Source organism: Arachis ipaensis, chromosome B4 (genome assembly GCF_059453495.1).
Source record: "Arachis ipaensis isolate K30076 ecotype BB chromosome B4, ASM5945349v1, whole genome shotgun sequence".
NCBI lineage: Eukaryota > Viridiplantae > Streptophyta > Magnoliopsida > Fabales > Fabaceae > Arachis > Arachis ipaensis.
Genome location: NC_142439.1, coordinates 70,621,000 through 70,693,088, shown reverse-complemented (window position 1 = coordinate 70,693,088; position 72,089 = coordinate 70,621,000). Strand labels below are relative to the sequence as shown.

Genomic DNA, 72,089 nt, shown 5'->3' with positions numbered 1-72,089 from the left:
GTTATTTGCATCGACATTTGGGGTCAGGATGCTACTCCCACAATGCCTTGGATTAGCAAATGTATATGAAGCCAATACTCTCCTTTGGGGCTGACCATTGTCGTTGGCCACTCCCAGTTGTGGATTTGTTGGATTTTCCTCCATTTCTTGGTTCTCTTCTCAACCTCCAAAGTGTTTCAGGATCAAAAGGTATGGATTCATCACTTCTTCCTTCTTACATAAACACAGAACCAGGAACCAAAATTAAACACTCTATTGCTAGAGTGAAGTTAGTGTTAGCTTAAGCAAAAATTCAAACAGTTAGTGTGTTAGTTAAAAATTAAAAAAACAGAAAAGAAAAAGTGCTTGATCTAGATCTCCACTTCACTTAATCATTGTCAATCTAATCAATCCCCGGCAACGGCGCCAAAAACTTGATGTGTGGAAAACGATCCAACACAAAACTCACCGGCAAGTGTACCGGGTCGCATCAAGTAATAATAACTCACATGAGTGAGGTCGATCCTACAGGGATTGAAGGATTGAGTAATTTTAGTTTAGTGGTTGATTTAGTCAAGCGAATCAAGTATTGGTTGAGTGGTTTGTAATTTGCAGAAACTAAATTGCTTGAAATGTAAAGGGGAAGGGAAAATTGCAGTAAATTAAAGAGCAGGAAAATAAAGGAGCTGAATCTTAAAGTGCAAGTAAATTAAATTGCAGAAACTTAGATTGCAAGTAATGTAAATGGCTGAAGCTTAAAGTGCAAGAAACGTAAATTGCTTGAATTGTAAAGGAATTGGGAGTTGGGATTGCAGAAATTAAACAAGAACAAGTAAATTGCATTAAACATAAAAAAGAAAATTGAATTGCAGTGAAGTAGATCTTAAACAGAAGAGTAAAATGCTTTGAGAATTTAAAAACAGAGAAAGCAATGCTTAATTTGCAGCAAAGTAAAAGAGGTTGAAGATCTCAGGAGTGGAAGAGACTAGATAACAAGTCTAGATCTCAAATCCTTCCTTGATCCAACAAGAACAATTGCAAAGGAAATAAAGAAAAGTAAATTGCAGAATTAAAGAGAAGATGAAGCAGTAAACAGAAATTGAAATTCAATTATGCAGAAGAAGTAAACAAGAGATCCCAAGGTGAGATTGAAACAGAAGTTCTTCAATTCTTCACCCAAGATCAAAAACAAGAAAATAAAAGAGGGCTCAAGCAAGAACCAAGAAGAAGAGAGATCAATTCTCCTTCCAAGTTCTCAGAAATACAAATTCAAAGTAAAAACTCAAAATGAAAATGAAAGTAAAAGGAAAATTCAAAGTAAAGTCTAGAGGTAGCAAAAAGAGGTCCTAATTACATCAAACTAACTCCTATTTATACACTTTCTATTCTTGAATTTTGGAATTTGGATGGGCTTTTGATTTGGTGAAGAAATGAATTAAGTTAGATTTTTAATTCAATTTTTAGCCCAAATGCACCTCCTAGGGGTAAGCTCAGTTGGAAAAACCAACTGAGCACTCCATTGTTGCTGCCCGTGTCATTTGGTGCGTGCGTCCCAGTCTTGACCGTGTCAATTTGTGGGGAGGAAGGGGAGGTAGTGCTCAGTTGGAAAAACCAACTGAGCTCCCCCTTGTGCAGCGCCTTGCTTGCTTCCTTGTTGCGCCAAGTTGTTGCTTGGCCGTGTCATGATGCGCATGACAAGCTCCCTTGTGAGCATTTGTTGTGCCAAAGAGTGGAAGGCTTGGGGAGAGTAATGCTCAGCTGCAAAAACCAACTGAGCTTTCCTTGGTGGCGCCTTGCCTTCAGCCTCAAGGTCCCAGGTTCAAATCCTGGTGGGAGCAAGTGGAGGAAATCTTTGAAGCTAATTTCCTTGGATGAGTGGGCACTCCTCCTTATGTTTTAAAGAATTCCCAAGTTCGAAACTTGGCTCAAGCATTTAAGCTATTTCCTCTTGATTTTCCTTGCAAGCTTGGTGGCACTTCTTCCTTATGTTTCAAGGAATTCCCAAGTTCGAATCCTGGGGGAAGCAATTTAGCTGTTTCTCTTGATTTTTCCTTGCAAGGAGTAGCGTGTGGTTCCAAGTTCGAATCCTAGAGGAAGCATTTTGGCTTATTTTTCATGATTTTCCTTATGCCTAGCAATATAATGTAGCTCTCCATTAAGTAAAGCAATTGAGCGCCTTTGCCTCCATGGAGTAGCGCCTTCTTGTCATCCCTCAGGTGCAAGCTTCAAGTCTTGGTGGCTTCATTTATGGGATTTTTGAGAGCCCCCGATAAAGCTCACTTAGTTAACTGAGCTTTATGCCATTTCCTTGCTTTCTTTAGTGCTCAGTTAACTATTTGAACTTAGCCCATTCTTCCTTGATTTTTGCCCCGCTTTTCTTCTCTTGGCACGCTTGTTGCTTCCTTTGGGCACATTCCTTAGGCCATGCTTTTCTTATTTTCTTCTTTCTTCACCTACAAGCAATCAAAACAACCAATCAAAGTATCACTAAATTCACAAGGTTTATAAATCATTAAAATTCAATTAAATTTAGCTTAAACCTCATGATTTAACATCAATTACATGGTGGTTGATTTATTCAAAGAAGTCATGCATTTTTAATCCAAATTACTTTCTTAGAATGCAAGAAAGTGCATAAAACCTAATAAAAACAAAGAAAAAGGCTAGTGAAACTAGGCTAAGATGACTTGTCATCAAATGCAAGGGAATTTATTGAGAAGTGTGATCATTACCAAAGAACAGGAACCCTCTCCAAGAGAAATAAAATTCAATAAAACTTTATTCTGGAGGTGGAATTGTTTGATGTGTGGGAGTTTGACTTCATGGGACCTTTCTCACCCTCATACTCAAACAATTACATCTTATTGGCAGTGGATTATGTTTCTAAGTGGATGGAGGTAGTAGCATTACCAACCAATGATGCTAAAGTTGTACTTAACTTCCTCAAGAAGAATATAATCAATAGGTTCGGTGTTCCTAGAACCTTGATCAATGATGGAAGAAGCCACTTTTGCAATAAGAAGCTAGATACTCTTCTCCTAAAGTATAGAGTTAAGCACAAGGTAGCCACTCCCTATCATCCTCAGACAAGTGGCCAAGTGGAAGCCTCCAATAGGGAGCTTAAGAAAATCTTGGAGAAAACTGTGGGAGCTTTAAGGAAAGATTGGGCCAAGAAGTTAGATGATGCTCTATAGGCCTACAAAATAGCCTTTAAGACACCCATTGGCATGTCACCTTACCAACTTGTTTATGAAAAATCTTGTCACTTGCCAGTAGAATTAGAGCATAAAGCATACTGGACTACCATGTTTCTGAATTTTGATGCTAAAGCCGTGGAAGAGAAGAAGTTGATTCAGCTTAATGAGCTTGATGAGCTTAGAGTTGAATTTTATGAGAATACCAAGCTCTATAGGGAGAAAACAAAGATGTGGCATGATAAGAGGATCTCAGCAAGAACCTTTGAGCCTGGCCAAAGGGTCTTTTTCTTCAATTTAAGACTCAACCTTTTTCCAAGAAAGCTGAAATCTAGATGGTTTGGACCTTTCACTATCATAAAAGTCTCCCCTTATAGTCACATTGAGGTCATGGAAAAGAGTCCAGAGAGAACATTCACTGTCAATGGCCATAAGTTAAAGCATTACCAAGGAGGCGAGATTGATCGTCAAAGAATAGTCCATCACCTCACTTAAAAGGTGCTGCATCGTCAAGTGAATGATGTTAAAGAAGTGCTTGTTAGGAGGAAACTCAACGTTTGGTAACTTATCTTTTCATGCTCCTTTTTGTTTGCTTTGATTAATTTCTATATGTGTTTCATGGATTAAATTTGGTGTTGCCATACCAAGATTAAGCTTTTCATTTTACTAGGTACTTGGCCCAGCTCCATAGTGATTGTGTCATACTAAGTTTGGTGTTGCCAGACTTTACCGAAGTAAGGTACGTCTCCCCTTGCTCACACCTTAGTCATTTAATTCATTTATTTGATTTTTTTTCTTAGGTTTCTTTCCTCATGAACTCACGTGCCACATGCACTCACATGCACATCACCTTGTTTTGATCCCTCATGCATGCACCATAGCTTTTCTTATTGGTTCTTTCCTTTGGGTGCTTATATGTTCATGAAAGTCAATATGGTTGGACGATCGCAAAAAAAGTGCTTTCTGAAGTGAAATTTGACATGGAGTCAAACAACAAATAAGGGTTTTTGCAACGGTCAAAAACTGTTGCCATCAATCAGAAAACCGTTCCTAAAACTTTAGGCAACGCTTTGGCAACGGTTTTTGACCTGTGGTATATGCAGCCGTTACCAATGCTCAAAGGCAACGGTTTTTTATCTAAGGCAACGACAACAAAAAAACCGTTGCCAGAGTTACTAGCATAGGCAACAGTTTTAGCAACAATTTTTAGAGAACGGTTTAGAACCGTTACTGAATAAGCAACGGTTTAAAACCGTTTTCTTTTATGACGCAACGGTTTAAAACCATAACTGGATAGACAACGGTTTTAAGCTATTGTAGTTTTGTTATTCACAAAGACAACGGTTTAAAAGCATTGCCTTTGGTGTTTTTTTTTTTTGCAACGGTTTTAATACCATTGCCATTTTGTAGTTGTCTTTGACAACGGTTTTAACACCAATGTCTTTTGTGACTTTTTACAATGGTTTTTTGTAATTATATAATTCTTTATTTACAGTAGTTTTCTTATGTTGCACTGAAATTAGTTCTAACTATTTTAATTTAGTGTCGATAAATAAGCTTAACTATTTGAATCAAATCACTAGAAATAACTAATTGAACATTTACCATTAAATTTAATTTACAGACAAATTTTTGTGTCACTGAAGTTTGATTAAAGAAAAATATACATAACAAAGAAAAGTAGTACTCATTGCTTTGCATCATTTTACAACTTAAAATGCACCAAACTAAATTCAAATCCAAATTAGAATCAATTAATTCATTGTTTGGACACTCAAAAAACTTTAAAATTTAAAATCTATACACGTTGACACTAGCCAAGCCATTTTCCGACTAAACCTGCTACAGTAAGTAGCATTCTCAATCAACATGTAACTGCAAAAGTAATTAAAAGAACATTGATTAACATCAAATAAAATGGAAACTACAAGAAGCATAGAAGAGAAACATGTAACACAAAGCATACCAAAACTTTGATCTTTAGCAACATTGTTTGCTCTCCCTTTATCCGTTGAGGAACTCCTAAGGACTTGGCTCTCAGAAGAGTCGCAGAATTTGTTTTCAAGTCTGCTGCCACCGAGAATGTCCTCAACAGAGTCATCAAACAAATTTTTTCCCTAAATATTACCATAATTTAAATACTCATTTTGGGAAACACTAAGACATCTATTGAGAGAATCAACTCGGAATTTCCAACCACTTTACATGCTAACAAAATAAACCAACTAGCAATTAGGAAACAACCATTAACATTAACATTATGCTCAATAAAAAACATAACTTAATTTCAAACTAAATTGAATTAAAATAAAACTTCTATGCTTAACTTTTTAAACAGAGAGAACATGTTCAGCTAAATGACTCTTTTAATTTCAAACTAAATTGAATTAAAACAAAAGTTCTATGCTTAACATTTTACACAGAGAGAACATATTCAGCTAAATGACTCTTTTATTTATAATAGAAAATAAGCTTAATCCAAACACACATCGTAACCGAACCTCAGCAGACCAAGTGGGGGGCATCGCAATGGACGCAAGTGGAGAGGAGAGCATGGAATAGCAGCGGATGACAGAGTATGAACCGATGACGATGCAGAACTATTTTCTCCTAACATTGCTCAGAAAAAAATCTCATTAAAGAAAAAAAATCAATCAACAAAGTAACTAATGGCAAAATAAGGTCTACCTATTTGGTTCTTAATTGAAAATGACAGAACCTAACATACCTAACCTAACCCAACCCTCTTTTCATGGATTGAAAGAGACGTTGGAGACTTGGGAGTACATAATGATTTTAATATCACATCCATATGATTAGGTACATAGGAATTCTGCAGCCATTGTAGTTCATACCAAAGGCACAGGAAAACTAAAGCGAACCATCGCACAGACCAAGTTGCAAATTATAATGGTAGGAATGGTATAAAATATCCAAAATAAAATAAAGTGAACCATCAATACTAACTGCATTTTGTTTTTGGGGATAAAATAACTGGACTTTTTTGTTAACATGCTATATTCATGTATCTTATTTTCATATAGCCATCAATATTTGACTAGAGCAGAGAAAGCATTACATCAGCCACAAGAGTAACTTTTGTCATAGGTGAGCATAACTCCAAAGGGTAATCTTTTGATGCACGGGCCTTTGCTTTTTGAACATCAATTAATCTCTGCAAAACCTATCAATACACGTAAATCTATATCAAAATGCCATATATCTACATGAAAGATTTAACATGATAGACTATTAAATTATCAAGTAAATGTTTCTAATTTACAACCTTTACTAACTATGTACTTCGGAGTATCATAACAATACCTGCTCTAATTTGAAGTTTGAAATAGTAGCACATTCAAAAAATTCTCAAAATAATTTCTTTGTAATCAGTTAAGCTAAAATCAAATAAGTAGAAAAGCTAAATGATATCCTTAAAAAGAATCGTGCATTTGGTTCCAAACTGCAGTAAAAAGCTTTTAAGAGTAAACTACAAACCAGCTTAACTTTATCAAGACGAAGCGCAGCCCTTTCATACTCTTTCATCATATCTTTCGTTGACTCTTTAATTACTGTAAAATCATGGAAAATGAGACACTTGAGTTACCTAAACAGAGGTTGAGCCGCAATGAGGAGGCAGAGAACTAGTGATTGGGCACGATTCAGAAGCAGCGACACATCCCTCTCCTCAACGGTGACGCGGGTGATGGCTGCAGCAGGATGCGACAGCAAAGGCAACAGCAGTGAAGCAGAAGCAGAACAAGGGAAAAGCAAGGAGGCCGCGGAGAACAGAGAAGCAGTGACGCCGTGGAGAGGGGAGAAGCAGGGATGCGCGCTCTCATGGTTTGTTTTGAAGGGATCAGAGTCATTGGCTATGTTAGGGTTTATCTTAGTGTGAAATTTTTCAATAAATATATAATTATTCTAAAATTATTTTAATTTATTTTTTTATAATAATATTTGTTATATATTTATAATAAAAATATATAATATTTATTATAAATTTATTTTAATTTTATTTTTTTAAAATAATATTTGTTATATATTTATAACAAAAATATATAATATTTATTATAAATTTATTTTAATTTTATTTTTTTCAAAAATAATATTTATTATATATTTATAACAATAGTTTTTGAGTATTTTATAAATTCAGTATTTATAGAAAAAATAGTTCGATTTTATATGATTATTTAAAATTATTTTTATTAGTATTGGTTAATTTGTATAATTATTTAAATAATATTAGAAAATTATTGTTTCATAAACGATTGTTGTAATGGTTATAAAAGCGTTCTTTAAAATAGTCAAAGAGAACGGTTTTGTTTTGTTACTATAGCGTAATAAAAAATTGAACTTCAACCGCAACACTATAAAAATCGTAGTCTAAGACCATCTAATAGAACGGTTTTAAAGTGTAGCATTTTGGCAACGGTTTTTATGCATTTCTTTTGTACAATTATTTAGACAACAATAAAAATCCGTTGCTTAAATACAAATCATGATAACGGTTATAAAACCATTCTTTAAAATAGTCAAATAGAACGGTTTTAGTTTGTTGCTATAAAATAATGAAAAATTGAATTCAACAGTAACACTATAAAAAACTGTTGTCTAAACATATCTAAGAGAACGGTTTTAAGGCGTTGCAAAATTTGGCGTTGCTAAAGGCCATATTTGTTGTAGTACCAACACCAACACGGGAAAATCATGGAGGAGATAAAGAGAAGAAAGTGGTTTCTTCTATGAAATCTACCCCAACAAGTGGAACTTACTATGGTGCATGAATTTTATGCAAATGCAGTTTGGGAAAGAAAGGAAGAGCCTTTTTACATTAGCTACGTAAGGGGCCAAATCATTGATTTTGGTATAGACAACATCCAGAGAATTTTACTCCTCCCAAGACCCTCATCGTCATCCTAATCAAGTGCCTTTGTAAGCATGCTGAGGTAAGTATGAATGAGGAAGGTATTCTGGTTCCTCAAGGCAATCCCATTATAGTCACAAGCATGGAAAGAGTGGTAAGAAGGGTGATACCTCAACAACATCAGGAAGAACAACCCCCACCTCCAGCTCTTCAAGATCAATATGAGCAACCACTTCGTCAAGGGTTTAATTGGGAACAGCTGACTGCAACCCTCAATCATATTATGTTGGAATAAGAGAACCAATATGTGGAATTCCTCATTTTCAAGCAAGCCATGGACACTAAAACAAATTATCTATGCATAGGGATGCAAGTGTCAAACCCTGCAATGCCTCCATACCCTGTGGTTGGTCAATGGATTCATGACCAACTCCTACAAGGGAACATCAATATCACTCAAGAGACACTTGGGTGGTAGCAAGAGATGTGGAAGCCCAGAGAGTCTCATGATGATGGTGAGGAGGAGGAAGATAATGAGGAAGAGGATCAAGATAGAGGTGATGATGATGAATAAGGTGGCTGAGTTTCTTTCTTTTTTTTTTCTTTCTTTTCTTCTTTTGTTCTTTCTCTATTTCTTACATGTATTATGTTTCTTAAGTTTTTGTTTATTGTTTTTATCTTTTTCATTTCAAGCTTGTCATTGTACTTGTCCTTAAGTGATCAATATTTATAATGAAGAGTTGACTTTGATAAAGGAAAGTGAACTATTCGAAGAAAGTCCTATTATGCATAGTGGTGGTCCATGACTTGTAGTTATATGCTGTGGATAGTGATTTGTGAATGGTCTTAAATGAATGAGGAGAATGGTTCCTCATAAACAAAGGTTAAGAAAAGTATTATGTAATCTCTAAACATTCAAAAGATCCTTGAATTGAACTAAAAAGAAAAAAAGAGAGGAAAAGACACAGCAAGAGAAAGAAATTGAAACATGAAAAGCTCAAAAGAGATTCTGAAATTAATGAAAGCTCTAAGCATCAATGGTTAAGAGCCCAGTTATATGCATGTGGTGTTTTTATTCCAAGGAAAGGCTTGAACAACTAGATCCAAGGGGTGCTTCATCACTTGATAACTTGAGCTAACTAGCTCAGTATTATCGATTGAAAGTTTACAATCAAGAGGCTCCTTGCAACAAAATATTTAGAAGTCCCAAAGAGGCGCTAAGCATCAATGTCGGGGACCAACTCTCTAAATATATGCTTGTGGTACAACCATGTCAAGGAAAGGCTCGGTGATTAAATCCGAGGGGTGTTTTTTCACCCAGTAAGTTGGACCAACTAGTTCGGGATTATCAATTGAATGCCTACTATCAAAAGTTTCCTCGAGACGAAGCACTAATAGTTAAAAAAAAAAAAAGAAATCTCTCTACCACAAATGTGAATTAAGTGATTCAAGGATCAAGTAAAACCAAAAAAAAAGATCTCATAATATCATCTGAACCGAGTTTTCAAGGAATCCTCAACCAAGATTTCAAGATCTATTTGAGAAAGAAAAGCTTGACTACAAGACCATCAAACTCCGTTAGCTAACATGGACATGAAATATAAAGAAGATTCAATTTTCTTTTGTTAGATGCAACTCTATTATTCTCATTTCCTTTTCTTGAGGACAAGCAAAGACTTAAGTTTGGTGTTGTGATGCATGAGCATCGTTTAATAGCTTCCTAGTTAATTAGGTTAATAAAGATAGTGATTTCTCACAATTTCTCTTGTGTTTTCATCAAGATACTTTGAGTACTTTGCTTTATATATTTTGCAGGAGATTATTGAAGATTTTCATAATAACAGAGGAAAAAATAGAGAAGCACCATGTCCCATGTGGGGAAGCAATGTCTCACGTTGGGCCAACCTCAAGGAGCACAAGTCTTTCCAGCTTCGAGGACATGGCAGATGAGGAAGCAACGTCCCACGCTGGGCCAACCTCCAGAAGCCCCAGCTTTCCCCTCAACGGAGACGTCTCACACGAGTGGCTCATGTCCCATGTTGAGGCCTCTCCCAGCAGCTCCAGCTAGCCATCCATGAAGGCATCCCATGTGAAGTCACCACATCCCATGTGAAGTCACCACAGCTCCAAGGACATGGGACGTTGCTTATGCCACCTTCACCAAGCAACGAAGACGTTGTACGTGGAGCAGCGACGTCACACGTCTATCCTCTCCTTCACGGGCATATCCTACGTCCAGCCTTCACGTCCTACGTCCACCCTTCATGTTGCACATCTAGTCTCCACTAGCTCGAGCACGTCCCACGTGGAGGAGTCACGTCCCACTTTGGGCCTAGAGGCAGCAGCTCCCAAGCATCCAGGATCGAAAACACCGCACACCAGTTCTCCACGTCCCACGTTGGGCTTGAACACAGTAACTGCATCTCAATGTACATGAAGACGTTGCACATGAGGCCTCCCACATCGTACGTCCAAGCTTCTTCCTCTAAAAGATGTCCCACATCTCTCATGTGGCTCATATGCCAACTTGCTCCATGGTTCTTGGGAGGTGCACCTCAAGTCCAAGACTTAATTCAAGCCCATAAAGCTTAAGGAAGCAATCAAGTACTAAAGACTGCTCCTTAATCACAAGGAATCACTTTGATTTTTGGAAGTTAATTAAGAAAATATATTATCTAATTTGGTTTTAATGAAGTTTAATTATATGGTTTTTGTTTAGTTTAGGAGTATTTAAGAATTCAGGAAATTCTGAAGGAGGCACCTAGTAACTCCCGTAGACTTTTGAATCCTGAATTTATGTTTTGCATCATGAGCAACTAATCTCATCTGTTAAGAATAGGAGCTTTGTTGATTCTTATGGATTAATATTATAAAATTCTCGTTAAGGTTAGGCCCAATTCTTATGAACATTACATATGAATCCTAATTAATTTTAAACTCAAAATATCATAAAAAAAATTAATTACTTTTAATAAAATAATTTTCTTAAAATAAAATTCTTAACAAATATAATAAATCATAAATTACTCATTAAGAGGTGGCCACTACCTCTGGACTATAGAATTTCATTTTCCATGTTGAATTTTCTATTTGTAGTTAATGCTATTGTTGTTGTAACAACCCTGATTTTCGAGTACGCGAGATCTTTTCTGAAGGTACGAATTTCTCCGGAAGATCAGTAAAGGGAACACCTCTGATATATCATCAAGAATCTCAATCTTCATTGTCATTATGTCATCTTTAAGCTAGGACCTCTTCTAAGGCAAGCTCGATAATGCAATCACGAAGAACCTAGTTTTTAAACCGTATCGGTTAGGAGTTTTAATTCTAGTTTTCGTAAATAGTCTCTGTTTGACAAATCGGACTCGATTCATGAGACAAGAAAGATAATAGTATAATGTTATCATTATATTAGTATTAGAAGCTGCTAGAATGATATTATAAGGTTACCTGGTCTGTTTTAGTTAAAAACAGGAAATCGGTTTAACCAGGTTCACAGTTTACTGGTACAGCTTAGCACCAGCACTCTCTGATGACTTTACCAATGCTAAGGCCTCATCATAAATGTTCTATTCTCATATTAAATATGTTACTAGTGTCATTTATGCTAGTATCTCAGAAAATAATTTTTAGAGATATTTTTACAAGTGTTTCGATACATCTAGTTTTAGTAGTTATACACCTGAGATATTTTAATATTATTTTAAACCATCTCCAAATGAAAAATCACAACTCACCCTACACCCCCAAGACACTCCAAGGCTGGTCATTTACTCCCTTTGGCCGAAAATGAGAAGAGAGAAAAGAGAGAAACTTTCATGACACTTAAATCTTCAAAGCTTAATTTCTTCTGAACTAAAACTCAAATCAAAACTCCGATTTTACCAAAATGAGCCTCTCTTCTTCCTCTACATAACCATATAACTTATCAAGGCTAGAAATAAGGTGAGATGGCTGTTCCTTTCCCCTTTGAATTTGGTTTTCAAGGAAACATGCATGAACATGTGTTTTCTTGATGTTCTTCCTTAGGAATCATGCTTAACTTGACTTGAGGTCCAAGAAACATTAATTTCCAGCAAGTATAAGGTGATATATCCCTTCCTAATGTGCTGAGAGAGATTTGGTCAGTTGAGGGTTTGTGGATTTAAAGTTGTTCTTGATGTGATTTAGGAGGAAAAAGTGCTTAAGGACCACCTAAGAACATAACCGAATTAGGAGCAGCAAAACCAGGTAGAGTTTGAAGAAATTAATCTTGATTGATTGTGTTTGAGTTGTGTGATTATGTTATGGTTTGGCTATGCTTGAAATTGATGATTTATACGAGTGATTCTTGTTGAAAATTTGTTGAAATTTTGATGAAATTTGATGAAATTCAAGCATTGAGTTTGTGTTCTTGGAACAGCTGGAAAATGAAACCCTAACTCTTAAATTGGGGTTCAATTTGTGTTAAAATCAAGTAGAAAATATGGGGTTTTGGTGGCTGCTAATTTATTTTGAATTATGGTAAAAATCGGTTGCTGAAAAGATTGAAAAACGGGTAAAAACAGAGAAAGAATCTGAAGAATTTACGAAGAACACTTTGAGTGTGGTGAAGAACATTGAATAACACCTTTTAGATCTTAAAAAGGGCAAGTTTTTAATTATTTTGGTGTTTGAGGGGTTATTTGGTAATTTCTGAAAGTTAGGGTGGTTAAAGTATAAATATTAAAAGTTACGGGTGGTAAAAAGTAAATTTTAAAGGTTAAAAGTATAAAGTGGGGTAATTTTCGAAAATTTAATGATAAAATAATAAATAATAATAAAATATTAAATAATAATATTTAATTAAAAATAATATTTTAATAAAAATAATAAAATAATACGAAAAAGGCAGTTTTCTGTAAAAGCTTTAGAAAGACAACTTTAAGCTCAGAATCTCATAATTACCTTCATAAAACACTTAGAGAGTGGTAATAACATATTAGTGAGGCAAAGATAAAGGAAAAATAAAAAGTTAAAGAAGAGATGAAAATCGGAGAAAAAGTCCGTAAAGTTTTAATGACAGAAAACAAACAGAGATTAGTGAACGAACTAGGGCAACATAGTTAGTTCTTGAGTAGCGCCTAGGATCAGGTATTATATGAAAAGTTAAACTGTTTCAGTATAGACTTAATGAACCTATACTTGGGACAGGCTAACTATTCATACCGAAATTTACATAAGCTTTAAATACATACGTTAAGCAGAGAAATCAGAGCATAGTAGAGAAACACAAAAAAACAGAGTAACCAAACCAGAGTAAAGAGGTAAAGAGAAAAAGAGTAATATAGATACAGAGAAAAGAGTAATCAGAGCTGAGTAAAGAGACAGAGAGAGAAGAGCAGTAAAACACACGAACTGATAATGTTAAATACAGGAAGTACCCACGAACTGAATGATTATTGGTCTCGGGGGAACCTACAAACTGTTAACTATTTCGTGTTGGGGAAAAACCCATGAATTGATAATTATTGATTACAGGAATAACCATGAACTGTTGATAATCTTTGATCTCAGGGAAACCCACGAACTGAGGAGCTCTGTTTTGTTGTATGTTGATCTCGGGAAAACCTACGAACTGAGGATCTCTGTTTTGTTTGTGTGTTGATCTTGGGAACGCCCACGAACAGAGGATCACTGTTTCCCCTTGTGTGTATATTATGGGGTCGAGCTTTGTGCCGACTGTCGGTAGTCACGAAGGAGTGGTATTCTTACCACCGACACATATGCACTAAGGACACAAAGGGAAGCCATATCTAGGACTAGTTCCTAGGTAATGTCGGGATGCAGGGTGTAAACCGACACATGAGCTCATGGCTTGCATAGGACAGACATGCATCATAATTGGTTGTGCATTTCCTCTGTTATGCTTGTTGAATGAATGTATGCTTTGTTTGTTTGTATTCTATTATCTGTGTTTGTGTCTTATTTTCTTGTATTCTTTCGTTCGTGCTTTGCTTTCTGTTTTCTCTATTTTTTCTATTTATCTGTTTCTTCTATTTACTGCTTTTCTATATTTTGATATTCGTCTGCTAAACAATACAGAATTAATGAACTTAACTAATAACCCTGGCCCTACTAAGAACTCCCCAGTTCTTACCCCTTCTCTCTCGCTTTTCCCTTCAGATGGAAGCATGAGTGCCCTTCCGTAGTTCACTGACGACCGTTCACAAAAAGGATTCCGCTCGAAGTAGTCTTCTGAGTCTAGGGTGAATCTCGTACTCTGTTTATATGTATATACTATGAAACCAGCCAATGTCTGCACCCCGTTTGTACGTGAACATTAATCTAAATCCTGTGTACGAGACTCCTGTTGTGCGGCTACTTGATGAGGTACCAGAGAGACGTCATATGGCAATGTCTGATCGTGCAGATGAGTAGTAGATGATGTTCTACCTTTTGATGACGTTCCACCTGACTTGAGTTTTGAAGACTTACACTACACCAAATAAGCCAAATAGCTACACTTAATTTGTGACCGTTATTTTAAAGGTCTCTATTAATTAAAATTGTGACACTTCTACTCTTAATTATTAAACCGTTAGTACTGACTCTATATTTGCTCACTCTTTTTCTTTCTTTTTTTCAACTTTTTATTTTTCCTGAAACTGTATTCACTTTCTCACTGCCGATTCAGATGAGATGAGAAGAGATGAGAAACAGAGAAAGTGACGCAACAACCTTCACCACGCTACAGTTCGTCGTTCGTCGTCGTGATTCGCGTTGGACGTTCACCGTTCACTATTCACTGTCGCGGTTTCGCGTTCACCGTTCACTGTCCCTGCATCGTCCTTTCTCTTCCCTTCGAGTGCGACCCCTAATTCCAAATCCAGCGACTTTTTCTTCTCTTCCAACCTTGATAGTGAGTATTTAATTGTTTTTCTACTATAATTTTTACCCCTGCAATTTCTTTGTTGTTGCTTAATGTTTGTTGTGCTGAAGTTGTTGCAATTGTTTGATCTTGGTGCTCTATTTTGTTGCAATTTATTGTAATGATTATATCATCATGTTCATATTTGCTCTTTTTTTTTCAATTTTCTTATTTCCTTTTTCCGCACTCAACATGTTCGATGAAATGCTTCAACTAGATTTCTTTGAATTCTCTCTTTATTATTTCTTCTCTTGATTTTTTTGATATTTTTGTGCCTTGATGACATCATGAATTGGTTAGTGCTCTTCTTTAATTATGCAAATTGCTACGCTAGAAATGGAAAAGCTAATTAGCTGAACTTTAATCTTGGATTTCATCTCTCTATCTTATGTCCATCCTTGTAAAACCTGGTAGTTTTGTTTTGGTGCACCTATAAACTTGATGTGAGCTTGATGACTAATTTATAGAAAAAGCTAAAAGTAAAAGACCACCATCCCTACTAGTATCAAAAAACCATCTCTGACTAACTTTCTTGTGTTCATATTGACTTAGGTGTCTAACTTCTATATTATAGGAAATAAATTAATGTGGCATATGTGTCATGAGACAGAAATGGATTTGCTAATATATAAATGGGATCTCCAATTCTCCATTGCAATGATTGTTACTTAAGATATTGTTTAATTTTATAGCACATACCTTATTGCATTAATTCTTGCCGAGATATTTGTCGAAGAAAAAAATCAGTCTATGTTTTGTGAATTAAACCGCTTTAATTTGTTCTGTTATAAATTTTTAAATTTATAAATAGGAGCTGAGGGTGTGCAAGTTTATTTAATTTAATTAGTTTCTACTTTCTAGGGTCAAACATACACTTGAAACTCTTATAATATGTATGTTGGTTACTGCCAAGTGCCAAATGTATCTACTCAATTGTTAAAGAGTAAAGACAGAGCACATGGAAGAAAAAGCAGGGGAGAAGGTGTAATGTTTATTAGAGTAGCACTAAATTTATATTTTTCTCTATTCTTGTCTTTTGTCTTGGGTTAGATGTTCAATCACAAAAGTGGCATATGCAGAGTCTGGCCATCTCTCTTGAGTAAATTTGTGATTATGACTAATCTGAATTGCTTTGAAGTTTGAAGAGGTGCTTTGAAGCTTGTTCTTCAGTTGATGGATGTTAAAGGCCTCACAATTTCACATGTCAAGAGCCATCTTTAGGTTCACTTTTATTCATTTTATTTTTTAAAAAAATAGTAAATAAATTGGTAAAAATTTCATGATATTCATTCTCTCTCTCTCTCTTTGTTTTTTCTTCAAAACTAGATGTACAGAAGCATGAGGGGTGACTTGGGAAGGCAAGGTACTAATAAAAATCTTCTTTGACTTTTACTTCAAATCAAAGCACATGATCTTCAACAAAACAATGAGATTTTTCTTTCTTTTATTTTCATTGTGATATGCATAAAATAAAAATAATAAATATAAGTGTTGGTTCAAACCTTATCCTTTTCACACATTAAAATTTTTCTATTATAAATTTAAATTAAATTTTAAATTCAAACTCTTATTTTATAAATACTTTAAATACTTGTATTTGAATTTCATTTCTATATATATAATTTCCCAATTAGCATTTTGTGCTATACTAACTAACAAATAAACACCAAGATATAAACATATATAGAATGGGTGGGGAAGGACTGATTAATAAGACTTCTCATAATTCATTAAGCTCTTGATATTGATTTATTAATCATCTTCATCATCAATCATCAAAAGTTTAATTTCCATACTATATATGTGAATTTAAAATCCTTTTACATTATAATAATCAGGTATTGTCATATAAATAAAGTTTATATTTTAAATATTTTTATGAACTTAGAGATAGTAGCATCTAATTAGATATAAGTATATGAATTATCTCACAATACACAGAAATTTTTATAAATTTATTACATCATTGACGCATAAGAGCTCAAGTACATAGAATTAAAATTTGTCAAGATGTCCTTGGTTAGCTAGGCCTATAATTTCTTATTAGTTTTTAAGATAAATATTCTCCCCCTATTTTTCAAATTGAAGTTTTTTCTTTTCTCCTATAGTATGAATTCAACGCCGAAAAGGGGGAGGATAACAAGGAAGAGTTATACAATTTTGTCCTAGCTTGCCACCATACAAAAGTGGATCGATCATTTTGGAGGGTCGACTACCCATGCCATCTTTTGACAAGGCACTGTATATTTTACTATTTTTTTACTTTAATTTTACCAATCCACAATGAATTCAGTAGTTTGCATAAATTAATTAATCGAAATCTGTCAATAACTCATCAAGATTGAATGTCCATTAATATTTGTGTGATAGATCTTCATAAGGCTTTTCATGTTTAATTCTTTTAAAGGCTCAATAATTGCCACTACATATAGATAGTAGCTTCACTTTTGGTACCTGAACTTGGGAAGCTTGAGCATTTACAATATCTTTTTGTTGTTCTTTCTAAAGTGACTTTATTTTTTTTCAGTTGATTTTAATTTAATGTATTTAATTTACTTGCATTCTCTTCTTTCTTGGTTTCTTTGTACTGGTGTTTATGAATGAAATTCATTTTTTGTTGAAGTCCTGTTTAATACTAAACATTCTTGGGTAACATCTTTTAGGATAAAGTTTAGGAACATATGCATCAATTCATGTAATAACGAATTATACTTTAGCTACATCTGATGGAGGAGAAGGAGCGGCAGAAAGCCGAAGCAAAGGCTAAGGAGGTTGAGGCAGCTGAGGCTGCAAAAAGAAGTGCTAGAGCTGCAGTTGCTTCATTGCTTCCTTCCAAGTTGTTTGGGAATAAGGATGCTGATTCAGAGGCTAAATGATGCAAATGCTTCTGAGCCAGGGTTGGTAGAGAGAATAACTGAAACTGAGGGTTCAGTTAATGGAGAGACTAAAAAAGAGGTAACCGCTTGAAGTTGTAACTTCATTAATCTTGATATGCTTAGATCAAGAAATTTAATGCATGTGTTTCTTTTTTATCAAAAATATTTTTGAATCATAAACTTATGTTACCAAATTTTTTATTAATTTTATATGTAATTAAATTGTTGGGGAAATGATTATGCAGTTATTGAGTTGATCAATTTCACATTGAAACTTCCTTTTCCTTTTCCCCTCTAGTGCTGCAGCTACAAGATTATGGCTCTTGGATTGTGACTTGTTTTATGACTAGAAATGAGAGTAATGTTTATCTGAAAATTATACTGAACCTTTATAAATGAGAGTAATATTTCCTCCCATACTGATGATCTATTCGCTTTTCTATGGGGTAGCAGTCTCAATTGAAATCAGGGGGTAGGCAGGATTCTTGTGAAGGTTTGGCATAAATTACTCCTTGTTGTTGCCTGTTCTATCTTATGTCCATTATTGTAAAACTTGGTAGTTTTGTTTGGTGCACCTATAAACTTGATGTGAGCTTAATGATTAATTTAATGTTAATTCATAATTCTGCGGTTCTTTATTACTTTTCCTTTGTTAATTTTTCTATGTAAAATATTAATAATAGAGCAGATATAATAACTCTTATTATTTCTCACTGTTACAACTCTTAAACTGTATACATACCCAAGCATAGTTTAGTTGTTGATGAAGCCCTCAAATATTTTAATCTTTTGCTTATAACTACTACTTCTTGCTCTTGGATTATTTTCATAGTTTATTCTTGTGTTTTCAAGCCCGAATTTGAAGTGACTGAAGATTGATCATTCACCATAAGGCTTTTGGACTAAACCGGAATAATGTTGTCAACTGCAGAAGAAGCTATTGAACTTACAGCAGAGAGGGACTGGATACCATTGAAGCAATTGATTGTGTTTTAGGATCATCTTGGAGTTTCCTTTTGGGAACTTGATTCCAAGTATATTGTGTTGGTATGGTGCAATCAAATACTTCAATGTTTCCTTCTGAATTGAGAGGTGAAAAGGTATGATTAAGGCCTATCTGTGAAATCTTTGTCATGTTTGGATCAGGAATTATGTTATTAGTAGCTAGTGCTCTTCTTTGTTCTGTTTTATTAAGCTCTGACACAGTGAAATCATAATTAAGCATTTATGGTTGAGTAGAGACGGGTTTTAAACATCATTGTCCACTTAATTTGCAGATATTTGGATCCAAATTGTCCGAAGGTGTTTTCGTTGGCTCATTTCTCTCCATGTCATCAATAGCAGTGGTATGTTTTCCTGTTTCTCCAAACCAAAAATTACTGTATATACCCCCCTTCATACTAAATCAGTTAATGGTTCCATCCCCACCCCTTTATCCCAAATCCTAAACCTGAAAACCTTATAAGTTCATTTAATTGTAAATTTTTATGGGCTTGGGGTTATGCCATGTATTTCAAGCAAATTCAAATGCGCATTAGTCTTGGTGGTAATCTTTATTTGGATATTTCTAATTTCCTATATTTCATGTTTCATTGCAAGTCCCTTTATTCGTGAATGCATTCTAATCATTGCATTCTCTCATTTGTAGAGGACAAGAGTTGCTTGTGAAGTAATTGTTGAAGTTGGATACTATTGAGGTTGAAGGTGAAGCGAAGTTGCGGAAAAAGTTGAGGATTAAGTTACAAGTACAATTGTTAGCTTTATATGTTTGGATTAAGTTAGGATTTTTTGAATTTACATTTTATGGTCAACTTTTGAAATATATTGTTTCTATTTTTGTAAAACTTGTGAGATTGAGTTTAAATTTCTTGAAATATAATGCCATTTATTATTTTGTTGGTAGACAAATAAATTATTATTTATAATAGAAATAATTTTTTTAATAATTAATAAAACAAAATAATATGTTGGAGAGATTATGACAGTTTAAAACAGTCACTAAATACGGGAAAAAACTGTCATAGGAATTAGTAACTTAGTGACGGTTTTAAATCGAAAAATCGTCACTAAAAATATTGTGACGGTTTAAATTGTCACTAAATATACCTAAAAACTGTCATAAGAACTAGTAACTTAGTGACGGTTTAAAATAGTCATGAAATATAAAGATAAACTGTCACAGAAATTAGTAATTTAACGACAGTTTTAAAACGTCGCGAAATGCAGCATAAAAAAGCACATTTACAAGTGTTACAGATTAGTGACGGTTTTATACTTCAAAAACCGTCACAAACAATTTAGCGACACTTCCAACAGTGGTCCAAAACCGTCACTATGTCAGCTGGCAACGCTCAAATCTGTGACGCTTTTTTTTACCGTCGCAAAACCATTTAATGACAGTTAAAACCGTCGCCAAGCATTAAAAAAAACCGTCGCCAAAATGCTGTTTTGTTGTAGTGTTAGAACGTACTTTCCCTCACTTTAGTAGTTTAGAGGGACTAGGTGAGTATAGAGTCTAGGCTAGCCTGTGTGCCAGCTTAGGGACTTCTTGAACAAGTCAGGGTCTGGGATGTTGTATGTATATATATGTATATAGTTATTATCTAGCTATATCTAGGGGTGTTCTAACTAAAAGTCTATACTCTAATAAAGGTTGGATCACCGAATATTGTCAACTGCTTGTGATGTATTTATGTGTGGTTGTTTATGACTGTTTTATCTATTATCAGTTGTGAATTGATTATGAATGATTCTGTTTGTTAATCCAAATATTTTTTTTAAAAAAAGTACCTCGTAAAATAACTACGCTTTTAACAACGAATCAGGCTCATATAATAAATAATAGATAATATTTAGGTAGACAAGTTGGTAGCGCTCAGTTTCTAGTATGGTCATGACGTACCAGAAATTGGGTCATTACAGTTGCTGGCTGAATATGCACTATAAATTTAGTATTAAGATGTATAACAAATTTGATATTAAATTCTTTTTTATTATGGTTGAATATTTGTTTTTATTCCAATTATGACTGGAAATCAAGATTAGTTGATAGCCCCTTTTTTATTGCATTCTATGTTATTCTGGGGAGTAGTTGGGTTAGTTTGTATCCATGTAGCAACTGATATATAATTATTTTTTGAAAGGTTAAAATTTTGGCTTGGTGGTTCTTTCAATTTGTTAATGGAAAAGCTATAGAAAGTGTTCGTTTTTGGTGTTTTTCCATTTTTCATTCCCAACATGTTATTTCTTAATCCAAATAGCGCTTTTAAATCATTTAATTAACTTTATTTTAATTTTTAATCATCTTGTTTACAATGCATTCTTGGACCCTGGTTGTATAGGGTTGATTGTTCTTTGTCATTTTTCAAATAATAAAGTTAACTAAATCTATATCTTTGATGATTTGATTATTACATTTTTCAAATATTAAAGTTATTTTGGTTACATTGAAAATATTAATGATAAAATATAAGATACACTAATACAACAACATTTAAATATATGAAAGGCAATGATGAAAATAATGGAGCTCACAATGGATGATCACACTAATTATGAAGTTTGATATTTTGTAATGAAGTATGTAAAGGAAGTAGACATGTGATAATTATTGGAATTAATTCATGAATTAGCTAGGAGTTCTTGGATAGTTGTTATTGTGATTTTAATTTTTGGTACTTTGTTAGAATGTTGTCATGTGATCAAAGTCTATTTTTTTGTGACAATGTGATGAAAATTCGTGTATGTAAGACCCGGTTAATTAACGGCTAATTAACCCATATATGAGAATTTATTCTAGAAAGCCAAAAATGATATTTTTATGGCTTAATATGATAGAGGAAATTGAGACGAGAATTTCGGTACCAATTTTATAGAATTCGGACCAAGATTGGACCGAACGGGCCAAACCGGGCCAACCGGACCCAAAGTGGGCCCTTGGCCCAACATAACTAAACCAAAACCCTAGTTTTCAGCACTCTCTCTCCTCACAACACACTCAAACACGCTGAAATTGAAGAGAGGGGAGGAAGAACACTCTCTCAAGTTCTTTCTCTCACTTGATCTTCAAACCACCATAACTTTTGATCTAGAGCTCCGATTGCCGCTCCGTTTGCGGCCACGCGTTCACCGCGGAGAGCTCTACAAAACCCATACAATTAATCTTGAGGTAAGCCACGTTTTACTGTTCGAAATTCCAGCCCTTGATTTCGAGTTTCATGAGTAAAAATGTTGAGATTTTGGGTTCTTTGATGTTATAGGACCCAACTCTCTTGAAGGAGAAGGTTAATCTTGTCTCTTTGGACCTTGGGTGTGGTAAGATTCTCAAACCTAGTGTAATTTGTTGTTCTATGAGGTTTGGGCATTGAGATGTTGTGTATGGGTATGATGATTGTGGCTTAGGTTGTGTATATGTGAATATTGGAGCTTGATTGGTGATTTTGGAAAGCTTAGAAGAGGGTTTTGTGTGATAAAATCTGTTCTTGGAGGTGTTGAGACCTTGAGAGCTTGAGGAAAAGTGGTTTGGAAGTGCTCCGGTTGAGCTTGGGAAATCGGCTAAGGTATGGTTTCGGTTTCCCGTATCTAATATGTAATGTGGTAGGAAATACTTAGGCTAGAGGCCCTAAGATAGGCATTGAATTGATGATGTTGTGGAATGGTTGAGATATATGATGTGATCATATGTGTGATTATGAATATTGATGCCTTGATTGTGTGATATGTGAGAAAATGCATGTTGTGATATATGCTTGATGAATGATTGAGGTTGAATTGATGGGTGGTGCCATATTGTTGGTGAGTATGATGATTATGTATAATGATGGTTGATTGGAAATTGATATTGTTAGAAATTGGGATGAGAAGGATGTATGACATAATATTGTGTTTATCCTTTGGCCTTTTGATTGAGAAGTGTTAAAATGGTTGAAGGTAGTTTTGAGAATTTTGGTAAAATGTCAATGCGTGAGTTGAGGATGGCTTGTTGTTGAATTTGGTACACTTTGATTGATTTCAAAGAAAAGGGATGAAATTGGCATGTTTTAATTGATTTTGAAAAGAGTTGAAAGTGGCTTGTTTTGAAAATGGCACTTTGTGGTTTTGAATGAAAATATGGTTTTTGGGCATACTTTGACGGGACATAACTTGGACTACGGATCTTTGATTTGTGCCAAATCTGTTTAGAAATGAAATTGGATCCGGGATGTCCATGCCGTTCGAAGAACGGATGAAAAATGATTTAAAATGAGAGAGTTATGACCGTCGGAAGATTGGGGGTTGAATCTGTGAATTCTGCAGCTTTTAACTTAGAAAATTTTTAGCAGAATGACCCCTCGTGCGTAGGCGCACTTGGCGCGTATGCGCCGTTCTTCGAGAAAGCATCATCCACGCGTGCGCGTGGAGTGCGCGTACGCGTGGCCCTGTTTTCATCCCAAAGTTGATTTTTGAGTTTTAAAAGCCAAACTTCATACTTCTAAGCCTCCGATCTCACCATTTATGTCTTAAATCATTATGACATGCCTAGCTATTAAAAAGGGGCTAGTGAATGAGGTAACTTGCGAGTGAAGCAAGGGAAAAATGAATGATCAATGAGGATCAAGATGATTATGTGAGATGCGGAGGATGGTGGTGGAAGTGCTTGTTAAGCCATGGGCCGAAAGGCTATAATTGCTAATGAAACGGCTGGTTATGGATTTAACCGTGAGCCGGAAAGGCTGTGTATAATATGAATATTGGCTGGTTCTGGACTGAACCGTGAGCCGGATGGCTGATATGGATGTTGATCCATGGATGAGAATTCATGCATGCTTATGCTGAATTATTGATAATTGAGATTTGCACTTCCACTATCAGAGGCACGAGATCCCTGGGAGGAAGCAGTGGCTAGCCACCACGTGCTCCAGGTGGAGGCTCGAGACTCTGTTGACCCTATGTCGTAAGTGTGGCCGGGCACTGTGAAAGACCCGGATGAGCTCGCCCCCGAAATATTCACCAGTGAGGGTGATGGATATGGATCATGTTTATGATCAAGTTTATAACGAGTATAACTCGAGTTGGGGATGCGCGACAGAGGGACAGTCCAATGGTTAGCTACCAGGACTTGTCGGGTTGGCTCTATAACCGACAGATGATATCATCAGCCACTAGGGACAGGCATTCATCATATGCATACTATGTGAATTGTTTGAGATTGCCTATTTGACTGCATATTACTTGCTAATTGTCTAAATGTCTTAACTGCTCCTATTTGTATATTCTTTGTCTGATATAACTGTGTTTGCTATAATATACTCCTGCTGGTGGTTGGGAGGTTTGAAGGAATTGGAAAGGGAAGTATTAGTTAGACTGAAGAATCTTTAGTCAGATACCCTTATATGGTTTAGCTTGTTTATAAGCTTTGATATTATCTGGAGGAAGTTCTAGGATTGCCTTTGGCTTTCCTCTATTATTATGTATTATATATGTGGAAGCTGTTACCGTGCTGGGGACCTCTGGTTCTCACCCATGCGGATTTTGTGGTTTTCAGATGCAGGACGCGAGGCTTCTCGTTGAGGCATGCTGGAGACTTCTGGATTAGCGAAGATCCTTTGTTCTTGGGACTCTGTTTTGGTTTATATATCTTGTCTAGATACTTTTATCTCCATTAAATAATACAAACTGTGATGACTCCTTCTAGAGGGGATTTTGGAGAATAGGTTGTATGTATTTGTGTCCCTTTGGGTTTCCTTTGGGGTTTCCTTATTTTATTATATGTATATATTATTATGCTCGGACCGGTTATCTTCGCAGCCGGATTTTGAGTCTTGATATTCCCGTTTTTGACACTCTTTATATATATGATCTTGCGTTAGCTTATCCTTTGCTCGTTACGTTATCGATCGGAGTGTTGCGCGTTCGAGTTACGATTTTTGTTTACCCCTTTTTCTAAAAAGGCTCCTAGTTATAATCAATTATTCATACTACTATACGTACTAAATTTTTATTTTAGAGGTCGTAATACCTTGCCATCTCTGAATTATGACTTAAGCATAAGACTCTGTATGGTAGGGTGTTACATTATGGTATCAGAGCAGTTCGTTCCTGTAGAGCCTGAGGAATGGACTGACTATGCTTCTGTGCATTCTCTGTATGTGTGTTATGTGCTGTTAGTATATCTACTTGATATAGTTGACATAAACGTTCATGAGCATGCATTTGGGACTTTGAAGCACTAAACTTCCGATATTGAGACTGATCAACTTAATATCGATTGTTTGGTGTGTATAGGAACCAGATGGCGTCTCGTGGACGCGGTAGAGGCCGTGGGAGAGGACATACGAATGCTCGTGCGCCGGAGACTAACCCTAATAACCCGGTGAACTTTATGACTGCGTTGGAGAACATGGCTGCTGCTATGCAAGCCACTGCTGAGGCTCTTGGTCAACAGATGAACAACCATGGTAATGACGGAGGTAGAGTTCAGGGCCCGATGACACTGGCAAACTTTTTGAAGGTTAATCCCCCTAAGTTCAAGGGAACCACTAGTCCGACTGAAGCTGATACATGGTTTCAAGCCATGGAACGAGCACTGCAAGCGCAGGTGGTACCTGAAGGGCAGCGTGTGGAGTTCGCTACCTATTTGCTCATTGGTGAAGCATCGCATTGGTGGCAAGGAATCCGACGCCTCCTACAGCAGGGTGATGATTATATCACCTGGGACATCTTCCAAGAGGAATTCTATAAGAAGTACTTTCCGACTTCTGCTAGGACGGCCAAGGAGCTTGAATTGTTGCAGCTGAAGCAGGGTACTATGTCTGTATCTGAGTATACTGACAAGTTTGAGGAGCTGTTCAGATTCTCTCGTATGTGTCAAGGGACTCCGGTGGAATATGAGGAATGGAAGTGTGTTAAGTATGAAGGAGGACTCCGGAGTGATATTTTCAGTTCAGTGGGACCAATGGAGATTAGAACTTTCTCCGAGTTGGTGAACAAGTGTAGGGTTGCTGAAGAGTGTGTGAAGAGGGCAGCCGCTGAGAAAGGAAGTCACAAAGGATCGTTTCCATAGAACCGAGGCAAGAGCTTTGCACCTAGAGGTCCATCTTTCAAGAGGGAAGGTTCTTTTAGGAGGCCCAACAACAACTACTCCCAAGGAAAAAGGTTTGGGAAGCAGCCCCAGAATGATCAAGCTTGTACTAGGTGTGGGAGTCACCATCCGGGAGTACCATGCAAGGCCGGATGGGGTTTGTGCTACAATTGTGGAAAGGCGGGGCATAAAGCCGCAAGTTGTCCAGAGAAGCAAAAGCAAGGTGCTGGGAAAGCACAACAGACTGGTCGGGTGTTCACCACCTCAGCTGTGGGTGCAGAGGGATCCGAGACACTCATTCGAGGTAACTGTGAAATGGCTGGTCAAACTTTAAATGCTTTATTTGATTCGGGAGCATCGCATTCATTCATTGCATTTGAGAAAGCCCATGAGTTAGGGTTGAAGATCGTAACCTTAGGTTATGACTTAAAAGTGTATAATGCTACCCATGAAGCCATGGTAACTAGGCTAGGATACCCGAAAGTTTCGTTTAGGTTCAAGCAGCGTGATTTTGTCCATAATTTAATCTGCTTACCGATGATCGGTCTTGATCTTATCTTGGGATTGGACTGGTTATCTGAGAATCATGTCCTGCTTGATTGTTCTACAAAGTCGGTGTACTTTATGCCGGAAGATACAGAAGGACCGGTCGTGGTGAATAATTATTACTTGAATTCGATGATGGTGAACTGTTCTGGAACCGAATGTCAGGGTATCCTGTTGTTAACCGCGGGTGTTTCGGGTGATGATCAAAAGTTGGATCAGATTCCGGTAGTGTGTGATTTTCCGGAAGTGTTTCCCGATGATATTGAGGAATTTTCACCTAACCGAGAGGTCGAGTTTGCTATTGAATTGGTGCCTGGGGCGGGACCAATCTCAAGTGCTCCTTATAGAATGTCACCATTAGAGATGGCCGAGCTAAAGTCTCAGTTAGAGGAATTGTTGGGTAAGAACTTTATCCGACCAAGTGTTTCCCCGTGGGGTGCTCCAGTGTTACTGGTAAAGAAGAAAGATGAAAGTATGCGACTCTGTGTGGATTACAGGCAGCTGAACAAGGTCACCATAAAGAATAAGTACCCATTGCCGAGAATTGATGATCTCATGGATCAGTTACAAGGAGCTGGGGTTTTCTCCAAGATCGATTTGCGATCCGGTTATCACCAGATAAGGGTGAGGGGTGAGGATATCCCTAAGACCGCTTTCAGGACTCGTTATGGTCATTACGAGTACACTGTAATGTCCTTTGGGTTGACGAACGCTCCTGCAGTATTCATGGATTACATGAATAGAGTGTTCCGTCCGTTTCTGGATAAATTCGTGGTTGTCTTCATTGACGATATACTAATTTACTCCAAGCCTGAAGAAGAGCATGCGGAACACTTGCGGACCGTGTTGCAGATTTTAAAGGAGAAGAAACTCTATGCGAAACTGTCTAAGTGTGAGTTCTGGAAGAGTGAGGTGAAGTTTTTGGGTCACGTGGTGAGTAAGAAGGGAATAGCCGTAGATCCAACCAAGGTAGAAGCTGTGATGGATTGGAAGCAACCAACCACAGTAACTGAGATAAGGAGTTTTCTGGGTTTAGCTGGCTATTACCGAAGGTTCGTCAAAGGCTTTTCGTAATTAGCTTTGCCGTTGATAAAGTTAACTCGCAAAGACACTCCGTTTGTTTGGACTCCTGAGTGCGAGGAAAGCTTTCAGACATTGAAGAAAGAGTTGACCACTGCACCTGTGTTAGTGTTACCTGAGCCGAACGAGCCTTTTGAGGTGTACTGTGATGCATCGTTAAAGGGTCTAGGGTGCGTGCTGATGCAGCATCATAATGTGGTGGCGTATGCCTCACGACAGTTGAGACCTCATGAAGTTAGTTACCCTACGCACGATCTGGAACTCGCTGCGGTCGTGTTTGCCTTGAAGGTGTGGAGGCATTATCTCTATGGGGTTAAGTTCCAAGTTTTCTCTGATCATAAGAGCTTGAAATACCTCTTTGATCAGAAAGAGCTTAATATGAGGCAAAGGAGGTGGATGGAATTGTTGAAAGACTATGACTTTGAGTTAAATTACCATCCGGGAAAGGCAAACGTAGTAGCAGATGCGTTAAGTCGGAAGTCATTATATGCGGCTTGGATGATGCTTCAAGAGGAAAAGTTGCTCAAGGAATTCGAGAGTCTAAAAATTGGTGCTCGAGAAGTACCTGGAACCTTGTGTTTGAGCCGATTAGAAATCTCAAGTGACTTTAAGTCCGAACTCCTAAAGGCTCATGAAAACGATGAAGCGTTATGGAAGGTTTTACCGGCTATCGAGCAAGGAAAACAGTGGAGAGTGTCGGAAGAAAAAGATGGGTTATGGAGATTCAAGGGTAGGATCATTGTGTCGGATGTTGGCACTTTGAGGCAAGATATCTTAAAGGAGGCACACAAAAGCGGATTCTCCATTCACCCGGGGAGTACTAAGATGTACCATGATTTAAAGGCGATGTTTTGGTGGCCGGGTATGAAGAATGATGTGGCGGAATATGTTTCAAAGTGCTTAACTTGTCAAAAGGTAAAGATTGAACATCAAAGACCTTTCGGGATGTTGCAACCTTTAGAGGTTCCGCAATGAAAATGGGAAAGTATTGCAATGGACTTTGTGTCGGGATTGCCAAGGACTAGGACTGGTTTTGATGCTATCTGGGTGATCGTGGACCGACTGACGAAGTCAGCTCACTTTTTACCCGTTCGGATGACTTACACCCTTGAGGAGCTAGCTCGGTTATACATAAAGGAGATTGTGAGACTCCATGGTGTACCTGCTACTATAATCTCTGATAGAGATCCTCGTTTCACTTCGAGGTTCTGGGGTGCATTTCAGAAAGCTTTTGGAACTCGATTAAGCTTGAGTACAGCGTACCATCCTCAAACAGATGGTCAATCCGAGAGGACGATCCAAACACTAGAGGATATGTTGAGAGCTTGTGTTTTGGACCAACCGGCGAGTTGGGATCGGTATATGCCGTTAGTAGAGTTTGCATACAATAATAGTTACCATGCGAGCATCGGAATGGCTCCGTATGAGGCTTTGTATGGGAGAAAATGTCAATCTCCACTATGTTGGTATGAAGCTGGAGAGAAAGGCTTGTTGGGGCCGGAAATGATAGCTGAGACCACTGAACAAGTCAAGAAGATCCGAGATAGGATGCTTACGGCGCAGAGTCGTCAAAAGAGTTACGCCGATCAAAGGCGGAAGCCCTTAGAATTTGAGGCAGGAGATCATGTTTTCCTGAAAGTTACTCCGACCACAGGAGTAGGTAGAGCGATTAAAGCAAAGAAGTTGAATCCTCGATACATTGGTCCATTTCAGATCTTGGAGAGGATTGGGCCAGTGGCGTATCGGGTGGCTTTACCACCCCATCTTTCAAACCTGCACGACGTATTTCACGTGTCGCAGCTTCGAAAGTACACTCCTGATGCTAGCCATGTGTTAGAACCCGAATCGGTTCAGTTAAGAGAAGATTTGACGCTTCCAGTGGCTCCAGTCAGAATTGATGATACTAGTATCAAACGGTTGCGTGGAAAAGAGGTTTCATTAGTCAAAGTGGCTTGGAGTCGAGGCGGTGTTGAGGAACACACTTGGGAACTTGAGTCGGAGATGCGAACGGATTATCCGCACTTATTCTCAGGTAATTGAATTTGAATTTGAATTTTGTGGGCAAAATTCCCAATTAGGTGGGTAGAATGTAAGACCCGGTTAATTAACGGCTAATTAACCCATATATGAGAATTTATTCTAGAAAGCCAAAAATGATATTTTTATGGCTTAATATGATAGAGGAAATTGAGACGAGAATTTCGGTACCAATTTTATAGAATTCGGACCAAGATTGGACCGAACGGGCCAAACCGGGCCAACCGGACCCAAAGTGGGCCCTTGGCCCAACATAACTAAACCAAAACCCTAGTTTTCAGCACTCTCTCTCCTCACAACACACTCAAACACGCTGAAATTGAAGAGAGGGGAGGAAGAACACTCTCTCAAGTTCTTTCTCTCACTTGATCTTCAAACCACCATAACTTTTGATCTAGAGCTCCGATTGCCGCTCCGTTTGCGGCCACGCGTTCACCGCGGAGAGCTCTACAAAACCCATACAATTAATCTTGAGGTAAGCCACGTTTTACTGTTCGAAATTCCAGCCCTTGATTTCGAGTTTCATGAGTAAAAATGTTGAGATTTTGGGTTCTTTGATGTTATAGGACCCAACTCTCTTGAAGGAGAAGGTTAATCTTGTCTCTTTGGACCTTGGGTGTGGTAAGATTCTCAAACCTAGTGTAATTTGTTGTTCTATGAGGTTTGGGCATTGAGATGTTGTGTATGGGTATGATGATTGTGGCTTAGGTTGTGTATATGTGAATATTGGAGCTTGATTGGTGATTTTGGAAAGCTTAGAAGAGGGTTTTGTGTGATAAAATCTGTTCTTGGAGGTGTTGAGACCTTGAGAGCTTGAGGAAAAGTGGTTTGGAAGTGCTCCGGTTGAGCTTGGGAAATCGGCTAAGGTATGGTTTCGGTTTCCCGTATCTAATATGTAATGTGGTAGGAAATACTTAGGCTAGAGGCCCTAAGATAGGCATTGAATTGATGATGTTGTGGAATGGTTGAGATATATGATGTGATCATATGTGTGATTATGAATATTGATGCCTTGATTGTGTGATATGTGAGAAAATGCATGTTGTGATATATGCTTGATGAATGATTGAGGTTGAATTGATGGGTGGTGCCATATTGTTGGTGAGTATGATGATTATGTATAATGATGGTTGATTGGAAATTGATATTGTTAGAAATTGGGATGAGAAGGATGTATGACATAATATTGTGTTTATCCTTTGGCCTTTTGATTGAGAAGTGTTAAAATGGTTGGAGGTAGTTTTGAGAATTTTGGTAAAATGTCAATGCGTGAGTTGAGGATGGCTTGTTGTTGAATTTGGTACACTTTGATTGATTTCAAAGAAAAGGGATGAAATTGGCATGTTTTAATTGATTTTGAAAAGAGTTGAAAGTGGCTTGTTTTGAAAATGGCACTTTGTGGTTTTGAATGAAAATATGGTTTTTGGGCATACTTTGACGGGACATAACTTGGACTACGGATCTTTGATTTGTGCCAAATCTGTTTAGAAATGAAATTGGATCCGGGATGTCCATGCCGTTCGAAGAACGGATGAAAAATGATTTAAAATGAGAGAGTTATGACCGTCGGAAGATTGGGGGTTGAATCTGTGAATTCTGCAGCTTTTAACTTAGAAAATTTTTAGCAGAATGACCCCTCGTGCGTAGGCGCACTTGGCGCGTATGCGCCGTTCTTCGAGAAAGCATCATCCACGCGTGCGCGTGGAGTGCGCGTACGCGTGGCCCTGTTTTCATCCCAAAGTTGATTTTTGAGTTTTAAAAGCCAAACTTCATACTTCTAAGCCTCCGATCTCACCATTTATGTCTTAAATCATTATGACATGCCTAGCTATTAAAAAGGGGCTAGTGAATGAGGTAACTTGCGAGTGAAGCAAGGGAAAAATGAATGATCAATGAGGATCAAGATGATTATGTGAGATGCGGAGGATGGTGGTGGAAGTGCTTGTTAAGCCATGGGCCGAAAGGCTATAATTGCTAATGAAACGGCTGGTTATGGATTTAACCGTGAGCCGGAAAGGCTGTGTATAATATGAATATTGGCTGGTTCTGGACTGAACCGTGAGCCGGATGGCTGATATGGATGTTGATCCATGGATGAGAATTCATGCATGCTTATGCTGAATTATTGATAATTGAGATTTGCACTTCCACTATCAGAGGCACGAGATCCCTGGGAGGAAGCAGTGGCTAGCCACCACGTGCTCCAGGTGGAGGCTCGAGACTCTGTTGACCCTATGTCGTAAGTGTGGCCGGGCACTGTGAAAGACCCGGATGAGCTCGCCCCCGAAATATTCACCAGTGAGGGTGATGGATATGGATCATGTTTATGATCAAGTTTATAACGAGTATAACTCGAGTTGGGGATGCGCGACAGAGGGACAGTCCAATGGTTAGCTACCAGGACTTGTCGGGTTGGCTCTATAACCGACAGATGATATCATCAGCCACTAGGGACAGGCATTCATCATATGCATACTATGTGAATTGTTTGAGATTGCCTATTTGACTGCATATTACTTGCTAATTGTCTAAATGTCTTAACTGCTCCTATTTGTATATTCTTTGTCTGATATAACTGTGTTTGCTATAATATACTCCTGCTGGTGGTTGGGAGGTTTGAAGGAATTGGAAAGGGAAGTATTAGTTAGACTGAAGAATCTTTAGTCAGATACCCTTATATGGTTTAGCTTGTTTATAAGCTTTGATATTATCTGGAGGAAGTTCTAGGATTGCCTTTGGCTTTCCTCTATTATTATGTATTATATATGTGGAAGCTGTTACCGTGCTGGGGACCTCTGGTTCTCACCCATGCGGATTTTGTGGTTTTCAGATGCAGGACGCGAGGCTTCTCGTTGAGGCATGCTGGAGACTTCTGGATTAGCGAAGATCCTTTGTTCTTGGGACTCTGTTTTGGTTTATATATCTTGTCTAGATACTTTTATCTCCATTAAATAATACAAACTGTGATGACTCCTTCTAGAGGGGATTTTGGAGAATAGGTTGTATGTATTTGTGTCCCTTTGGGTTTCCTTTGGGGTTTCCTTATTTTATTATATGTATATATTATTATGCTCGGACCGGTTATCTTCGCAGCCGGATTTTGAGTCTTGATATTCCCGTTTTTGACACTCTTTATATATATGATCTTGCGTTAGCTTATCCTTTGCTCGTTACGTTATCGATCGGAGTGTTGCGCGTTCGAGTTACGATTTTTGTTTACCCCTTTTTCTAAAAAGGCTCCTAGTTATAATCAATTATTCATACTACTATACGTACTAAATTTTTATTTTAGAGGTCGTAATACCTTGCCATCTCTGAATTATGACTTAAGCATAAGACTCTGTATGGTAGGGTGTTACAGTGTATGTTGAATTATTTGATTTAAAATATATATACCATTTTTTGTTGCTGCTTAACTTAGTTTTTTAAACAATTACTTAAAATTATACATCAATTTTACAAGGTTTTATTAGGTAGATTCTTAAAACAGTGTGACCATAGATTTATTGAGCTAACTTATAGCCACGCTTAAAAAGGGTGGCCACATAGTACAGTAGCCTTCAACGGTCACGATAAAAAAATGTGGTCATAACCAAAAAACAAATTAATACGCTTCAAAAGTGTAGCCATATCTTGAACTATTGGCACGCTTTCCAATCATTACCAAAACTAAACTAATGGACATATTTAAGAAAGTGTGGCACTAGAGGACACACTTAGAAAATGTGGCTAAAGGGTTATACATACTACCATGCTTTTTGTAAAATCTGTAAAATTAACGAATAATTAGCTAATAAATTAATTATTAATCAAAGAAATTAGAAAATATAATTTATAGTTTAGTGAGGTAGAATTAATTAAAACATGAATTTTGACACTAATTTTAAAGGTTTTGGCCCAATTTGGGCCAAACGGGCCAAATTAGTTCAATCGGGCGCAAACTGTACCAATGGCCCAACCCAACACATAAAAACATAAGAGCTTCAGCTCTTTCCTCCGCCATCAAATGAAACCCATGCCGAAACACACATGAGGGAGGAGAAGGAAGAACTTAAACCCTAACCCTCCATTCAAATCCACATATCTCTCAATCCGGAGCTCCGATCGCCGCACCGTTTACGGCCATGTGACTACCACATTGTGCTCTACAAAGCCCAGTAATCAATTCGGTAAGGATGTCACAATTTCAGTTTCGATTTTCTCTTCCCCAATTTCGAAAATCCTATGTTGTGGGTGTTGAGATTTTTTATTCTTTGATGTTCTAGGGTCCAATTAGCTTGAGGAATTACCGAGTTTTTGTTGAATTGAGGCACGAATAAGGTAAGGATCCTCAAACCCTAGTAAAATTCTTGATTAATTATGGTTGAGCATTAAGCTTGTGTATATGAATGTGGTAATATGTATTAGGTTGTGTATATGTGAATTTGGAACACAATTAACGATAATGGAAGCTTGGTTGAGCTTTGCGTGCTAAAATTTGGTGGTGGAGGCTTGTGATTTTGCTAATTTAGGTTATCTTTGGTGTAGGGAGAAATCGGTGAAGGTTTAATTTTGGTTTCTCGTATTTAATATATAATGTTTTGTGAAAGCTTAGGCTAGATGACCAGAGGATATGTTGGAATATATGATTATATTAAATGCCTAGTAGTTTTGATGAAAAATGTTGGGTTAGTTTGAGGATAGATTTGGTGATTGATGCTTGTGATTGATGGTTGATGAATTAGTGTTTGAATGAATGATGGTGATGTATGAATGAAATTGAATATGAGGTTGTATTTGAGTATGAATTGTTAGGGTTGAACGTGAAGAATTTATGTATTGGGGGACCATGGAATAGATGAGAATTGATTAGGCATGTTTTGGACATGTTTGGTTTGAATGGTAACTTGAAAACATTTTGGATTGAAATGGAATCTTGTGAAAATAGAGGTTTGTGTTTTAATGAAAAACTTGATTTTTGACCGAATTTTGGCAGGCTATAACTCAACTTCCGGAATCTCAAACTTTTCTAAACTTATTTTATATGAAAATTATATCCGTGAAGTTTACATCGTTTGAAGAACGGATGAAAAATGATTTTTAATAAAAAAGTTATGTGCGTCAGAAGTTTGGTGTGCGAAAGATAATTCTGCAACACTTAATAGCATTTTGGCATTTTGGGGAGGCTTGCGTACGCGAGTGCACATGCAACGTGGTTGTTTCGTTCGGCCAGACGAGCTCACATACACGGGAGCGTACGCGAGATGGTGAAAATTTATATGCCAGCATACGCAAGCACATGCATGTGATGCGAGAAAACCATTCGGCCAAGGAGACTCACATACGCAAGGAGAGGTCACGTACGCAAGTTGGGAAAAACAACACTTCTGTGTATGCAGAACATGGTTCGCGTACGCAGGGCCCTGTTTTTTAGCAACTTGAGTTTTGTGATTTTAAACATGATTTTAATTTGAACCTCTAAACCTCTATTTTTTCTCTCTAAGACCCTAAAATCTAGTTTTAATCTAAGGAAGGAAGTTAAGCCTAGAGAAGTAGTCAATTTGGAAGTGAAGAAAGATTTTGAATAGATGAATTGTGGTTGAAAAAGGGGATACTTGATTTGATGAGATGATAAAATAAATGAATGAGGCAATTTTGAGAATAATGCAATATTGAGAATCATGAATGGGACAATTAATGATGATAATGATAATTGATATATAATGATGTTGAATAACTGAGAATGATGAAATATCAGTATGATTGAATATTATTGAGACATTCGTTGACCCCCTGTACGTAAGATGTGACCGGGCACTTTAACTCCCCGGGTTCTCCCATGGGCATGCATATATATATAATTTGAGCTTAGGGTCTCCCCCATGTGAGCTTGGAATTCTTCCCATAGTTAATTTTTGAGCTTGGGAATGGGCGTACAGAGGGACTATCCATGGTTAGCTACCAGGACATATCGGGTTGGCTATGTAACCGACAGTTAATATTAACAGCCATATGGCAGGAATACATCATATACATATGTGTGTTTTATTTGATTGTGCATTTATTGGGTTAACCTATGTGATTATTATGCCTATTTGTTATATTTACTACCTGCTGTATCTGTATTCTACTTGTGTGTTACTTTGCCTGTATTGTTTGTCTGTGCACCAAAGTTTTGGAGGATTGGAGGAAGGCAATAGTTGAGGGATTGAGATTAGAATTGAGTTAAAATCTAGGTGCCTTAGATGACTTAATCTAATTTATGGTTTAACTATTATTCTAAGTTTCGAATCTAAGTGTTGGAGTTCTAAGAATGCCTCTGGCTTTCCCGGGACCTTATATCTTATATATGTGGGCACCTTTACCATGCTGAGAATCGCTGGTTCTCATCCTATACAATATTGTTGTTTTTAGATACAGGTCGAGAGGCACCTCACTAGGCATCTGGAGTTCCTGTCACAGTGGAATTTGGACTTTGTATTTTGGGTTATTTTGATGTATATGTACATATATATATGTATTGTGTAGACTTTTCCCTTATTCTGTTTAGCTTTTGTGCCTCATAGAGGTTTTATGGAGAACTAGGTTTCCCTTTTGAGTATTTTTGGACTTGGATTGTATATGTATGTATATGATATTCTCCAGCCAGCTTTAACTTTGTAGGTTGAGCCCGGGATTTGAATATTTTGTATCCTTGACTCTCTACTCTTATTATATATGTATGTATCTCTACTTTCTTCGTACACAAGTAAAAGTTATCTTGAGTGTTGTGCTTTTATTTTCACGATTTTGCTTTAACCAACCTTCAAGGCTCCTCGAATATTATATTCTTTCGATTATATATTATATATGTATATTTTATTTTAGAGGTCGTAATACCACACCACCTTTGTTTTACAACTTAAGCGTAAAGCTCTGTGTGGTAGGGTATTATACTTTTAAAGCGTGATAACAGATAAAAGTGTTGCAACAACGTAAGTGTGTCCATAGCCCAATAAAAGCGTGGCCATAAAGCAACAACCACGGCCTAACACGCACCCCTTACAAAAGTTTGGCCATAGCTCAAAAACCGTAGCCAATATCTGCGGTGACGCTTTTCCACTTTTTGGCATGCATTTTAAGCGTGGCAAAAGCTAGTTTTTCTTGTAGTGACCAATGTGGTATTTTAGAACAATTAGGAGACACTTTATATATTTTTTGAACAAATAATTAGAAAATGGAATAGACATTTATTTATTTTCAATGAGTGGTTTGGCAATTTATTCTTCTTATACTGATACGTGGTCAGGAGGGCATAGAGCTAAGGGGCAGTATGGTAATCTTGTCACATTCAAAGATCTGAATACCAGCAAAATTATACCATGCCGGTCTTGGACATCAAGAAGACCGAGAGTCTATTCAGAAAAATAGTGGTACTGAAATAGCGACATCTCATAAGGCCCATTGGGCTAAGTCAGGATAGTAAGAAACCGAATAATACTTTTCAAATTCAATAGAAGGCTTAAATTATTATTAATTTTCTAATTTTTCTAACATTTATTTTAATTTGTTTTGTTGTTAGAGTTTGTTAGAAGATTTGATTTACTTCTGATTTGCTTAGTAGTATTTTTAGGCATTTTAAATTTAAATCTAATCTAATCTAATCTAATAAGATCAAATCTAATTTAAATTTGTTATCATATCTTTATAATTTTAAATTTAAATCAAATATGATCTAATCTAATAAGATCATATCTAATTTAAATTAAGTTATCTTATCTTATCTTTTAGTTAGTTTGTTAGGGGCCTATTTAATCATCTTTGGTGAGACAATTTCCACAACTTTTGATGAATAAAATTTTCAATTGTTTTATGCACATTTTTTTAGTGTGATTAAGTGAGATGAGTGATTTGCTTTGCTTGTTGCATGAAGAAGATTGAAGGGTCCAACACTAAGATGATTCTCTGTGCTGGTCTCTATCAATTTTCATCCCTCTAATCTAGGTTGTCAACACAGCTTTTTTGAAGGTCTTGTAGGGAATCCCTTTCGGTGACCTAGGTTGCTAAGAACAGGTTTCTTAGAGGTCTGGTAGGAAAAAAACCGTATCTATCCTTTTAAGTTTCCATTATGTCTTTTCTGTTATGTCTTTTCTCCATCCTTTTCTTATCCCTTTATCCTTCGTTCTAATTCCATATCGTCTGGTATCAGTTACAGGTCATAGGTAAATTCTTATTTATATACATGTTCTATGGGTATTGTTTAGTCTCTTTGGTTTTTCTCTTTAATTTCTGCAAATTCATTTTAGAGTCCACAATAATAAAAAGAATAAAAAAATTATTTAATTTTTGTTTATGTAATTATTCTATCTTAACGTTAGTGCCTTCAAAAAAAAGGGAGAGTCGCAAAAAAAAAGATTGAGTATTACGATAGTGATGATAAAGGAATCTCGTATGCGAAAAAGGATTTTCGGTTGCAAATCCTTGCATTGGGAGGAATGACTCTGAAGCTTATTTCGGATAGATAAGAAAGATAGAGATAATTTTTGCAAATTGCATCCTTTCAGAGGAAAAAAAGTTCGACTGGTACAAGCCAATTTTTTCGATGATACCCATATGTGGTGGACAAAATTAGGAAGATCTAGAAGACGGTATGGAAAAAGCCCAATTTGTAGCTAGGAGAAGATGAAGAAAATCATGAGGAACCAGTTTGTTCCATCATCATACCATATGAGGAATCGGGTTGTGCCATGATCATACCATAGTGAATTTTTTCAAAAATTTTGTAAGTTACAACAAGGTTCACAATCAGTGATGGAGTACCACAAGGAATTTCTATATTTGATAGATAAGGCTAATATTAAAAGGAGTCCTAAGGTTATTATGGAACGATTTTTGTTTGGATTACACGAAGAACTTGCAAATAAAGCCCAATGTTACCATTACGCGACCATGGAGGATTTGATCAAATTGGCCGTTGACATGGAGCAGATGCAACAATTTATAGTAATTTGGGGTTCCAAAGGAGCAAAATTTAAGGATCAGACAAAAATCAAAGTTTCTAATTTCAAGAAGAATATTATAGATCGACAGAAGAAGAGGATTTCTTCTACGCCTATCTTTAATTCTTCTTCAAAATTAAAGATGGAAGAATTTGTTGAGTATTCTATAGATGGAGATGTGTCCTTGGAAGATTCAAAAGTGCAAAATTTCTCAACTGGGTCCTTGGGATGTAAGTAATTTGAAAAATATGAGAGAAAAGAAACTGCGAAAGAGTGTGAGTGTTCGAGTGAAATGAATTCATGTTTGATTGAAAGTGAGTGTTTTGAGAGAAAATAGGAGAATAGTGAGCGAGAGGAGTCAATTAGCACAAAAGAAACTGAGAGTAATAAACACACTTGTAAGAGAGATCTAGAAAGTTCTAGCTTAGAGAATAGTGCATTAGTATCATTGAAGTCCACGGAGTGTTTAGTTTCTCATATATCTAACCATGAAATTCCTAGTGTTTTTATATCAACTTTCCCAAGCTTTGTAGATGCACTGGTCAATTATGGAGGCATTAATATGGATGAAGGAGCGGAAAGACAACTAATTGCACACTTTGGACAAGATGGTAAAAGTATGGCGAGAAAGATTGAACTTGCACACATGAAAGACATAGCCACAATTCAGTCGATAGAGAAGAGCCATCAAACCATGGTATTTGAACCTAGAGATTGGGTTTGGATTCCTTGGAGGGAAGAAAAGCTTCTAATTCAAGATTCGAGGACGAATCTTTTTGAAGAAGGAGAGGATGATACGTAGTCAGGATGGCATTTTCGTCATTTTAGAGCTAAAGGACAGAAGGGTATAATCTCGTCACGTTCAAAGATCTGAATACTAGAAGAATTATACCATGTCGGACATGGACATCAAGAAGACCAAGAGTCCATCTCAAAAACAGTGGTGCTGAAATGGCGACATCTCATAAGGCCCATTGGGCTAAGTGAGAACAGCAAGAAGTCGAATAATGCTTTTCAAATTCAATGGGAGGCTTAAATTATTATTAATTTTCGAATTTTTTAGGCGTTTATTTTCATTTGTTTTGCTGTTAGAGTTTGTTGGAAGATTTGATTTACTTCTGATTTGTTTAGTAGTATTTTTAAGAATTTTAAATTTAAATCAAATCTGATATAATCCAATAAGATAAAATCTTATTTAAATTAACTCATCTTATCTGATCTTTTAGTTAGTTTGTTAGGGGCCTATTTAAACAACTTTGGTGAGACAATTTACACAACTTTTGATGAATAAAATTTTTAGTTGCTTTATGCACGTTTTTTTTAGTGTGATTAAGTGAGGTGAGTAATTTGCTTCGCTTGTTGCATGAAGACGATTGAAGGGTTCAACACTAAGATGATTTTGTGTGCTAGTCTCTTTTAATTATCCCTCTCATTTATGTTGTCAAGGATAGGTTCTTTGAAGTTCTAGTGGGAATTCCTTCCCATAACTTAGGTTGCTAAAAACAGGTTTCTTAGTAATCTAATAGGAAAAAAATCTTATCTATCTGTGTCTTTTCTGTTGCGTCTTTTCTCCATCATTTTCTTATCCCTTTATCTTTCGTTCTAATTCCTTATCAAATACTCCTTGCGTACTCATTACACCATTATCATAAAGATGGATCATGATGTTCCAGTTTGAGCGAAAATCGTGCTTATGGTGATAATAAAATAAGTGCACAAAGCATAAGAAAAAATGACATGCAAAAATGTTTTCATTCTCTTATGCGGCATTCCTCATCATACATACAAAAGCAAAGCAAGTATAAATAAAACTGTATTATTATTAGTTGGATATTGGGGTGGATGGTTTGGTGTTGCGACAGCTTAAAAATCATAAGCTGATTTTGTGAAACATGTATATAAATGTTTTGATTAAAGACAAAGACAAGAACAAAAGCACATCAACTTTTGATTTATAACCAAACAAAAAATATCCACTTATACTTCTGAAAAGCAGCAAGCAATTCTCAAATAAGCAATACCAAACCTACCCGATCTTTGTCAAAGCTAGAATGTATTTGAGCTTGTACGCCTCAGTTGATATCTTGGAGTGAGACTTGTATTTGAAAATAATGTTTCCTCAAAGTCCTGCAATATTAATATTCAAAATATTAAAATATAACTCACGTGAGTAAAAGAAGTGTAAAACATATAAATAGTTAATGCGTGGGATGAAAAATAAACTTCAATCAATAATTAAAATTAAACTATGGGCTACGTACATCGATTCATGAATATGAAAAGGACAACAAATAAAATGGAACCAAGAGAATATAATTGTTTATTACAACTTAATAAGATTTAGATTGATAACATCATCATTTTGAATAGCAACCCCACAAAGCTAGAAGCCAATAAAAATTAAAGTTTGGGGTTATAATTGGAAAAGTAAATAATAAGTTTTCATTGCTCTAACACGTGCAAATTTTATGAAGTGTGTTTCTTAGTCTTACCAATTAATATTTCTCATTCAATTTTACATTATATTATAAAGTTAAAATAAAGTGAGCTTTGTACATCTTCATATAATAGGATTATTAATTCAAGCTTGAGGTTGTCGTTACTCATGACCATTAGCTAATTATATTATTAAGGACTATGTCGAATAAAAAGCAAAAATTGTTGGATGGTTCAAGTATTTACATTGTTGAATTCACTTGTGTACGTCCATTTAGCGTTAGATTTCATATAACATTTGCCTTTTTAAAGGTACTATGGATTTCCAGTTTTCTGAAATTAAATAATTTTGAATATAACTATAATATTCAATCATTGAAAAGTCAGAAACAGTCAACTTCAAAAACTCATTCCATAGTTAAATGTTCGATCGAATGTCTTATATTCTCAAATTATAATATAATGAGTATCTAACTTTTTTTTTTTTTACTTTTTTCTTTTTCCTTCGGAGTCACAAAGGATCTCGGAACCCTTGCCTCGAAAGAATCGTGTGCTCAGTTGCTCACTACTATATCAGCAAAAAAAATATATATATATAATTAGAAAAGTGAATCGTTAATATAAACAAGTCATATTAGTATAGTTTAATATAAAATATCCAAAACATATTGAAAATAATATGAATAATGTTAACTGAATTGACATGTATGATGGTAAAAGTAATGGTAAAGGTAATCGGTATAACAATATTCTTCATTAATTATATTTCTATCCCTTTTTAAACACTGTTAGCGATAACAATTAACAATATTAGGGTGTATTTGGTTTGTATGTTTATTTTTTATTTTTATATTTAATGTTTTATATTTTCTGAATTTTATGAAGAAAAAAAGTAAAAATAGGTGGTGAAAACAGAAAACAAAATTTTATTATTTTCTTTGTTTTCACCTTTTTCTTCATAAAATTAAGAAAATAAAAAATACTAAAAATAAAAAAAAATAAAAACGCAAATCAAACCCATTATGAACTTTCTTCTAGTCATAATTTCTAATTCCATATCTAGCCTTATTGATTGCTACATTTTGTGAAGATAATTTATTGGTGAAAACCTCTTAGCTTTCAGCTCTCTTGGAATGCAAAATTGACATAGAAAATTTTTTTGCACCTATGCTTGAATTACAATTCATTCTATCCCAGATTATAAAAGAGAGCTATGTCATTGAATGTGTATCAGAAATATAATTGATATATACAATAAATAAATAAAAACATTTTGCACACATTGTTTATATATAACAATATCTTGTACATCTCAAGTTCAAAGAACATTTTGATCATGGACAAATTATGTCACACTGATATTTAAGCTAACAAGTCACCAAAATTAAAGTACCAAACAAACTAGTTATAAGCATATTTGTTTGGTGTCTACTAGTCATAAGCATATGATTAATAGCCATTACAAATTAAAAAGTAAGAATGACAGGTAATAAAACTAATTTTCAAAACACAAATAACCATATTCAAAAAGTAGTAATAACTACTATTTTTTTTTTCTTATTTCTCTGAAATGGGTTGCTTATGCTTACCATCAGCTTCTTGAGCCGTCTGTTTGATTTCAGCAACCGAGACTTGTCATTCTCTAACTTTTCTATATAGGCCTTGAAGCATCAAATAAAGAAGAAATAGATTTTTATTGTGAGAATTTGATATATCGTTGACAACCAATGTATGAGTCCATCATTTTTAGATAGCTATTGTAACTGACAGATCAACTACTAATTTAACTTTTAAAAGGTCAAAATAATAAAGAATTTTTAATCAAAAAGACATTATATTCTTTTGAGATATTGAGATATCTAATTAAAAATACACTAAAAGATTGTATTTGGAGGAAAGGAGAAATAAAGTGAGACGAAACACTAAAACAAGAGATTTTGAAGGAAGGAATACTGGTTATTTTCTCTCTTCTGAAAGAAGAGCTCAACAAAATGAACTGAAGCGATTTACAGGACCCAAAATAAACCAAAAAAAAAAAAAGATAATGCATTTCAACCTCATCGTGGGCGTCTCTATCTAATACTCCCTGACTCGATATTTCAGGGCCAAATTGATGATTTTTCCTGTTTTAGTTGTCGCAATTTATGGGAAAAACAAACATAATAATCACAATTGCTAATGTAATGCAACTGAAGAGTGCATCACAATAATAATACCACGCCGTAATGTCATAATCATGATTGCTAACCATAATTTGAAACTATGCAGAACTTCAAATTGCAGTTCGTAATTGCAATCTTAGTAGCAATATTGTGGTTGTAGTTACTATTGGAACCACGTAAGAGCATAATTCCAGCGTGATACCGGTTCAGATGTCCATTAAGGCCACAAGAAACTAAAAAAAAAAGTGTATCGGCCACCATACCCACAACTGGAACAGAAACAACAGTGACGGCAAAATCATTGGGACCGAAAAGGACAATTATTCTAGTATTTTTCAATAAGTATGGCAAAATCATTGTTATATGAATTCACCAATTAGACAACCTATTAAAATGAAAAATATTTTAAATACCTTACCGCGTATCCGTATCAGTATCCATGTAAGTATGCTCTCAAAAATGAAAATAATTGAAAACCATGCTTGATTGGTACCTGCTTCTTTGCTCTTGACTTAGCAGCAGATTCTCGGTTCTTGGCCATTCTCCTCTGCTTCCTGTCAATGCCATGTTCTTGCACCTCAGCTGAGAACCCTCTCTTCCTGCTGCGGCGGCCACAATCACCGAAAACAACTCCCTTTGAATCTGAACATGTGCATGATGACATGGCCGCTGGGGCGGCCACCGGCATCGAAATCTCTAGTGATGAATTAGAGTGACCAGTTTCCATCACTGGAGTGTTAACAACTGGCTTTGAATCACCAAAATCATGACACACATTCTCTTGATGATGCTGTTGCACGGAAGGATATCGTATTTGCAACCAATTAGCTTGATGAGAAGCCATGACTATTGGATCAACACCAATAAAAGACTTAGGGTCAACAAGAACATTATTGCCTTGGCTTCCAACATCGTAATTATTGTTACTAGTATTATGATTGATCATTTCCGCATGGGCAAGAATCTCTTCAAAGGTTGTTGTGTCCGGTAAATTTGGTTGTTCCAAGTGGTGGTGGTTGTTGTTATTGTTGTCCATTGACGATGACGTGTTAAAAAGAAATGAAGGATTATTAGATGAAAAAGTTGAACAAGGGTTTTGCACAACTTGTCCACTCTCATCAATTATTCCACTTCTCATAAGCTCATCCAAATTCATATTATGGAGTGAGTATTGTGATCCTTGATGGGCTCTATTAGCCATTCAAAAACTAATAGAGCTTAAAATCACAACAATAATAATAATACGAGTAATCAGGATAAGAAGTATAATTCAATAGAATATATATAAGTTTAGCAGAAACTTTATAAGGGAAGAACAATTTCAACAAGATACAAGCTAAGACATAAAACAAGTAATCACACTAAAATATGAAAAAATAGTATCTTAATAGGTAGATTACCTTTGCAAAATTAGACAACAACGTTGAGGGTTCAATAGAGTGTGATTTATATATATATATGCATTGATTGTAATTTGAGTTAATGAAAACAATTAGGGATGAAGTGAAGAGCTCAACAGTTAGTTTGAAGTGCGAAATATGAGGCGCCCCAAAAATCGAGGAACATAAATAACAAACTTTGCTGATGCGGATCTATTTTGGGAAGATCCTATTTTAAGAGAAATAAGTGTGTTCACATCTCAACAACCATCTACTTATGTGCTAAGATCTATATGGGGTTGTAGGTTAAATATAAATATAGACCTGTTTGACTAATAAAAGATGTATTTAATTTTGCTGAGTTTAAAAAGTTCCATACAATTATTTAATAACCTTCATTCATTTGAATAATTATTTATGTGTTCAATATAAATATAATTAATTTTTATGATATAATGTTAAATAATTAAATATATACATATACAAATTTTATACATTAGGCATCAAAGTTAAATTAAAAAAAAAAATAGCCAAAAATAACCTTTTTTTTATCCCTTGCACCCAATATATTTGTCTTCAGACTTCAATTGCAGGCTTATAAAAAAAAGTTGTGCTTTTTCATTAATGGAATACGTAGTTAGCGCAATTGACAACTACAAATATGTAGCGGATTGTAATTGTTATTTTATAGAATTACCGTTGATAGTTTTTTTTGTATTTCTGACGCGCTCATATCTCATGTCTCTCATTGTCATTCTGACGCGCTTACATCTGATCACTCTCACCTCTCTCTCGACTCGTTTTCCTAAAACTCGTTTCTCCCCAAAACTTAAATTTCGTCCGTTTGATTTATCTCCGAAGAATATATCCTTTTTTTTCCTTCTCTATGAAATGTAAAGCTACATGCACTGTTTATCCTCCTCAATGCTACAACAAACTTGCAGTGCCACAACGACACCGGGGTGTGATAGTCGACTCCTCTAGCGATTACGTTATTGCCTTTGAGGTATATAATCTCCAACTCTAAGCTATTTTATGCTACTTGTTGTTTTACCTAACTGAAATCAATTTTGAAATTTGAGATTTGATTAGATGATTATATCAATACTTATGATTTTGACGATTTTAGAGTTTCAGTTCGATTGTTAACAGAGTCTGTATTTTGACGATTTTAGAGTTTCAGTTCGATTGTTAACAGAGTCTGGTGGGGGAACACGGGACAGTTTTACATAGCCAATTTTTGGCTTTCATCCATTTAATTCGTGTTTGATTTAGGGTCTCATCAATTTAATCCGTGTTTGATGTTTGTTCCGTTGGACGGGACACCCGGGGATTCTATGGCCTTTCACACGGCCCGTGTGAGAGGTCAGATGGTTGTCACACGACCCGTATGAGAAAGCGGCACGCTTTGACACGTCCCGTGCAAAAGATCAGATGGCTGTCTCACGACCCATGTGATAAAGTGGCTTGTAATGACCCAACTTCCGGAATGTCATGATCATATAAGAAGCCGAGTGTCACCAACTTATTTCTTTAATTTATAACTAGTATTTAATATATGAGACTGTGCCTTGTTAGAGTGTTATCATTTTTACGGGTAATTATTTTTTTAAAACATTTAAAAGAATAAAATAACCAAGCATACACGAACAGAAATATAAAAGAACATAAGAGACAGACATCCAAACTGATAATATACATCACAAGTAGCGTTATACAAAAGATCTAGTCAGTGTACACCCTTATCAGCCTCTACATAGAAAATATATACATATATAATACACAACACCCCGGGACCTAGCCCATACAAAAAGTCACTAAACTGACTCCAGGCTAGCCTTGCAACACTAAAGTTCCTAATCTCTCTGGTGTACTAACACAAATGAGAGTCTATATAAAAGTCAACGCTATGTTGGAGTGTCAACAAAAGAATGCTCCTAAAACTAGCTATCCGTCGTCAAACTTCGCCATTAGGCAAGTCCCTATGGGGATTACCCATCGGCTGATCACTACCTGAAGATAGTAACTCCTCCTGCTCAAACTCCATCTCAGTATCCTCCTCGTCCTCATCATCAGGGGCCACAATAATATCTCTAGTAACTTCGGTAGCATTGCTATCACTACTCACGTATCCGTTAGTGACTACAGGTCCGTTCACATAGATAGGAGTATGATGAGTCCATATTTTCTGATATATTTTGCCTTGATTTGAATGGATTCTAGCATATAAACTCACACTTAAGCACCCAAATAGCATACTTTTGTGTTTGATTCCTAAGTTGATCCTAAATATGAAAACATATAATTTTGTGCTTTAATAGAGCGAATTAATCCCACTTTTATGTTATTTGATGCCGTGATATGGTTTGTGAGCGATTTCAGGTCTTGAAGGCAAGAATGGATGGCCAAAAGTGGAAGAAGGCATTTACAAGGGAAAAAAACATGAAGAAAATAAGGAAAAGCACACACAGCAAAGTGTGCGTGCGCACAGCCCTGCGTGCGTACACACAAGCGAGGATTTCCATGTGTGCGTGCGCACAGGTCAATTTTCAGCCGAGTGTGCGGACGCACACATCTGTGCGTCCGCACAGGTCCCTGCACGTGATTGCATTAATGAAACATCAAAGGAATAATTATATTATATAAAAGTTAATATTCAACTATATACTTTATGATTTTGGTATTTTTAAACTTGCTCGACGATCTGTTATATAATAAATTAAAAAATATTTTAACTTGACGCCCGGGGAAGAGGCCCCGAGGGGCCCATTCCCAATCTGTCCCCCGACCGGCACGTGATGACCCGCTCGAGCTAAATTGGAAGGCTGAATGGCTAAATTGGAGTGCTATATAAAGGAGACTTGAACACTTATCAAGGGGGCACAATTTGGGGGACACATTAGAGCAATTTTACATAGTTCTACATAGTATTAGGAGTAGGAGTAGTGTAGAGTAGAGAGCTCTCCTAGGGCTTATGTAGTTTTCATTGTAGTATTTTATAGCAAGCTTTGATCCTTGAATTTACTTCTTTGATTGTAAGTACTCTCAATTTCTTCTTTAATTAAAGCACTTTTACCTTCATTTTCTTTTGGTTCAAGTTACTTTGTTCATATTGCAATTTTGTGTTTCTTGAAGTTTTGATCAATGAATTTTATGTTTCATGCTTCCTTTATGTTTGGTTGCTTGTTTACATTTGATTTTGTTGATAGTTGGTTATAGTCTCCTAATTTCTCTTTGCAACTTTTCATGTTCTACTTTTATGCACACAAGGTGTTTGTAAAAATGCCAACCTTAGAATTTGAGTAGATTTTTACACCATGGCTTGTGGTTTGAGTTCCTAGAATACTAGAGTCATAATGTCCGACATTTAGTGGTGATTCTATGGTAGTTAGTTGACTCTTGTTTCCATTGACGCTAGCCTTTTATCAACTAGTTTGGTAAGTTAGTTAGGACTTATGGATTAAGGTCAATTATGCTTGCTTGACTTACTCCTCGATGGTTAGGGTTGACTAGGCGAGATTGACTCATGACAATTACCATAGTTGTGGTTTTGGAAATGATAGGATTCCTTGGATCCTCATTCCCAAGTCAAGGCTCTTTATTGCATTTAAAGCATTTTTCCTAGTTTTGATCTTGTTTTCTTCTACTTGCATTAATTACCAATCTTGAGCAAACCCCTTTTCCATCCTAACAACCGAAAGCGTATAACACTTTAATTGCATTCCTAGGGAGAACGACCCGAGGTTTAAAAACTCTCGGTATATATATATTTGTTTTGAATTGAAATATTTGATTGTGAGAGTGATGAACTAAGGATTGATGGTTTAGAATTCACAATAAATTCTTGTTGCAAGTATAGTTTCAAAACCAAGCAATCATCCTTTCATACAAAAGTTTGGTTGTCACAAGTAACAAACCAATAAAAATAAATAACCGAAGTATTTAAACCTCGGGTCGTCTTCTCAAGGAGTTGCAGGGCAATATGATTTATTATTGGTTATGAAAAAATTATATTTTTGGGTTTTTTAATGTGTAAGATAAAAAGCAAGAATAATAAATGGTAAGAAAGTAAACTGTAGGAATTAATTTAAATAAATAAATAAAACTTTTGGCAAGGTATAAGAACTAGACGTCCTATCCTAGTTATCCTTATCAGGTGTGAAGATAATTGGATTCTGCTCCCACTTTTAATTAACCCTTGCTAAACAAAGAAAAGTCAAGTGGACAAATTAATTTGATCCTCAGGTCCTAGTCAACTCCTATGGAAAGACTAGAGTTATTGGAGTACAAATTAATCAGCAAAGAATTCCAATTTTATTCAACAGCTGTGTTTGATAACTCAACTGCTAAGTACTTAACCAAAGCCAAAAGGGGAAAATAAATCTAATTTGAATTGAAATCATTCATAAATAAATTAAAGCGAAATCAAATCTGAAATACCTCAAAATATATTAATTAAGAAAATCATAACATGAATGGTTCATAAGCTAAATCTGAAAGATAAATATCAATTAAAGTAATGAAGTTAATAAAACTAGAAAGTAAATTAAAGGAACATTGAACCTGTGATTGAAGAGAAATAATCCTAAACTTGAGAGAAATCCTAATCCTAATCCTAAGAGAGAGGAGAGAACCTCTCTCTCTAAAAACTACATCTAGACCTAAAATTGTGAATTATGAGAACGTGTTGAGTCTCTGTATGTTCCCTGACTTTAATCTATTTTTTGGACGAAAACTGGGTCAAAACGTTGCCCGAAATTGCCCCCAGCATTTTCTGAATTTTCTGCAGATCGCGCATGCCACACGTACGCGTCGTCCATGCGTTCGCGTCTCTGGCCGAATTCCCTTTCCACACGTGCACGTCAGGCGCACGCTCGCGTCGTTGTGCTGATCCACTTCCACGCGTACGCATCAAGCACGCGTACGCGTCGCTGTGATTTTCTCCGTTTTGTGTGCACGCGTGAGCCATGCGTGCACGTCACTTCTCGCTGGTTGTCTCCTTTACTTCTTGTGCTCCTTCCATTTTTTTGCAAGCTTCCTCTCCATTCTCTAAGCCATTCCTGCCTTATAAAGCCTGAAACACTTAACGCACAGATCACGACATCAAATGGTATAAAGGAGAAATTAAAATACACAATTTAAAGCTTTAGGAAGCAAGTTTTCAATCATAGAATAAATCCAGGAAGGAATTGTAAAACCATGCAAATCATATGAATAAGTGGGTGAAAAGCTAATAAAAACCACTCAAATTAGCACAAGATAAACCATAAAATAGTGGTTTATCAACCTCCCCACACTTAAACATTAGCATGTCCTCATGCTAAGCTTAAAGAGACAAAGAGAATTAATAAGGGACAGTAAGACTCATGAAATGCAACCTAAATATAAATGCAACTATATGCTAAAATGATTCTACCTACTTGGTTAAAATCAAACAAGTTCTCCAAGACAAATACAAACCAATTTCCACTAATTCAAATCGTACAATAAAAAGCAAGTAAACTTGTAAGAAGAGAGCTCATGAAAGCAGGGAACATAGAATCAAGCATTGAACCCTCACTGGTAGTGTATATCACTCTAATCTCTCAAGTGTCTAGGGTCAATCACTCTACTCTTCCCTATTCATGCTTTCTAAACCTTGTTCTTCATCTAACCAATCAACAAATATTTAGCACATCAATGCAAACATCATGAGGTCTTTTCAGGGTTGTAATAGGGCTGAGGTAAAGGGAAGGATACATGTATGGCCAAGTGAGCTATAATATGAATCTTTGACTAACCTAAGCTTTCACCTAACCCACACATATACACTATGTAATTCTAAAAATCATACCTAGCTACTCATAATTCCCACTTTTGTATCACATACTCATGTACCAAATTTTTTATATTTCTTTACTTTTATCACATGTGCATTGATCTTTCTATTAAAGCTTAACATTGGGGTAATTTTGTCCCCTCTATTTATTTATATATTTATTGAATATTTTTTTTGAATCATAAAAGCAAACATAACTTATCAATGCACATGGATTTTTTTATTATTTTTCTATTTTGGTTTTTTCATGAGTAGGTTCCAAAATTCTCAATATTCAAATAAGTTAGAAACATGATACATTCCCTTATTAACTCATGTTCCCACAGTTTCCCACACTTAGTTGATGCATAATCTCTATCTTAAGCTAACCAAAGATTCAATTGGGGTATTTAATTTATTTTTCTACTTAAGGCTAGTGATGTGGTTATAGACAGAAAGAGATTAAAAAGCTCAAAGTGGCTAACAATGGTGACAAAAAGGGTAGGCTTATTTGGGATAAGTGAGCAAAAATAAGTAATGGCCTCAATCATATACAAGCATGTAAATATACTAAATAATGAACATATAGAATGAAACAAAATCTAGATTATAATCATAGAGAAGAAAACACACAAGAATAAAAATTTATGGTTAAATAATGTAACCATATAAATAAGCTCAAAATCTTACAGGTTGTGTGTTCTTTGGCTCAAAAAACCATGTTCCAAATACAACTTCAAACGAGTTTAACACAAAAATTTTGATTTTAAATTAGTGAAATTTTTCAAAAATAGGGTCCTAGAAAGACTTATTATTTATCAACCAAGTAGTACGTAAATGCAAACAATAAACTACACATGCAATCTATTATGCAATGCAGCAATGAACTAATAAAGAAAATAAGGCATTGGTGTTGAGAAGAGAATAACTAACTCATAGGGATCGGTATCGACCTCCCCACGCTTAAAGATTGCACCGTCCTCGGTGCATGCTGAGTGCAGGTGGACGGGCTGTTCCAACTGGCGCTTTTCTCTGAAGATTTTGTAGATGGACTTGTCTGTCTCCCTAAGTAAACGTCTTCCAATTCCCTTCCGGGTGGCCATCCTGAAAGAAAAAAGGGAAGAAAAGTAACCCAGAAATAAAGATAGAAAACAAATAAAATATGGGTGTGAATGCCAAATAATAAGGGTCTCAAGTACATGGTAGCTACAACATGCAAGTGAGAAAACAGTAGATGCAAATGGCATATCAATAGTACAAAAATTTGTAATAAAGGGGAAGAATATGGGTAATGAAAGACAGTGTAAGTTCATGTCAATATAAAAAGAATACAGGTATCATAAAAGATTGACATTGACAGAAAAATAATATTACCCACATTGTAAAAGAAGTCACTAAGCACCAAAATAATACCAGAAAAGATACAACAGTTGAATAAGAAAATTTAACACCAACGAAAAAAAATTAAAATACAACGAATGAAAGTATGCAAATAAATTAAATAAAATAAAATGGAATTGAAGAGGGATGAGAGGTTAAAAGAATGAAGAAGAAAAAAGTAAGAAAGAAGGAAGAAAGAAGTAGAAAGGAGAGAAGAAAGAAGAAAGAAGTAAGAATGTAGAAACGGGGCGCGACGCGTACGCGTGCATCACGCGGACGCGTGAAAACTGAACTAGCCATGCAACGCGTAAGCGTCGCCCACGCGTACGCATGGGTGGCCATAAAGAGAACATGACGCGCACGCGTTAGGGACGCGTCCGCGTGAATGAATTTGTGCCTTTCGCACAATTCCCTCGCAAGGTCAGCACAACCCTCTGTCCAGGTGCTCTTTACGCCGATTTGGGTATTCACGTGTACGCGTGGAATGGCTTGTGCGCCACGCACCCTGATGAGCGGATAATTTATACGCGTTTTGACATTGTTTTTAGTATGTTCTTAGTATGATTTAGTTAGTTTTTAGTATATTTTTTATTAGTTTTTAAATAAAAATCACATTTCTTTACTTTACTATGAGTTTGTGTGTTTTTCTATGATTTCAGGTATTTTCTGGCTGAAATTGAGGGACTTGAGCAAAAATCTGATTCAGAGGCTGAAAAAGGACTGCAGATGCTGTTGGATTCTGACCTCCCTGCACTCGAAGTGGATTTTCTGGAGCTACAGAAACCCAATTGGCACGCTCTCAATTGTTTTGGAAAGTAGACATCCTGGGCTTTCCAACAATAGATAATACTCCATACTTTGCGCGAGTTTTGATGATGCAAACTGACCTTCAAACACCAACTCCCTGCCCTATTCTGGAGTTAAACGCCAGAAACAGGTTGCAAACCAGAGTTAAATGTCAGAAACAGGCTACAAACTTTTGTTTAACTCCAAAAAGAGTCTCTACACATGAAAGCTCAATACTCAGCCCAAGCACACACCAAGTGGGCCCGAAAGTGGATTTCTGCATCATTTACTTATCTCTGTAAACCCTAGTAACTAGTTTAGTATAAATAGAACTTTTTACTATTGTATTTATATCTTCGGATCATCTTTTGCATAGTTGGATGTTCAGAGATCATGTTTAGGGGCCTGGCCATTCGGCCATGCCTGGACCTTCATCACTTATGTATTTTTCAATGGTGGAGTTTCTACACCCCATAGATTAAGGTGTGGAGCTCTGCTGCTACTCATGAATTAATGCAAAGTACTATTGTTTTCTTATTCAATTCAAGCTTATTCCTATTCTAAAATATTTGCTTTCACTTCAACATGATGAATATGATGATCCGTGACAGTCATCACTATTCTCAACCTATGAACGTGTGCCTGACAACCACTTCCGTTCTACCTTGGCTTGAGCGTTTATCTCTTAGCCTCCATTCCGAAAGATCGGAGTCTTTGTGGTATAAGCTAGAATTATTGGCAGCATTCTTGAGATCCGGAAAGTCTAAACCTTGTCTGTGGTATTCCGAGTAGGATCTGGGATGGGATGATTGTGACGAGCTTCAAACTCGCGAGTGTTGGGCGTGTAACAGACGCAAAAGGATCAATGGATCCTATTCCAACATGATCAAGAACCGACAGATGATTTGCCGTGCGGTGACAGCACATTTGGACCATTTTCACTGAGAGAACGGGAAGTAGCCATTGACAATGGTGATGCCCAGCATACAGCTTGCCATGGAAAGGAGTATGAAGGATTGAATGAAGGCAGTAGGAAACCAGAGGTTCAGAAGGAACAAAGCATCTCCACACGCTTATCTGAAATTCTCACCAATGAATTGCATAAGTATCTTTATCTTATTCTATATTTTAATTATATTTTAATTATCAAATAACCATAACCATTTGAATCTTCCTGACTGAGATTTACAAGATGACCATAGCCTACTTCATACCAACAATCTCCGTGTGATCGACCCTTACTCACGTAAGGTTTATTACTTGGACGACCCAGTGCACTTGCTGGTTAGTTGTGCGGAGTTGTGACAAAGTGTGTGAATTACGTTCCAAGCACCAGGTTTTTGGTGCCGTTGTTAAGGATCACAATTTTGTGCACCAAGTTTTTGGCGCCGTTGCCGGGGATTGTTCGAGTTTGGACAACTGACGGTTCATTTTATTGCTTAGATTAGGTAATTTTATTTTTATATTTAAGCTTTTTACTTTTTATTTTTGAAAATTTTTTCAAAAAAAAATTTATTATTCTATGTTCTTCAGAATTTTTAAGAATGAATCTTAGAGTTTCATGAGATATGTTGAATCCTGGCTGGCTGTTAAACCATGTCTAATCTTTTGGACCGAGGTTTCAACTATCCTTAGAAGAGATTCTTTGTCTTTCTCAGCAAATTAGCTGTTGTATGTAATGACCTGCTAAAGCTTGGCTGGCCATTGGCCATGTCTAGTGTTTGGACCGGAGCTTTCACTCAAAGCTTGGCTGGCTAGTAAGCCATGTCTAATTCTTGGACTGGAGCTTTAGACTAACATTGCATGATTCCTGGAATTCTTATTGAAAATTTTGAAATCCTTATTTTTCTTTTTCCAATTAATTTTTGAAAAATACAAAAAAATTTACTAAAATCATAAAAGCCAAAAATTTGATATTTCTTGTTTGAGTCTAGTGTCAATTTTTAAGTTTTGTGTTAATTACATCTTTGTAACATTTTCTTTGAATTTTCGAAAACCCATGCATGATGTTCTTCATGATCTTCAAGTTGTTCTTGATGATCTTCTTTGTTTGATCTTTGCATTTTCATGTTTTATGTCTTTTCTTGTTTTTCATATGCATTTTCAATTTGTTAGTGTCTAAAGTTTGAAAATTTCTAAGTTTGGTGTCTTGCAAGTTTTTCTTTTCTAAAAAAATTTTCAAAAATAAGTCCTTGGAATCTTGACATTCAAAGTGTTCTTGGTGTTCATCTTGACATTCAAAGAATTCTTGCATGCATCATGTGTTTTGATCTTGAATTTTCATGTTTTGAGTCATTTTGATGTTTTTCTCTCTCCTTATTAAAAATTCAAAAATAAAAAATATCTTTTCTTTATTCCTCTCATAAATTTCGAAAACTAGAATTGATTTAGTTATAAAGTTTTAAAATTTAATTGTTTCTTATGAATCAAGTCAAATTTTCAATTTCAAAATTCTATCGTTTCAAATCTTTTTTAAAAATCAAATCTTTTTCATTTGTTTTAACATATTTTCGAATTTTTTATTGATTTTCAAAATCTTTTTCTGATTCCTACTTCATATTTTCGAAAATCTCACTAACATTTAATGTTTTAATTCAAAAAATTTTTCAAGTTGTTACTTGCCTATTAAGAAAGGTGAAATCTTTGAAATTCTAAAATCATATCTTTTAGTTTCTTGTTAGTCAAGTAATCAACTTTATTTTTCAAAATCAAATCTTTTTAATTTCCAATTCAAATCTTTTTCAAAATGATTTTTAATCATATCTTTTTCTATTTCAATCATATCTTTTTCAAAAAATTAATTTCAAAATCTTTTCTAACTTCTTATCTTTTCATAATTGATTTTCAAATCTTTTTTAATTAATGATGAGCGGATATTTTATACGCTTTTTGGGTTTAATTTCATATAGTTTTGAGTATGTTTTAGTTATTTTTTAGTCTATTTTCATTAGTTTTAGGAAAAATTCATATTTCTGGACTTTACTATGAGTTGTGTGTTTTTCTGTAATTTCAGGTACTTTTCTGACTGAAATTGAAGGAGCTGAGCAAAAATCTGATTCAGGCTGAAAAAGGACTGCTGATGCTGTTGGATTCTGGCCTCCCTGCACTCAAAGTGGATTTTCTGGAGCTACAGAACTCGAAATGGCATGCTTCTAATTGCGTTGGAAAGTAGACATCCAGGGCTTTCCAGCAATATATAATAATCCATACTTTGCACAAGGATAGACGACGTAAACTGGCGTTCAACGCCAGTTCTCTGCCCAATTCTGGCGTCCAGCGCCAGAAAAGGATCAAAAGCTGGAGTTGAACGCCCAAACTGGCATAAAAACTGGCGTTCAACTCCACAAATAGCCTCTGCACGTGAATTACTTAAGTCTCAGCCCAAGACACACCAAGTGGGCCCCAGAAGTGGATCTCTGCATCATCCATCATAGTTTACTCATTTTTTGTAAACCTAAGCTACTAGTTTAGTTTTTAAACAACTTTTAGAGACTTATTTTGTATCTCATGACATTTTAGATCTAAACTTTGTACTCTCTGACGGCATGAGTCTCTAAACTCCATTTTTGGGGGTGAGGAGCTCTGCTGTGTCTCGATGAATTAATGCAAGTATTTTTGTTTTCTATTCAAACACGCTTGTTCCTATCTAAGATGTTCATTCGCGCTTAACTGTGATGAAGGTGATGATCTGTGACACTCATCACCATTCTCAACCCATGAACGTGTGCCTGACAGCCACCTCCGTTCTATATCAGATTGAATGAGTATCTCTTAGATCTCTTAATCAGAATCTTCGTGGTATAAGCTAGAATTGATGGCGGCATTCATGAGAATCTGGAAAGTCTAAACCTTGTCTGTGGTATTCCGAGTAGGATTCAAGGATTGAATGACTGTGACGAGCTTCAAACTCCTGAAGGCTGGGCGTTAGTGACAAACGCAAAGGAATCAAGGGATTCTATTCCAACCGGATCGAGAACCAACCGGTGATTAGCCGTGCTGTGACAGAGCGCGTGAGCGTAGTTTTCACTGGAAGGATGGAAGGTAGCCATTGACAACGGTGATCCACCAACATACAGCTTGCCATAGGAGGACGTGCGTGCGTGAACAAGAAGACAGAGGAAAGCAGAGATTCAGAAGACAAAGCATCTCCAAAACTCCAACATATTCTCCATTACTGCATAACAAGTAACCTTTAATCCATGCTCTCTTGTTTATTTGCAATTCAACTGATAAACATAATTGACTTTCTGACTAAGATTTACAAGATAACCATAGATTGCTTCAAACCAACAATCTCCGTGGGATTCGACCCTTACTCACGTGAGGTATTACTTGGACGACCCAGTGCACTTGCTGGTCAGTGGTACGAGTTGTGAAAAGTGCGATTCACAATTTGTGCACCATGTTTTTGGCGCCGTTGCCGGGGATTGTTTGTGTTTGAACAACTAACGGTTTATTTTGTTGCTTAGATTAGGAAAATTTTTCTTTTTTGGTTTAGAGTCTCTTATTATTGTTCTTGGTTAAAAATATCCTTCTTTAAAACAAGTGTTACATTTTACTGCCCAATTGGCTAGAGCGTTAGTCTAAGCCCGTGGCAGTTTGGTACACTCTTTTTAAAATCTTTTTCAAAAATAATATTTTCTCTATTAAATTTTGTGCCAAACTTTAAGTTTGGTGTTTTCCTGTTGATTTCCCTTGATTTTCGAAAAATTTATTTTGGTTTTCAAAAAATTTTAAGTTTGGTGTTCTTCCTTCATGTTCTAGTGTTTTTGAGTTTTTCTTGTGTATTGATCTTAAAATTTTTAAGTTTGGTGTTCCTTGGTGTTTTTCCTCCAAAATTTTCGAAAATAAGGAGCATTAGATCTAAAAATTTTAAATCTTGTGCTATCTTATTATTTTTCTCTTTCCTCTTAAAAATAAAAAATATCTTTTCTCTCTTTTTTAAAAACAAATTTTCAAAATATATTTCTAAAATTCAGATTTTTATTTCAAAATTTAAAACTTTTTTTTTCAAAATCATCATATCCTTTTCAAAACTTCCTAACCACTTTCTCTCTCCTCAGTTTTTCAAAAATCTTCACTCAATTTTTATTTATTTTATTTTAATTTATTTCATTTTCGAAATAAATATATAAATAAATAAATAAAAATATTTTTTCTATTTTACATCATCTCCCTTTCTCCATCATGGACCTAAGCGGAAATGAACAGTCCAGGAGGACTCTGGGGTCATATTCTAACCCCTCTACTGCTTCATATGGGAGTAGTATCTGCATACCCTCCATTGTAGTCAGTAGCTTTGAGTTGAATCCTCAGCTCATTATCATGGTGCAGCAAAGTTGCCAGTATTCCGGTCTTCCACAGGAAGAACCTACAGAGTTTCTGGCACAGTTTTTACAAATTGCTGACACAGTACATGATAAAGAAATAGATCAGGATGTCTACAGACTATTACTGTTTCCATTTGCTGTAAAAGATCAAGCTAAGAGGTGGTTGAATAACCAACCTAAGGCCAGCATAAGGACATGGAAACAGCTGACAAAAAAATTCCTGAATCAATATTTCCCTCCAAAAAGGATGACACAGCTAAGGCTGGACATCCAAGGCTTTAAACAAGGAGATAATGAATCTCTTTATGATGCCTGGGAGAGATATAGAGAGATGCTACGAAAATGCCCCTCTGAAATGTTTTCAGAGTGGGTTCAGTTAGACATCTTCTACTATGGGCTTACAGAAGGAGCCCAGATATCTCTAGATTACTCAGCTGGTGGATCTATCCACATGAGAAAGACAATTGAAGAGGCTCAAGAGCTCATTGATACAGTTGCCAGGAATCAGCATCTGTACCTAAGCAGCAACCCTTCCATGAATGAAGAGGTTAAAACAGTAACTGCTGAACTCAGTCCTGTAAAACAAGCTGCTGAATTCAATCAGCAATTGGACTTTCTAACAAAGCAGCTAGCCGAATTTAAAGATAGGTTACAAGAAACAAGGATGGCTAATATACATATGGACGAACAGTTTAAGCAAACAAAGCAGCAGCTGTCAAGGCAAATAGCAGAAGAATGCCAAGCAGTTCAACTAAGAAGTGGGAAAACATTAAATACCCCACCTCAAGGCAGCAAAAAGCTAAGAAATGAGCAAACCACCCAAAATTCACCTGAGGACAGTAAGAGCCCAGGGAAAAGTCATTCTGGAACTGAAACGCCAGAAAATTGGTGGAAGGCTGGCGCTGAACGCCCAGACCATGCCCAGGACTGGCGTTCAATGCCAGAAATGGGCAAGGATCTGGCGTTGAACGCCCAAAATGGGCAAGATCTGGCACTGAACGCCCAAAATGGGCACAGTTCTGGCGTTCAGATGCCAGGAGCAGACAAGGAGCTGGCGTCCAGTTTCACTCCAGCTTCTAACTCTCGCACTCAATTGCCAGTGAGGGATCAGACACACACAAGTGCTGATAACAACCCCTCTAAAAAGGCTTCTTCAACCACTTCTGTAGGCAACAAACCTGCAGCAACTAAGGTTGAAGAATATAAAGCCAAGATACCTTATCCTCAAAAACTCCGGAAAGAGGAGCAGGATAAGCAATTTGCTCGCTTTGCAGATTACCTCAGGACTCTTGAAATAAAGATTCCATTTGCAGAAGCACTTAAGCAAATACCTTCTTATGCCAAGTTCATGAAAGAGATCTTGAGTCATAAGAAGGATTGGAGAGAAACAGAAAGAGTTTTTCTCACTGAAGAATGCAGTGCAGTCATTCTGAAAAGCTTTCCTGAAAAGCTTAAAGACCCTGGGAGTTTTCTGATACCATGCATATTAGAAGGTAATTGCACCAAGACAACTTTATGCGATCTTGGGGCAAGCATCAACCTAATACCTGCATCCACTATCAGAAAGCTTGGCTTAACTGAAGAAGTTAAACCAACCCGGATATGTCTCCAACTTGCTGATGGTTCTACTAAATACCCATCAGGCGTGATTGAAGACATGATTGTCAGAGTTAGGCCATTCGCCTTTCCCACTGACTTTGTTGTGCTGGAAATGGAGGAGCACAAGAGTGCTACTCTCATTCTAGGAAGACCCTTCCTAGCAACTGGACGATCCCTCATTGACGTCCAACAGGGGGAAATAACCCTGAGAGTCAATGATGATGAGTTTAAGTTGAACGCTGTCAAAGCCATGCAGCATCCAGACACATCAACAGACTGCATGAAAGTTGATCTTATTGACTCTTTGGTACACTACAAGAAAACACTCCTTTTGCCACGCTTTTAAAGCGTGGCGAAAAGCTCAAAAAAGCATGGCGATAGCTTTTCGCCACGCTTTTTGAGCTACCGCCACGCTTTTGAAAGGGTGACCTATCAAAGGGTGGCGGTTGCTCTATCGCCACGCTTTTTGCAGCCTATTGCCACGCTTTTTCTTTTGCCATGCTTTTTACAACTGGCCACCCATTAAAGCGTGGCCGTATGCGAGAGATATGGCCACGCTTTTAAAGCATGGCCATATGGGAGATATGGCCACGCTTTTGAAGCGTGTCGATAGGGATAGATACGGCCACGCTTTTGAAGCGTGTCGATAGAGATAGATATGGCCACGCTTTAAAACGTCGCGATAGGGAGAGATACGGCCACGCTTTTGAAGCGTGGCGATAGAGAGGTATACAGCCATGCTTTAAAAGCGTGGCGAAAACCTTGTTAAATTAAAAAAAAATTCTTTTCCTTACTTGATCTTCATTACTACACTATAAATTTTCAATCCTTTTTTTATTACCAAACCTACAAAATTACAATTGAAGATGAAAATGAAGCAAAATTACAACATGATTTAAAACCGGAAAAAAAAAGATAGATCATCATGACACTAGTTCTTCTTGGCTCCTAATGCAATTGTATGAACTCTTTCAACATCAATCCAAGCCTCTGCAGCCTGCAGAACCAGATCCAAATCTTCTTCATAAAAAATAAAAGGCATAATAAAAAAGTACACAATCGGTGAGTGGCAACAAATAAAACAATGACTCCTTCATCAACCAGAAAAAACTAGAACACCACTTTAAAACACTTGTAGATATGTTAATCAATAGTTACACATTAACACAAGCAATAATTTTAGACTGGAATCGGTTCTAACTGATTTTGCATTGACTGGTTAATGGAATTTTTTATTTATATTCTTCTAGAAAAAAAAACTAGTGCAAATATTTACTCCTTAAGTATTTAAGCTTTGTCCTATGATGTTTGAATGAGGAGTTTCTTGCAACCAAATGATTTATAATGCTGTATCTCTAATTCATAATGATCAAGTGTCATTATCTTTTTAATATAATCTTCAAACTTCAGAAATGAACATGATTGGTTGAGATATTGATGGTGCAATGTGCTCAGATTTAAGTGTATTATGAACCTATGTGCTCCATAAGAGTTGCAACCCCATCGCAAAACTGTAGCAGTTCCATCTCTTTCTATTAGAAATTTAGAACTAGCTAGCTCGATTTCTTTGTATCATAATGAATAATGAATATCAATTATATTTTCTTTTTGTATGTGAAGTAATGAATATGATGCACATCAAAGATAGTTATAAATAACTAAGATATTAATAGGAACACAAAATCGAGACTATGTTATAAATAACTCCTAAATTAAACAAAGACGCTGCTTCAACAAATACGCAGATACAAGATCCTCATAAAGTCAAAATAGTATATCTAATAGTACTATAGTAGAGAAATAGAGAAGACTTAGATTACCAGCTCAACTTGTTTGGAGGCCCCAAAATCTGCAAGTTTAATGCAACCTTTATTATCTACAAGAATATTGGCCCCCTGAAATTGTTTACAATTGAACATTAGTAACTCAAAAAAGGAGATCTGACATGCTAATCAATGATACTACAAGAAAAATCACCTTATTATTATTATTATTATTATTATTATTATTATTATTATTAATATTATCAAACTTTGGTGTCAGGATTCCAAACTGACGACATTTCTTGGATTCAATATTCACAAATTGCCTAAAGACTCAAACCCATAAAAGAATTGCTGCATTTATAATCTAAAGAGAGAAAATTACAATATTGGACCTACCCAAAAGCTTCAACCTATTTGAATTCTTTTGGAATGTATCTTCTAGCTTTCTCTGCCTTAACAATATGGAGTTAATACAAGGCACTGATAAACAAAGAAAAAGAACAGTTAATGAAAGAAACAATTCCCATTTTCCACAAATTAAAGTTGAACATACATAAACAACACTTAGAGAAAGATTCATTGTTACAATTTTGCAGACTTAATGAATTACCTTCCTCTAAATACCTATGTGATGTCTTTTAAAGCCACCAAAGTTGTTTTCAACATGTCAAGGCCAGCCTGGTTTGCAAAGATGAACACCGGCACTGACTACGATCCAGACAGAGAATCATATATATCTTAAATTAAAGGCTTTCATGGAAATGATGAACTCTACTATGAACAAAACATCTGCCATACCTTCAAAGAACAGCACAAAATGGCATCCTGATGATGCCACAAATGTTTAAGCACTGACTCACTAATGAGAGAATCAGATCTCAGCAACTCTGCCCCCAAATAATAACTGTTATTAGAAGAAAAAAGAACAAAAAAGTGAAGGGCATCATTAGATACTTTTCAAGAATGAATATTCAACAATAAAGCTTGAACACAATACAACAGATGCAGACTTGCCTATAACTGCAGCAGATCCAGTTGGCTAGTGTAAGAGCCTCTGGAGAACCAGGAGAGAGTTTTGAGCCAACTGCCGAGTTTATACCAGATGGAGAAATCGCCATGGCAACCCTCTGCACAGAGGAAATCACACTACGGATGTCTGCTCCATTGCGACGGCGCTGGCTCGGGGATCGACAGTTTGAGAGTTGCAACAGGAATCTCTCATGCTTTAGAAATCTGGATGAAGAGAGCAAGGGATAAGTTAGGACAAACTCCAATATAATAATTTTTATCAAATAAACTAGAATTCTATCCCTGAAATGAACAGTATTGCCTAGTTTATGTTAAAGATAAGAACCATTGCCTTAATTATACAATCAAAATGATCATGTTTTCTGTTTTCATAATTGTGAAAAGAAAAACATAAACATAAGAAAAATACTGTTTACTGTCTTCATTTCTTATTTTCACGGCTTCCTTTTTACAAAATTTTGAAAACAAGTTACACAAAAAATGTAGACAAAAAATAAACCAAACCAGAAAAAACTTTTCGTTTGTGTGCTATCTAAAAAGTATTTAAACCTAACTATGTCCAAACCTGCACTTTCCTTTTTTCCTCCTCAAGCTTCATAATTTTCTTCCCAAAGTGCTTTTTGAGTGCTTCAGTATCAATTCCAATGCGCTTCATCTTAGACTGCAAGGAAGTAAAAATGTACGACAATTAAAACACCATAAAATGGAACACTTACTGATTCACTGTTTGAGGCCCCAAGATATTAGCATAAGGACAAATTAAGAAAAACAATTAGCACATTCCAATATCACTTGTTTTTTGTTTTTAGCCTTCCAATATTAATGTTATGGAAACCGATGCTGCAAAAATCCTTTATTTTAAAGTTCAATATACTATAGTGTATATAGTAGGAGCAGAAAAGACAAGCTTTATTTAAAAACTTGAAAGAAAAAAAAAGGTAATGACCGAAGAAAAAGCTTTAATTTTGAACTCTGGAGTTCAGGTTTAAGAACGGCCAATATCGTATGGTGTACAAGCTTCTCGTATATTCATTGTTCTTCAGTTACTAGATTTATTTCTAATCTATTATACATAAAGAGAATATTTAGTATACACGAAGGAAGGCCCACTTCTTTGCATATGTCAGCCAACTCCAAACATGTCCTGAAATAAATCAAAGCATAGCCTATAGTTTAGCAAAAATAACCAAGACTCAAAAAGAAGCAAAGATTTTGCAAGAGCTGTTGAGAAACATACACAGATGCCAATTCGAAAGGCTTCAATATTGCAGCACAACCAGCTGCCAGAGCAGGGGCAACCTTCCATGTAGCCATTAACAGAGGATAGTTCCTAAAACATGATATCTAGTTAGCCATCAAGATAGCAATTTTGCTAACAGAGAGAGGTAACTAGTTTAGGGATTGTAAAAAAATATAACAGCTAAAATATCAAATAATCATCCATAACTGAAATCAATAAATCAACATCACAGTAAAAAACAGCAGCTCTTATTAACACAATAAAAAACTCTAGCTGCACAACAGAACCAGAAATCAAATAAATCATCAACAAAAATTCAAAAACAGCAACAAATAATCAACAAAAACTATGAAATCAATAAATCAACAAAAATTCAAAAACAACAGAGCCAGAAATTCAAAAACAGCAGCAGCAGTATAGCAAAGCCATTTTTCATCAATAATTTCAATAAAAACACAAAACTCTGTAATCTTATCCATGATTTCACTTCCAGAAACAGAGTTAATCAACTAAGAACAAGGAAGAATGAGGGTATCAATTAATCATCAAGCAGTAAGCCAGTAACAGAGTTAATCAACCAAGAACAAGCCAGTAACTACAAACAAAGCGTTTTCAAGAAGCAGTGGCTTAAGAAAGCAGCAAACAAACACACCTGAGTTGCATAAGTCCGCTGAAAAGGGCTCTTCTCTGCATTGAGCTGAAAGAGAGAGAGAGAGTACGGACATCTTTGAACTGAAGGAGGCCATAAGGTCGCCGAGGTAGGAGACAGTGCGATGAGCGGATTCGATGAGCGGAAGACGAAAATGAAGATTAACAAGATGAAGAAGGGTGAAGGGCTAAGGGCGAGTGATGAAGATTAACAGTGCGATGAGCGGATTCGATGAGCGGTTTCGAGTGACAAAGGCTAAGGGCGAAGGGCGAAGGGTGAAGGGCGAAGGGCGAAGGGTTCAGGCCGAAGTGCGAAGGGTGAAGGGTGAAGGGTTCAGGGCTAAGTCTAATGGGAGGCACTCTTCAGGCTTAGGGTTTCGAGTGATTAGGTCTTTGGGTGAAGGGTTAGTGTCTTGTCTTTGGGTTGGAGACCGGGTTGGGGACCGGGTTGGGAGCCGGGTCAGGGGCCGGGTTAGGGTCAATGGGTTGGAGCCCCTCTCGCCACGCTTTTAAAATGTCACTGTTTTGCTCTACGGCCACGCTTTTGAAGCGTGGCAGAAAAGCACCTTTTGGCCATGCTTTTAAAACGTGCCAAAAGCGTACTTGGATATGGCCACGCTTTGTAAGCGTGGCCGTAATGAAACCCTGTCGCCACGCTTTCAAAACGTCCTTGTTTCTCTTTATGGCCACGCTTTTGAAGCGTGGCAAAAAAAAACGTGGCCGTTTCTCTAACCAATTGCCACCCATACAAAAGCGTGGTCGTTGATGCTTTTTGCCACGCTTTTAAAGCGTGGCAATAAAAAAGGTGGCCAAATCTCTAATCTATTGCCACCCACATAAAAGCGTGGCCATTGACCACTTTTGGCCACACTTTTGAAGCGTGACAAGAAAAAAGCGTGGCCATAGGCCTTTTTTCTTGTAGTGGTAGAAGAGATCAACATGGCTGAGAGTCTCGAATCAGAGTTGGAAGACATCTTTAAAGATGTTCAGCCTGATTTGGAGGATTCAGAGGACATGAAAGAGCCTCTGAACTTTCTTCTGAAAGAGGAAAAACCTCCTAAACTCGAGCTCAAGCCATTACCACCATCCTTGAAATATGCATTTCTGGGAGAAGGTGACACTTTTCCAGTGATCATAAGCTCTGCTTTAAATTCACAGGAAGAGGAGGCACTTATTCAAGTGCTAAGGACACACAAGACAGCTCTTGGGTGGTCCATAGGTGACCTTAAGGGCATAAGCCCAGCTAGATGCATGCACAAAATTTTATTGGAGGATAACGCCAAACCAGTGGTGCAACCACAGCGGCGGCTAAATCCAGCCATGAAAGAAGTGGTGCAGAAAGAGGTCACCAAATTACTGGAGGCTGGGATTATTTATCCTATTTCTGATAGCCCCTGGGTGAGCCCTGTTCAAGTCGTCCCAAAAAAGGGAGGCATGACAGTGATTCATAATGAAAAAAATGAACTGGTTCCTACAAGAACAGTTACAGGGTGGCGCATGTGTATTGACTACAGAAGGCTCAATACAGCCACCAGAAAGGATCATTTTCCTTTACCATTCATAGACCAGATGCTAGAAAGACTAGCAGGTCATGATTATTACTGCTTTTTGGATGGCTACTCAGGCTATAACCAGATTGCAGTAGATCCCCAGGATCAAGAGAAAACAGCATTCACATGTCCATCCGGAGTGTTTGCTTATAGAAGGATGCCATTTAGGTTATGTAATGCGCCTGCAACCTTCCAGAGATGCATGCTCTCTATTTTCTCTGATATGGTGGAAAAATTTCTGGAAGTCTTCATGGATGACTTCTCAGTATATGGAGACTCATTCAGCTCCTGTCTTGATCACCTGAAACTTGTTCTGAAAAGATGCCAGGAAACCAACCTAGTTTTAAACTGGGAAAAGTGTCACTTCATGGTGACTGAAGGAATTGTTCTTGGGCATAAAATCTCAAACAAGGGAATAGAGGTGGATCAAGCAAAAATAGAGGTAATTGAAAAATTACCACCACCCGCCAATGTTAAGGCAATCAGAAGCTTTCTGGGGCATGCAGGATTCTATAGGAGGTTTATAAAGGATTTTTCAAAAATCGCAAAACCTCTAAGCAATCTGCTAGCTAATGACACGCCATTTGTGTTTGACACAGAGTGCCTGCAGGCGTTTGAAACGCTGAAAGCTAAGCTGGTCACAGCACCAGTCATTTCTGCACCAGACTGGACATTACCATTTGAGCTAATGTGTGATGCCAGTGATCATGCCATTGGTGCAGTATTGGGACAGAGGCATGACAAGCTTCTGCATGTCATTTATTATGCCAGTCGCGTTCTAAATGATGCCCAGAAAAATTACACAACCACAGAAAAAGAACTACTTGCAGTGGTTTACGCCATTGACAAGTTCAGATCATACTTAGTAGGATCAAAAGTGATTGTGTATACTGACCATGCTGCTCTTAAATATCTACTCACAAAGCAGGATTCAAAACCCAGGCTCATCAGATGGGTATTGCTTCTGCAAGAGTTTGATATAGAAATAAGAGACAGAAAAGGGATAGAGAACCAAGTGGCTGATCATCTGTCCCGGATAAGGTTCATACCCAAGGAGTACAACAGGATACAAAAGAAGAAATTAATTACTGATGCAAAGTACTACTTGTGGGATGAACCTTATCTCTTTAAGAGATGTGCAGACGGAATTATCCGTAGGTGTGTGCCTAGAGAAGAAGCACAGAGGATCCTGTGGCATTGCCACGGATCTCAATATGGAGGCCATTTCGGAGGTGAACGAACAGCCACCAAGGTCCTCCAATGTGGCTTCTATTGGCCCACACTCTATAAAGATTCCCGAGAGTTTGTACGTAATTGTGACAGTTGCCAAAGAGCTGGTAATCTGCCTCATGGTTACGCCATGCCTCAACAAGAAATCTTAGAAATTGAGTTGTTTGACGTATGGGGAATTGACTTCATGGGACCTTTCCCACCATCATACTCAAACACTTATATTCTGGTGGCAGTTGACTATGTATCAAAATGGGTTGAGGCTATTGCCACACCCACCAATGATACTAAAACAGTGCTGAAGTTCCTCCAGAAACATATCTTTAGCAGGTTTGGTGTCCCTAGAGTACTAATCAGTGATGGGGGCACTCACTTCTGCAATAAACAACTTTACTCTGCCATGGTTCGGTATGGAATTCGGCACAAGGTGGCCACTCCATATCATCCACAAACCAATGGGCAAGCTGAAGTCTCTAACAGAAAATTAAAGAAAATCCTGGAACGGACAGTAAATACCTGTAGAAAGGATTGGGCACGGAGCTTGGATGATGCTCTGTGGGCTTACAGGACAGCATTCAAGACCCCCATAGGGACATCTCCATACCAACTCGTGTATGGTAAGGCATGTCACCTGCTCGTGGAACTGGAACATAAGGCCTACTAGGCAACCAGATTCCTAAACTTTGATGCCAAATTAGCAGGAGAAAAACGATTGCTCCAGCTAAATGAGCTAGAAGAATTCAGATTCACAGCTTTCGAAAATGCCAAGCTTTATAAAGAAAAATAAAAAAAAATGGCATGACAGAAAGCTATCATCTAGAATCTTTGAACCAGGACAGAAGGTCCTGTTGTTTAACTCTAGACTCAGGCTATTCCCCGGAAAACTGAAATCCCGGTGGAGGGGACCATATGTGATTACAAGTGTATCACCATATGGTTATGTGGAGCTTCAAGATATTGATTCTGATAAGAAGTTCATTGTCAATGGACAGAGAATCAAGCATTATCTTGAAGGCAACATTGAGCAAGAATGCTCAAGGCTGAAGCTAGATTAAAAGCTCAGCAAGGTCCAGCTAAAGACAATAAAGAAGCGCTTGCTGGGAGGCAACCCAGCCATGGGGCAACAATCCTCTAAGCATTTTGCCCTATTTCTATTTTTTATTTGTTTAAATAGAGTTTATTGATAACAAGGTAAATAATCATTTACAGAAGACCTCGGCACACAAAACAGAAAAAAAGAGCTCACTGGCAAGAAAACGCCAGTAAAGGTATATTTTGGGCGTTCAACGCCCAAAATGGGCATCCACTGGGCGTTGAACGCCAGTAATGGTAGCAATCTGGGCGTTCAACGCCAGAAAGGGGCACCCACTGGGCATTGAACGCCAGTAATGGCAGCAGTTGGGTGTTGAACGCCCAGGAGATCAGCATTTGGGCGCTGAATGCCCAAAACAGGCAGTGTTTGGGCGTTCAAACGCCAGGATAGCAAGGAGGAGCCAAATCCATTTTTTCACCCGTATTTCCATTCTAATTTCAAATTTTATGTTTCAATGCATGATTTTTACATGAACATGTTAAGAACCCTGATTTCTAAAATTCTTAATTTCTAAAAATCCGTTTTTCCAAATTCAATCCAACTCTTTTCAAATCTTTTCTGAAAACAAATCTATCTTTTTCACTCTAAAATCTTTTCAACTAATCCATATCTTTTTCAAATCTTCATATTATCTTTTTCAAAATTCAGATTTATCTTTTTCAAAAATCTATCATATCTTTTCAAAATTAAACTATATCTTCTATCTTATCTTTTTCAACTCAATCTTTTTATCTTATCTTTTCCAATTTTTCGAAAACCCACCCCCTCATCCCTTTAAATTTGGGTTCGGCCTGCCTCCTCCTCCATCAACAATCGCACCTAGCTCTCCTTCTATCCCTCTCCTTTCTTTTCTTTTTCTTGAGGACAAGTAAACCTCTAAGTTTGGTGTGTTTATCCGAGATCACTAAGATCATGGCTCCTAAAGGAAAACAACCCACTCCAAGAGGCAAGAAAGAGAGCGTTCCAAAACCACTTTGGAATCAAGGGAAGTTCTTATCTAAAGAACATTCAGACCATTATCTTAAAGTAATGGGTCTGAGATCAGTGATCCCGGAAGTCAGATTCGATTTGAAAGAAGATGAATATCCAGAGACCCAGGAGCAAATTCGAATCAGGAACTGGGAAGTCCTAGCTAATCCTGAAACGAAAGTAGGAAGGAACATGGTCCAGGAGTTCTATGCTAATATGTGGCAGACTGACAAGCAAAAACTATCTGGAACTGCCTTCTATGAATTTCGGACCATGGTCAGAGGAAAGATTGTTCATACCACCCCTGACAAGATCAGAGAGATCTTAAAGCTACCTCAGCTAAAGGATGATCCAGACTCCTTCAACAGGAGGATGATGAGAGCAGACATTGACCTGGATAAGATTCTAGAGGACATATGTATCCCTGGAGCCAGGTGGACCACCAACACAAAGGGTGTCCTAAATCAACTCAAGAGAGAGGATCTCAAACCAGTCGCCAGAGGATGGCTGGACTTCATTGGGCGTTCTCTGTTGCCCACTAGCAACCGTTCTGAAGTCACAGTTAAAAGAGCAGTGATGATCCATTGCATCATGATGGGAAAGGAAGTGGAGGTTCATCAGCTGATTTCGACTGAACTCTACAAAATTGCTAACAAAAATTCTAAAGAGGCTAGGTTGGCTTATCCAAGCGTGATTTCTCTGCTCTGCAAGGACGCTGGAGTAAGGATGGGAATAACTGAGTATATCCCAATTGAGAAGCCTATTACCAAAGCATCAATGGAAAAACAACAAGCACAGGAGGATCCCATCAAGAAGAGAGCACAGGAATTCCTCCCAGAGATCCCTCAATCTGAATACTGGGAGTATCTTGAGATGTCTGTTACCAAGATACGGGAAGCTATGGAGCAAATAATAAAAGAATAGAAGGAACACAGTCAAATGCTGACCTATATGTTTAAAGAACAAGAGGAGCAAGGGCGTGACTTAAGGGAATTGAAGCGCCAAAAGTCTTCTCTTGTAGGACCAAGCACCCCAAGGATCAGAGGAACCCCCGTTCCCCCAGAATAAAGGTTGTTAATTTCCAATTTCTGCCTTAACTCTGTGACAGTGTCCTTATAGAAGTTTACCTTAGGAGTCATATAGTAGTAAGTAGTATCTATTTTGATTTTATCTCCAATTAAGCTATAGTTTATTTTTCTCATCATCAGCAAACATGAATAAAGTAGTAGATCTTTTGAATAAGAGGCAATAAAATTTTGAGCTTTAATAAGAGAAATTCTAATTAGTTAAATGTGGTGGCAATACTTTCTGTCTTCTGAATGAATGCTTGAACAGTGTATATGTCTTTTGAATTTGTTGTTTAAGGCTGTTAAATATGTTGGATCTTGAAAGAATGATGAACATGAGACATGTTATTGATAATCTGAAAAAAAATCATAAAAATGATTCTTGAAGCAAGAAAAAGCAGCAAAGAACAAAGCTTGCAGAAAAAAAAAAAGAGAGGGCAAGCAGAAAAAGCCAATAACCCTTAAAACCAAAAGGCAAGGGCAAATGAAAAGGATCCCAAGGCTTTGAGCATCAATGGATAGGAGGGCCTAAAGGACTAAAATCCTGGTCTAAGCGGCTAAACCAAGCTGTCCCTAACCATGTGCTTGTGGCGTGAAGGTGTCAAGTAAAAACTTGAGACTGAGCGGTTAAAGTCAAGGTCCAAAGCAAAAAGAAGAGTGTGCTTAAGAACTCTGGACACCTCTAATTGGGGACTTTAGCAAAGCTGAGTCACAATCTGAAAAGGTTCACCCAGTTATGTGTCTGTGGCATTTATGTATCCTGTGGTAATACTGGAAAACAAAGTGCTTAGGGCCACGGCCAAGACTCATAAAGAAGCTGTGTTCAAGAATCATCACACTGAACTAAGAGAATCAATAATACTATCTGAATTCTAAGTTCCTATAGATGCCAATCACTCTGAGCTTCAATGGATAAAGTGAGATGCCAAAACTGTTCAGAAGCAAAAAGCTACTAGTCCCGCTCATCTAAATAGAATATGAGCTTCAATCAAAAACTCTGAGATATTATTGCTTCTCAACCTATTAGTCTTCTATTTTATTTATCTAGTTGCTTGAGGACAAGCAACAGTTTAAGTTTGGTGTTGTGATGTGCGGATATTTTATACGCTTTTTGGGTTTAATTTCATATAGTTTTGAGTATGTTTTAGTTAGTTTTTAGTCTATTTTCATTAGTTTTTAGGAAAAATTCATATTTCTGGACTTTACTATGAGTTGTGTGTTTTTCTGTAATTTCAGGTACTTTTCTGACTGAAATTGAAGGAGCTGAGCAAAAATCTGATTCAGGCTGAAAAAGGACTGCTGATGCTGTTGGATTCTGGCCTCCCTGCACTTAAAGTGGATTTTCTGGAAAGTAGACATCCAGGGCTTTCCAGCAATATATAATAGTCCATACTTTGCACAAGGATAGACGACGTAAACTGGCGTTCAACGCCAGTTCTCTGCCCAATTCTGGCGTCCAGCGCCAGAAAAGGATCAAAAGCTGGAGTTGAACGCCCAAACTGGCATAAAAACTGGCGTTCAACTCCACAAATAGCCTCTGCACGTGAATTACTTAAGTCTCAGCCCAACACACACCAAGTGGGCCCCAGAAGTGGATCTCTGCATCATCCATCATAGTTTACTCATATTTTGTAAACCTAGGCTACTAGTTTAGTATTTAAACAACTTTTAGAGACTTATTTTGTATCTCATGACATTTTAGATCTAAACTTTGTACTCTCTGACAGCATGAGTCTCTAAACTCCATTGTTGGGGGTGAGGAGCTCTGCTGTGTCTCGATGAATTAATGCAAGTATTTATGTTTTCTATTCAAACACGCTTGTTCCTATCTAAGATGTTCATTCGCGCTTAACTGTGATGAAGATGATGATCTGTGACACTCATCACCATTCTCAACCCATGAACGTGTGCCTGACAACCACCTCCGTTCTATATCAGATTGAATGAGTATCTCTTAGATCTCTTAATCAGAATCTTCGTGGTATAAGCTAGAATTGATGGCGGCATTCATGAGAATCCGGAAAGCCTAAACCTTGTCTGTGGTATTCCGAGTAGGATTCAAGGATTGAATGACTGTGACGAGCTTCAAACTCCTGAAGGCTGGGCGTTAGTGACAAACGCAAAGGAATCAAGGGATTCTA

The 72,089-nt window shown here is 36.7% G+C and overlaps 2 protein-coding genes across 2 annotated transcripts; one reads left to right on the top strand and one right to left on the bottom strand.

The window, feature by feature from the left end:
- The first annotated feature begins 3,284 nt into the window (after positions 1-3,284).
- Positions 3,285-3,668, top strand: LOC107636473 (uncharacterized). Its single transcript, XM_016339978.1, has one exon. It carries the CDS (start codon positions 3,285-3,287, stop codon positions 3,666-3,668), a length of 384 nt encoding a protein of 127 aa, XP_016195464.1.
- A 38,778-nt stretch (positions 3,669-42,446) lies between these two features.
- Positions 42,447-44,286, bottom strand: LOC107636472 (uncharacterized). The gene is made up of 2 exons (XM_016339977.2): positions 43,579-44,286; positions 42,447-42,584 (listed from the first exon to the last, which is right to left on the bottom strand). Exons 1-2 carry the CDS (start codon positions 44,284-44,286, stop codon positions 42,447-42,449), a joined length of 846 nt encoding a protein of 281 aa, XP_016195463.2.
- Positions 44,287-72,089: the final 27,803 nt, after the last annotated feature.

Excerpts from the sequence above, each read along its gene's own strand:
- LOC107636472 (XM_016339977.2), bottom strand. The coding sequence starts at position 44,286 with ATGGCTAATAGAGCCCATCAAGGATCACAATACTCACTCCATAATATG. Across the intron at positions 42,585-43,578 it reads AGTCAAGAGCAAAGAAGCAG|GCCTATATAGAAAAGTTAGA; the intron begins GTACCAATCAAG and ends TGATGCTTCAAG.
- LOC107636473 (XM_016339978.1), top strand. The coding sequence starts at position 3,285 with ATGTTTCTGAATTTTGATGCTAAAGCCGTGGAAGAGAAGAAGTTGATT.